The 72,089-nt window shown below is 38.2% G+C and overlaps 2 protein-coding genes across 5 annotated transcripts; one reads left to right on the top strand and one right to left on the bottom strand.

Annotated features, from left to right (window-relative positions):
* Positions 1-21,334: 21,334 nt before the first annotated feature.
* On the bottom strand, positions 21,335-38,547 carry TYW3 (tRNA-yW synthesizing protein 3 homolog). 2 transcript variants are annotated; one of them, XM_060005994.1, is made up of 6 exons: positions 38,307-38,547; positions 35,681-35,761; positions 34,491-34,589; positions 34,201-34,272; positions 31,856-31,989; positions 21,335-21,863 (listed from the first exon to the last, which is right to left on the bottom strand). In XM_060005994.1, exons 1-6 carry the CDS (start codon positions 38,478-38,480, stop codon positions 21,635-21,637), a joined length of 789 nt encoding a protein of 262 aa, XP_059861977.1. In that variant the 5' UTR covers positions 38,481-38,547; the 3' UTR covers positions 21,335-21,634. The 2 variants fall into 2 exon arrangements, with proteins under 2 accessions (XP_059861977.1, XP_059861986.1); XM_060006003.1 differs by lacking the exon at positions 34,201-34,272.
* Positions 38,548-38,597: 50 nt separating this feature from the next.
* On the top strand, positions 38,598-63,935 carry CRYZ (crystallin zeta). 3 transcript variants are annotated; one of them, XM_060023837.1, is made up of 10 exons: positions 38,613-38,708; positions 43,427-43,476; positions 43,592-43,715; positions 45,355-45,507; positions 49,527-49,690; positions 54,011-54,062; positions 58,487-58,636; positions 61,776-61,877; positions 61,978-62,073; positions 62,534-63,932. In XM_060023837.1, exons 3-10 carry the CDS (start codon positions 43,605-43,607, stop codon positions 62,696-62,698), a joined length of 993 nt encoding a protein of 330 aa, XP_059879820.1. In that variant the 5' UTR covers positions 38,613-38,708; positions 43,427-43,476; positions 43,592-43,604; the 3' UTR covers positions 62,699-63,932. The 3 variants fall into 3 exon arrangements, with proteins under 3 accessions (XP_059879821.1, XP_059879820.1, XP_059879822.1); XM_060023838.1 differs by lacking the exon at positions 43,427-43,476 and having other exon boundaries at positions 38,598-38,708; positions 62,534-63,933; XM_060023839.1 differs by lacking the exons at positions 38,613-38,708; positions 43,427-43,476 and having other exon boundaries at positions 43,599-43,715; positions 62,534-63,935.
* Positions 63,936-72,089: the final 8,154 nt, after the last annotated feature.

The following is a 72,089-nucleotide window of genomic DNA, read 5'->3' as shown; positions in this document are numbered from 1 at the left end:
CTCAGTTATTCTGCTCTTAATCCCTTCTAGAGAATTTTTAACTTCATTTATTGTGTTGTTCATCATTGTTCGTTTTCTCTTTAGTTCTTCTAGGTCATTGTTAAACGTTTCTTGTATTTCCTCCAGTCTGTTTCCAAGATTTTGGATCATCTTTACTATCATTATTCTGAATTCTTTTTCAGATAGACTGCCTATTTCTTCTTCATTTGTTTAGTCTGTTGGGTTTTTACCTTGCTGCTTCATCTGCTGTATGTTTCTCTGTCTTCTCATTTTGCTTAACTTTATGTGTTTAGGGTCTCCTTTTCACAGGCTGCACGTTTGTAGTTCCCATTGTTTTTGGTGTCTGCCCCCAGTGGCTAAGGTTGGTTCAGTGTGTTGTGTAGGCTTCCTGGTGGAGGGGACTAGTGCCTGTGTTCTGGTGGATGAGGCTGGATCTTGTCTTTCTGGTGGGCAGGTCCACGTCCGGTGGTGTGTTTTTGGGTGTCTGTGACCTTATTATGATGTTAGGCAGCCTCTCTGCTAATGGGTGGGCTTGTGTTCCTGTCTTGCTAGTCGTTTGGCATAGTGTGTCCAGCACTGTAGCTTGCTGGTCGTTGAGTGGAGCTGGGTCTTGGTGTTGAGTTGGAGATCTCTTGGAGATTTTCGCTGTTTGTTATTACATGGAGATGGGAGGTCTCTGTTGGACCAATGTCCTGAAGTTGGCTCTCCCACCTCAGAGGCACAGGCCTGGCACCCGGCTGGAGCACCAAAACCCTGTCATCAACACAGCTGAGAATAAAAGGGAGAGAAAAAGAAAGAAAGAAAGAAAAAATAAAATAAAGTTATTAAAATTTTTTTAAAAAACTAGTAAAAAAAAAGGAAAGAAAGAAGAGAGAAACCAAACCAAAAAACAAATCCACCAATGATAACAAGCGGTAAAAACTATACTAAAAAAAGCAAACAAAGAAAAAAACGGACAGACAGAACCCTAGGACAAGTGGTAAAAACAAAGCTATACAGACAAAATCACACACAGAAGCATACACATACACACAAAAAGAGAACAAGGAAAAAGATACATATATCTTTGCTCCCAAAGTCCATATCCTCAATTTGGGATGATTCATTGTCTATTCAGGTATTCCAGAGATGCAGGGTACATCAAGCTGATTGTGGAGCTTTAATCCGCTGCTCCTGAGGCTGCTCGGAGAGATTTCCCTTTCTCTTCTTTGCTCGCACAGTTCCTAGGGTTCAGCTTTGTATTTGGACCCTCCTCTGCGAGTAGGTTGCCTGAGGGCGTCTGCTCTTTGCTCAGACAGGACGGGGTTAAAGGAGCAGCTGATTCGGGGGCTCTGGCTCACTCAGGCCTGGGGGAGGGAGGGGTACGGATGTGGGGGGAGTCTGTGGCGGCAGAGGCCGGCGTGACGTTGTACCAGCTTGAGGCGTGCCATGTGTTCTCCCAGGGAAGTTGTCCCTGGATCCTGGGACGCTGGCAGTGGCGGGCTGCACAGGCTCTCGGGAGGGGAGGTGTGGATAGTGACCTGTGCTCGCACACAGGCTTCTTGGTGGCAGCAGCAGCCTTAGCGTCTCATGCCCGTCTCTGGGGTCCGCGCTGATAGCCGCGGCTCGTGCCCGTCTCTGGAGCTCCTTTAAGCAGCGCTCTTAATCCCCTCTCCTCATGCACCAGGAAACAAAGAGGGAAGAAAAATTTCTTGCCTCTTCGGCAGGTCCAGACTTTTCCCTGGACTCCCTCCCAGCTAGTTGTGGCACACTAGCCCCCTTCAGGGTGTGTTCACGCCGACAGTCCTCTCCCTGGCATCCGACTGAAGCCCGAGCCTCAGCTCCCAGCCCCCGCCCGTCCCGGCGGGGGAGCAGACAAGCCTCTCGGGCTGGTGAGTGCTGGTCGGCACAGATCCTCTGTGTGGGAATCTCTCCTCTTTGCCCTCTGCACCCCTGTTGCTGCGCTCTCCTCCGTGGTTCCAAAGCTTCCCCCTCCGCCACCCACAGTCTTCGCCCATGAAGGGGCTTCCTAGTGTGTGGAAACCTTTCCTCCTTCACAGCTCCCTCCCAGAGGTACAGGTTCCGTCCCTATTCTTTTGTCTCTGTTTATTCTTTTTTCTTTTGCCCTACCCAGGTACGTGGGGAGTTTCTTGCCTTTTCGGAGGTCTGAGGTCTTCTGCCAGCGTTCAGTAGGTGTTCTATAGGAGGTGTTCCACATGTAGATGTATTTCTGATGTATCTATGGGGAGGAAGGTGATCCCCATGATGTACTCTTCCGCCATCTTGAAACTCCTGAAATTCACTTTTTAAAAAAGTAATCCATGTGACACATACTACTGTGTTGAGTATAAAAATAAAGATGATGATTTCTTACTTGTGTGCAACAGAATTTGATAGAAACATTTAGGACACACAACATTGCCATTTTTAACACTATTTTTGCAACAACATTTGCATCTATAAGATAAAATGTAACAGTGGTAGTTACTGAATTCTTAGTTATATACAGAATTTTGGTTTAAAAAGCACTGTGGAGTTTACTGTAAAGTCAAGAGTACTTCTCAATATTTTGTGCAACTGTATGTGCTTTTTGTGTGTGTACTGGTGGCTAAATTCATAATGATACAAAAATGGGAAAGAAGTGAGAGGCATCCAGGGCAACCAAACTGTGTTATGGGTATATCATATTAATGATACACAGCAAATGCCAGAGGAAAATCTGGACTTGCAAAATAAACCTATTAACAGTTGATTAGTTAATTTCTGAAAGGTTCATTGTTGAGTACTCTTAAATTGTAGGCCCTGGAAAGTATTGAGATGTTTACCACTTTTACTGCTAAAAGCAAGGTACATGCACCTCTGCTAGTCTGAGCTGAGCTGTGTAGTATTATGAACAAGTTCTAAGTCCACCTCACAAGTAGGTTTCTTTCTTTCCTTTTTTTTTTCTTTTTTCCTCCCACAAGGAGTTTCTAAACAGATGCATTGAATGCTAACAGTTTATCCACATCTCTACCAAATTTGCCTGAACAACTTGGCGTTCAACAGTGGTTGCAAAGCTGCCGCTGCTACTAATCACTTATGTTGATGTACCTGAGAAGAAGGCATTTTGAAAATAAGGTAATACAGTGGGCCTGGGAGGGCAAAGCTCAGTGTCTCCTGTCTAAGAATAATTTCTTGTATCTTGATTTTTCTTAAGCCATTTATTGTTACTCAGAGGTAGAAGCACAAAGAGTGGAGTTTGTGGCATGAGGTTCATCTGTATATGAACATTGTTCAAAACCACTTCTGACCTGGGCAAGGCTGAATTTTGAATTTTTGCTACCCTAGTTAAGAAAAGATTCAAATGACCCACATGAAGTTAACAATAGAGTTTAAAAAAAACAAAAAATACTTATTCTCCTAGTGAAAGCTTTTATATTATTTTAAAGGAAATGCATTAGCAAAACTATTTCTTCCTTTTCTTGCACTGACCCAAGTATAATTATTGATTTTATTGTTAACCTTTTACTTCTCTTTCTCTTTGATCTTTAAACAATTATATTGAGAGCTGATGGAATGTGCTCTATTAAGAGTTCAAAAGAAATTTGCTTAAAATTAAAAACTTTTATGCTTCAAAGACACTATCAGGGGCTTCCCTGGTGGTGCAGTGGTTAAGAATCGCCTGCTAATGCAGGGGACACGGGTTCAAGCCCTGGTCTGGGAAGATCCCACATGCCACGGAAGAGCTAGGCCTGTGCATCACAACTGCTGAGTCTGTGCTCTAGAGCCCGTGAGCCACAACTACTGAGGCCTAGTGCCACAAGTACTAAAGCCCACGTGCCTAGAGCCCGTGCTCTGCAACAAAAGAAGCCACCCAATGAGAAGCCCGTGCACCGCAACAAAGAGTAGCCCCCGCTCGCCTCAACTAGAGAAAAGCCCACGCAGCAATAAAGACCCAATGCAGCCAAAAATAAAAATAAATAAATATATATTTTTTTAAATTTAAAAAAGAAAAGACACTATCAGGGAAGTGAAAAGTCAACCCACAGACTGGGAGAAAATATTTGTGTATCATATATCCAATAAGGGACTTGTATCCAGAATATATTAAGAAGTTATACAAGTCAATAACTAGAGAACAATTCAATTTTTAAAAATGGGTAAAGGATTTGAGACATTTCTCCAAAGAAATATACAAATAGCTGATATGCACACAAAAAGATTGTCATCATTATCATTGTCATTGGGGAAATACAAGTCAAAACTACAATGAGATCCATTTTTCACCCACTAGAACTGCTATAGTAAAAAAAGATGGTCAGTGGAAATGGAAAATAATGGAATTATTATGGAAAATGGAATGGAAAATAATGCAGCCATTTTGCAAAACAGTTTCTTAAATTAATCATAGATTTACCATATGACTCAGCAATTCTACTTCTACATATCTACCCACAAAATTTGAAAACATATATCCATACACAGACTTGTATACAAATGTTTGTAAGCAGCATCAGTAAAAATATCTAAAAAGTCTGAACAAACAATCATCGGATGAGATGATAGACACAATATAGTGCATCTATGCAATAGAACACTATTCATCAAAAAAAAGGGACAACATGCTACAGCATGGGTGAACCTCCAAATCTCAGAAACATCTCAGTGAAAAAGCCTAACATAAAAGAACACATATTATTCCATTTAAATGAAATGTTCAAAAAAGGCAAACATATATAGAGAGAAAGTAGAAAACTGGTTGCATAGGGCTGGGAGTGGGAATGAGAGTGGTTGTAAATAGGTACATTTCTTTCAGCATTATGGAATTATTCTAAAATTAGATGGTAGTGACAGGTATACAACTATAAATACACTAAAATGCATTGAATTGAACATTGAAATGTGTGAATTTTATGGTTGATAAATTATATCTCAATAAAACTGGTGGAAAAAAAGTTTTCTTATGAGTTCTGACTCAGATCTTGAGGGAAACTACTACTTACCAGATGGTATTCTTAATTTTGTGAGCCTCACTTTATTATACAGGTTTATTATGTTCCAGACTTAGTGTATTCAGAAAAATGCAAGTTTGCTATTTATTTAATGGAAGTTTTCTGAGCATTTTGATTTTGAGGAACAGGAGCAGAATTGGGATGTTCACATGCTCTTATATGTGCATTATTATTTGATTGTGGTTAACAGGATCTGGGAGGTTGCCCAAGATAATCAGCTAATCCAACTTTGAAACTCCAGTTTCTTCCAGGGGTTCTCTAATGAGTTCCAAGGAGTAAGATGTGCTGAACTTAACTCCTAACAAAAATAATCCTTTATTGTTGACAACAAGAATAGATTGTCTTAAATCCGAAGAGGTATTAAATAATTTTTAAATCTGACAACAGGACTCCAATTTTAAGAGCTGTTAATACCTTCTTCCTATAGACCTTAAATCTAGTGAAAAACTTATAAAATGCTCCCTCCGCAAAAGTAAAGAAAAAGGTCCTCGTTTCTGTATCATTTCCCAGAGAACAAAGACTGTGGTAGTACAAAAGCTACATGTGCCTTCAGATGCCTTAGTATCAGCTTTGTACCCCATACCTGTCTCCCCTCCCCCGACCGGTGGGATAATTAAAGAAATGGAAAATATGTTCTAACAAATTTCAGGTCTCTGTCCAAACTTATTTATTAAGTGTAGAAATCCAAGTTCCAACATGATTGTTATTTTGAGTGAAAAGTTCTCTCTGAAAATGTAAAATAGGCACATTAAGAAGCCAAATGTACATTAGTTACCTGCTCCCATCCCCCACCCCCACCTCTTTTTTTTAAAGGATATATTCTGCATGATGGAGGCTAAAAGGTGGCAGCTGTGCCAAAGTAGTGGACCCTAAATCACTGATCAAAAATGAGAGAGAGGGGAGGCTCTGATTGCTCACAGTACAGGAGTGAATACGCGCTCTCAACCACAAATCAAGCAAGCTGAGAAAAAAAAAAAAAAAGGCCCAATCAAGGCAGTAATGGCCTCCACTTCACAATCAGACAAGTGCTTCTTACTTGAAAAATCCTACCATTTATAGCTGATTGCTAACCCTGGCCTCATTTCTAATCTAAAGGGCGAGTAATAATTTGGAAAAGGAATTATAACAACTTCCCAACAATTTAGCAAATTGTTATTATTTCAGGGGGAGGGGAGGAGGGTGGAAAGGAGTTGCTTTTGTAACATGTTTTTCTTGTGGGCTACCATTTATGTGACATCAAATCCCATTGTTGCCATGCTAGAATAGCAACTAATATATATTGGAAATATTTTTTTAATGGTGATATCTTATGCCATGTCACGTATTTCAATACAGTCCAAGTTATGGGTCTCCAAAGAAAAAGGCAGGAAGAGGAGCTGTCAATTCTTTTGTACACATTTACCTACATTATTCTCAGATAAGTCTGAGTGAATGTCCTTGAATATCTCTGTTTTGGAAAGGATTTTGACCTTTTGAAGAATTTGACTTCATAAAAAAATAATACCGTTAAATGCTCCATGGGGTTTTTCATTCAGTGTTGCAGTGTTGATGGATTTGGCTCAGGTAAGGTTTCTGCTAATAGAAATATAGTGATATATAGTCATCTTCTACACTTTTACTTTTGAATTTGTACATTAGAATGGATATATATGTGGCAATCATTTCATTAACGTTTTACATTCATAAACATGAGATACCTTTTACATTGGTACTATTTTGGAGATTAATGTAATTATATTCTACTGAGCGACACACACACACGTGTATGTAACATTTTCTTCACAAAGCAGCTGAGCATACGTATTTCACGTAATGTAAGAAACAGATTTGGACCATGCTGCTTTCTGAGAAAGAAAATTAGATGGTAAGAGTACGAGACAGAGGAATATATATAATCACAATGGCAGAAAAGATAGTGGAGTTCACCCTATTCAGCCTCTTAATTATTATGCAAATGAGGAAACAAAGGCTGGAAAGAGGCACTAACTTCCTGAAGGTCACAGGCTAGTAAGTGACAGAGATTAAATGAAGACTTGGATATCCATAGTCCCACCACCACATCTTTTGCATTGTATCTTATTCTTTCAATACCATTCTTCGAAGTGGCTTTAAGTTATGTGTTTTTAGTAATATGCCATGTTAGCCTCATATAGTGCAGACACTGGTGAGTTTTGTAATAGGATATGCTTAACATCAACATGCAGCTTCAAGCCTATCATGTGAGCAATAATATTATTTCTACATAATTCGCCACTTTCCATTATCCTTGTAGTAAAATTTCGCTGTAGTTTAGAACACTTTTATCCTTACGTATAAGATGATTAAAATATCATCAGTTGAATATATACTTCTTTCTCTTTAATTTCCCAAATTAAGACCAGTTACCCAAAACAGAATAGACAATTAGTAGCAGAACCAAAACACAGTATTGTTCTTTCATTCCCTTTTCAGGTAGACAACCAGCAGAAGAATTCTGTGGGCAGACTACAGGCCTCTGCAGCTGTACAAAAGGCAATTGACATGTCTGGGAAATTAGGCCATAATTCCGATTCTAAGTTAAAAAAAGTGCAACTCCCTATCGTTTGAATGAATGTAAACGTAATGAGCATTTGAAAATTATTTATTCATTTTTAGTAGAAAAAATAACTTCCTTTTGGTATTTTCCATATGTCTAGCAAATACTAGGTATAGAAAATATACCTAATTTTTTGAATTTTTGAATCAAAGGAAATACTTTGATTTTAAATTGAAAATGTTAAACATAATATACTATGCTTTTTGAAGAACAACAGATTTTAAGCAGATCTAAAAAATTGGATTTAGAAAAACAAATATAACTATCTTTATTTATGTGTGTAACTGGAGTAAGGAGGCTAAATTTTTCGGATACCCAAAAATGATTTATAGCTTGCAATTACCCACTCCATTCAATGTAAACAGGATAATAATTCATATTACATAATCTGTAGCACATTCTAAAATACATAATGCTACTCTGGAAAAAATTTTTTTCTTATATCATCTCTCACATCCCTCACCATGGCCTTAAAATGAATTTTTTAAAAGAAATAAGGGACTGATATTATTAAGTCCCAGAGTGGGACAACAAAGTACTTTAGAAAGGAGCTTGAAATTTTAAAACTTTTAAGAGTAGGAAATCTGAGATATTGTAATGGGAGGTATTCATTTTGTTTTGGAAGGGCAAGAGCTTTGTTCTAATGGCTACATTTGCTGTACTTCACAGCAGTTTGAAAATCAGCAAAAAATCAATAAGACTTTCACTGTGGCTCAGGAGCATCAGAATGTAACGCCTTGAAGAAAAAGACCAAGTAAACCTGAAAGCTGACAAAATATAAAGTAGTGACCACAGGCAAAAACATGAGATGAAGCATCATGCCCTCAGAAGTAGCCTAAGCATTTTGGTAGAATTAACAAAAATGAACTTTAGATAAGAAACTCAAAGCATACTTTTGTTTTACAGTTTTAAAATTAGACAAAGTAACAAAATTCATTCACAGTCCAACTAAGGGAAAAATTAGGGATCTGAGCCCAGGAAAACGTTTTTCAAGGACAGTACTTTTCTAGGAAATGTCATACTCCTAACCTTCTATTTTATTAAAACTAAATATCTTAGAATATTTCCACAAGCAAAAATGACCCCTAGTGTTAGGAAATAGATCCCTTAGGGTAAATCATAAGCACCAATATCATTTATAAATATAGTAATGTTAGCACACACATTTTGTCACTGTTTGTAATACAATAAGCAGCTTTAGCGTACACAAAGACATAAAGCATATGATAGGCAATCTCTTTTCTCTTGCCTATTAAATAAAAGAATATCTAATCCTCAGATCCACTCAAGCAATTTTACATTTTTGTCCTCAGAAAGGACTTTTTTCTTATTGCGAAACATATGCTTATAGCTATGAGTTATAGCAGATGTAACTACGAAGAGAAAAAAAGGCAGGATTTTTTAATAAAAATTCTGGTAGCATTGTCAAGGACAGTGTGTGGAACAATTTCAAGGCAGGCTTCTTGAGTAGTACGTTACCTCTGTATAAGAAATCCTAGCTTTTATGGACTAAATGGGGAATTATTCAAGCTGTTTTAGCTGTGTAAATCATTAGACACATTATAACGAAACTCTACAATTTGTAAGTATTTAAAAGCACTTGTATCATTAAACTTACACACAAGAATTTTGCAGTAGCCATTTAACAGTTAATTTTTATATCTTAAAGAGAAAATTTTGGAAGGAAAATATAACATTAAGGAATAGAGTTCCCACAAGGTAACAAAGAAGTGCAACACACGCATTGTAAAGGGATCTCTTTACCAAGAAAAACAGTACCGAAGGAAGGTTGCATTAAGATTCAATAATGAATAATTAAACACAATTATGACTTTTTTATGTGTGTGAAAAATAAATAAAACTAGTAAAGTCAAATGTGGTTTAAGAAGCAAAGAGGAAAGAAAACAAAAATTAACAAAAAAACCTTGCGCTTGTGATAAATGAGTAAACGCAAAATGAAACATTAAAATACAAAATATAGGCATATGTTTAAGCTTTTTAGAAGCTATTGATTGTAAATGATAGCTACTTATGTTAAAATAAGAGATTTTGTTTGCACTGCATAATTTATCAATGAATATTAGAAAAAATGTAAAACTAAGAGCTAATAAAATACAGATTTATGATATAGGTTAAAAAATCAAAATTACTTACCTAACATCAAGCACAATGTAATTAAATTCAGAATAAGTTAATATTACATACATTTTGCATGTTAAAAATACACAAAACCACTTTCAAATATATGTTTTGAATTTTGTTCTCAGTTTAATTTGAAAGATTTCCTGAAAGAGGAAAACACCATGTTTCTTCCTATGTGCTTATTGCTGCCAGAGTAATTATCTAAGAAGAATATGCCATGATGATAAACTTCATTACTCAATAACATCAGTAAACATTAAAATATTTGAAGAATATTGTACTGCATTATGGTTTAGTCTATTTAAATCTCACAATTATAGCAGCCTTTTCTTCTTGTATTTCTCTAAGGGATGAATTGCTAGGATTTGATAATCTGCTGTTAATGCAAGCTGATATTACAGTCATATGACCTAATTAAACATTGGGATTCATATTTAAAATATATAATTACCAGACTGTCATTTTAAAAAAATGTAATTACTAGTTTCTACTTTAATAGCAAAAATTGATGTTCGTGTCAACAGACTATGGAAAGTTTTCTGGAAAATATTTTTCTTCTCTGACTGTAAAGAAACAATGAAAAAAATCTCACTGTTGAAACCCATTATTAATATTTTTTTCATGGAATAAATTCTCTTGTCTTTCATCATTGTGGAAATTTCTGCTTCCAGAAGTACATTATGTGTCATTTCTTATTGTCACTTTGAATCCATTCATCTTTCTTTATTCATTTTTCTTTATAGGAATATATTTTCATTTTCGGCATTTGAGAAATCCACGTACAACACTAACGTGAAAGGTAAGTGAAACAACAAACTTCCATTTTTTTAAAACAAAATAGACTCGAAGATTTGGGGCTTTGGGGAGGAATTTTTCATTTCTGAATTGCACAAAATCATTCATAATTACCTCTTAGTGATTTCAATATCACAAATCCCTTCTGATTAGCCGTCTTAAAAAAAGAGAGGAATCTGCTTCAGAATTGTTTGGCCCTGTTGGAAGCCCTGTCTTAGCGAATAGCAGATTATGTAATTAAATTGAATCGTGTATTTTCCATAGAAACAAGGCATGATACTGGAACTGATGCAAGCTATATGCTCATTTCTATATTTAGACTGCTCAGCGTCAACACTGCGGCAGTCCACTGACTGATGAACCAAGAGTTAAGGCATCCTACGTAGCTTTCCAATTTAAAAAAGTATGGAAAAACAGAAATAAGTAGTGACTGTAGAAATGGCTGATGAAAAGTAACTCTTTTAAGGAACTGTTCTTCATTCCTTGAGTGAAAGAATGTCCCCACAAATAGTATTTTCCCATTTAGAGGGTTGATTTGCTTAGAGTGCAGTATAGAGAAGTCTGGGGAAACAGTTAAGTTTAGGATCCAAAAAGGAGATCCAGGCAAGAAAGCAAAAACCTAAGTTCACGGAGGAAACATGCCAAGTCCTTCCAGAAGTTTGTAAGTGAAAATAAGAATGTAATATTGAAGAAAAATGCTCCTTCATTTTTCAAATGCAAAGTGTAACTTAGAGATTACAAGGACAAACCAGGTGTTATTGTGACTACATCTAACACACAACAGCAGTAAGAAGGAAATAAATCGCTGAAGATTTGTCAGCATTTGATGAACTTTATCTTTAAGGACACTCTTTCATACCAGGCTTCACATCCACACCAAACTACAGTTGTAGTCCTAAGTACCCAGCTGTGCTGTATTTTGAAATCCTCAGCACTATACTCTAAATGAAAGTGTACCTTTTACATTTTACCTATACAATCAGGAAAATAATTCAGTGTCACAGAAGTCCCTCAAAATCCAGAGATCAGAAAACTCTGTCAGTGCCTGTACAAAATCTAGGATACGTTGTCATCAGGAATCAAGGAACATCAATCTTAGAATGATTGTTTTAAATCAACAGCAATGGATTATTTATAGACTTGGCGATTGAATGTAGATATTTAAATTTTGTAACTACTTGTCTAAGTATTGAACATTATATTTAACATAAAGAATAAACAGGACTGCATGAGGCATAGTAACATTAAAAACACTAAAGAAAAAGTTTGACATGGAAATCTATAATCCAGATAAATTTCACTATAATTACCCACCCTTTTTCTAGGACACCTGTAGGTGGAATACAGATATACTGTACAGAGAGAGACAGCAATTTCCTTCAGAGCCTATGCACATATAGATATATAGATTTATCTTTTGAATTTATAAAAATGCTTATTGTGAATTCTTTACACAGACACATGACTTATGTGTATGAAAAATATTTAAAGATATGAAGATGATCTTATAATTCTATGTAGAGTTTAGACTCAAGAAGACTAAAAATTTGAAGTATAGCTTGTTCCCAGTATTTCTTTCATTTTGTGCCTTAGACATAATGTAATTTTAATAGCATACTGGAACAACAAAGGTGAAAGCTTCTGGATATTTAGCTTCTGTTATTAAAATACCAAATGATGAAAATATCATTTGATGTTATGTGATCTTATTTTTTAGAAGAGTAAGTGGGAGAGTTAATTTTCTTAGTACTATTTTTTCTTAAAAATAAAAACACCAAAATATTCTGTATTGGTGTTGTAAAGAAAATAAAACAAAGCAAAACCCACACCATCTCAGTTTTAAATGATGCTCTAACTGCTCTTCTAGGTCCACTGTGTGTGGTGCTCTGCCACCTGGTGGCTACTTGTGAAAGATCTAGACAGTGTGGACATTCTGTTTCTCTTTTTTCCTTTACCCTCTCCTTTACAGAACTGATGAATTAAACTTCAGTTTGACAATATGCCTGTTGCTATGGGAAACACTGGCTAGTTCATGTGACTTACTAATTTTCTCTTGCCTCATTTCAAAGCATCAGTACAAATTAGCTGCAAGATTAACAGGAGGTTCGCATAAGTTATTGGCAGTTGTTAAGTGAAATGAAATTAGCTAGAATTTCTTCATCTCTGCATAGTGCTTTCCTCCAAAGAGTGAGGAACAGCTTATTTAAGTCTTACCATATTCTGCAAACTAGGTAGGGATAGATATTAAGTCATGAAAAGCTGAAGAACAAAGGAATTCATTAAATGAATATAATGAAACAGCATTTCCACATATTAATATGAACATTCCTGCTGCTACATCACAGAGGAATGAACTTAGTAGACAGTTTTATATGTCATTTCTGTCATCACATCTCATGGATGGTGTAAACTCCTGGATCCAACCTTTGAATGACGATCACTTAGTAACTGATTATTATGCACTGATGAATCATTCCATAATTATTTAAAAAAAAAGCCACTTGCTGTCATGTCACACCTAGAGTTCAGAATGTAGTTTCTAAATGCCAGGGAATCAGATCTCTTTGACTGAGAATGTGATACACACACACACACACACACACACGGGAATATTATTCAGCCATAAAGAAGAAAGAAATTTTGCCATTTGTGACAATGTGGATGGACCTTGAGGACATTATACTAAGTGAAATAAGTCAGAGAAAGACAAATATTGTATGATCTCACTTATATGTGGAATCTAAAAACAAAAACAAAACCCCCCAAATCAAGCTCATAGATACAGAGAACAGATGGGTGGTTCCAGAGGTGGGAGATGGGGGAGGTGTGGAGGAAATGGGTGAAGGGGACCAGAAGATACAAACTCCCAGTTATAAAATAAATAAGTCATGGGGATGTAGTATACAGCATGGCGACTATGGTTAATAATACTGTAGTGCATATTTGAAAATTGCTAAGACAGAAAAATCTTAAAAGTTCTCATCACAAGAAAAAAAATTTTTGTAACTATGTATGGTGATGTACCATTGACTAGACTTATTGTGGTGATAATTCACAATGTATACAAATATAGAATTGTTATGTTGTACACTTGAAATTAATGTAATGTTATATGTCAATTATACCTCAATTAAAGGAAACAAACTATAAATTAAAATAATTGGAAAAATATTTTTTAGAAACCAACAATGTGCAAGGCATTGGAGATACAAAAATGATGGAAATATAGCTTTCTCCTTCAAGTAGTCAAAGTTCAATATGGTGGTGGTGGTGGATATGTATATGTGCAATTAATACATGTTAAACTGCCCTTTTTCATTGTTTTTAAGAAGGTGTGGTACATATATACAATGAAATATTACTTGGCCATAAAAAAGAATGAAATAATGCCATTTGCAGCAACATGGATGGACCTAGAGATTGTCATACTGAGTGAAGTAAGTCAGACAGAGAAAGACAAAATTCATATGATATCACTTATATGTGGAATCTAAAAAAAGGGTACAAATGAACTTATCTACAAAACAGAAATAGAGTTACAGATGTAGAAAACAAACTTATGGTTACCAGGGGTTAAGGGACAGACGGGGAGGGACAAACTGGGAGATTGGGACTGACATATATACACTACTGTATATAAAATAGATAACTAATAAGGACCTACTGTGAAGTAAACAGTTGTTTACTGGCAAGTAAACAATTTGGTTATTGGGAAAGATTTCACTTTTCCTCTTTCATGGTATATATTTGGAGGAAGGACTTTCTTTTCAGTTATCCTTGGAATAGCTAAAGAAAGTAGGTCACTTCTGTGATATTCAGATGTGTGAAAAGTTTGTGTTAATAAAATTGACAGAAATCTGGAAAAAGGTATATAGAAAGGGAAAGAAATTCCTAGAGCATTTAAATAATCTGCCGCTGATTTGAAAGTGAACCAAAGAGAATGTCCAGAAATAATAAAATAATAAAGTATAGTCTGTGAAATGTAAAACTCAGTGGGCCAGCTAGACAATAGATTAGATACAGCTGAAGAGGGAATGCATTTACTGAAAGATAACCTGAATAAATGACACAGATTGAAGCACATAAAGTAAAGAGATGGGGGCAGGGGTTGGGGGTGGATGAAAAGGTTAAGAGAGATAGAGAACAGATAAACTAGGTCCAATATATGACTAATAGCAATTTCAGAAGGAGAGAATAAAGATGAGGAGAGTTGTGAACTATAGACTCTAGTTAATAATACTGTTTAAATATTGGCTCCTCAATTGTAACAAAAGCACCACACTAATTTAAGTGGGAAACTGTGCCAGGAAAGGGGGAAGTGGAGAGATGTATGAGAACTTTCTGTACTTTTTTCTCAATTTTTCTGTTAACCTAAAACTGCTCTAAAAAATAAAATCGATTTAAATAAATAAATAGTAACATATGCAATGGGTTAAAATTAAAGTTTAAATTGAACCATTTTAGAGGCAAAAAGAAAAAGGGCTGAGAAATAAATGACTAGCAAAAAACAAATGCATTAAAAATCCAGGACATTGAACATAAGCATTTATGGGTATTAAAATTCTTTTGCAGTAAAAGAAGTTTGCATGTTGAGAGCAGTATGGTAGAGTAGGAAAAGGAGAGGCTTGAGAGTCAAAGCTCATTTTTAAAGGCCAAAAGTCCTAACCAAAAAATATTCCTTATTATAAAACTTCTAAGGTAGGGCTAGATTTACTCCCCCATCACCAACAACCAAATTAAAGCCTGTTCAAGGACCACCCACAGAAGGGTGACAGCAGCCATTTTTCAAGATTCTTCAACACTTAGCCCAGGAACATACACAACTCCTGTCAAAAATGGGGGAAGCCCTTGTTTTCAAAACATGGTGCTCATCACTGTTTTTGCTCTCATTTGAAATCAGGTGGCTCTGAAGGAGGCTTTATTTCTTTGGGGTTAAGTTTAGCCCTCGAGACCTTTGCCTTAGCTTCCAGAACATCAGTGATGAGTGCTCAGGCCTTGCAGGCTCTCAAACAGCCCCCCGTGGTCCCGCCACCTCAAGGGTGCTCCAAGTTCAGGCACATCACAGAACCTGCAGCACTCTGCCCCTTTCCTAGTGAGGGAGGAGGGTTAAACACCCTGGCAGCTATTCCTGTCTTCAGCTCTTGAAGCACCAAGCCCGCAATCCAGGACTGGTTTATGGGTATAATAACATGTGTGGTTGCACAGGTCCCCCTGCTTAGAAGAGCCCTGAACTTACCTTAATGCTCTGTTGTTACCATTTTGTAATTCTTTTTTTTTAAAATTTAATTTAATTTTTGGCTGCGTTGGGTCTTCGTTGCTGTGTGTGGGCTTTCTCTAGTTGTGGTGAGCGGGGGCTACTCTTCATTGCGGTGCACGGGGTTCTCATTGTGGTGGCGGCTTCTCTTGTTGTGGGCTCTTGTGTGAGCTTCAGTAGTTGTGGCACGTGGGCTCAGTAGTTGTGGCATGCGGGCTCTAGAGCACAGGCTCAGTAGTTGTGGCACACGGGTTAGTTGCTCTGTGGCATGTGGGATCTTCCCGGACCAGGGCTCAAACCTGTGTCCCCAGCATTGGCAGGTGGATTCTTAACCACTGTGCCACCAGGGAAGCCCCATTTTGTAATTCTTTTTCTTTTTTTATTTTTAATTTATTTTTTTGGCTGTGTTGGGTCTTCGTTGCTGCACGCAGGCTTTCTCTAGTTGTGACAAGCGGGGCTACCCTTCGCTGCGGTGCGTGGGCTTCTCACTGCGGTGGCTTCGCTTGTTGCGGAGCACGGGCTCTAGGTGTGCAGGCTTCAATAGTTGTGGCACGCGGGCTCTAGAGCGCAGGCTCAGTAGTTGTGGCGCACAGGCTTAGTTGCTCCGCGGCATGTGGGATCTTCCCGGTCCAGGGATCAAACCCATGTTCCCCTGCATTGGCAGGCTGACTCTTAACCACTGCACCACCAGGGAAGTCCCTGTAATTCTTAAACATTATTTTTTTAGCTGAAAACAATGGAGGTTTATTCTTTTCTTTTCTTTTTTAAACTGTGAGATGAGGTTTATTTAAGAAAGCATTAGATGTTTTTGTAAGTCCATTAACTTTTCTTTGGGATTTACATGAAAATTCTGTTTCAATGTGTGTATATGAATAAGGATTTTTTTTTTCCAATGGAAGTATAGTTGATTGACAATATTGTGTTAGTTTCAGATATTCAGCAAAGTGATTCATTTATACATATATATATATATTTAAGATTCTTTTCCATTATAGGTTAATACAAGAAATTGAATATAGTTCCTTGTGCTATACAGTAAATCCTTGTTTATCTTAAACATTTTTAACGAGGGGCCCCACGTTTCCATTTTGCAGTGTCCTCTGAAAATTATATAGCCTGTCCTGCTCTAATCTCTTATTTATTATATAGTACACTAACATCATAGTTTAACTCCCCCGAATTTCTAACCAAGTGTTGCCAACCCTGGTGCCCACAGGAACCAAGCGTTGAAGTGTGAATGATTGCAGCAGGTGAGACAGGGAGCCAGTAGGGGGTGCTGCAGCTGTAGCGAGCAGGAAAACAAGCGTGTCCAAAAGGGGGAGCCAGTCCTCAGCTCTGCTAAGAGCTGGCTCAGTGTAGCCAGATCCTCCAATTTTTCAAGAAAAACTATGTACTTTAAAAAAAGTCATCATATTTTAAAATATTGTTTCAATTAGGAAAAATATCCTCTGTGTGGGCCAAACAAAACACATGTGCTTGGCTGTAACTCAGCCACTAGTTTATGATGTCTGGCCTAAGATTTCAAAAACAAAACCATGTTTTTTAATTTCCCTCTCTGTTTCTCAATAAACTTGACTCAATAAACTTTTCCCTCTCTTTTAGTACACAAAGGTAGTTAACAAAATTAAACAATGGAGAATCCGGGACTTAGCAATAGGTGCTTGCCTCCGTCCTGGGGGAAGGGAAGAAATTTCCTTTCATTATGGATGGATCGATGACAATAAAAACAAACGACAAGGCAACTCTCAATAGGTTATCTTGTATTTTATTACTAAATATCCCTGCCGCAGTTATTAATATTGTTGATCAGGCATGTGGATTGAATATATAAGTAAAATGACATGTTAAGGGACGCTAAGGAGTGAGTGGGATTCAGTGTCTTCTTGGGCTCTTGGCAGCGCCTGGCCGCTCTTCTCTAACCTAAAAGGTCCAGGGTGGTTCTGTTACATCAGGCAAAGGGATTAGGGGGCAGCCCCTCTCTTCCAGAGTCTCATGCAGATACTTTATAGAATTCTTTTTTATTGAAGTATAGTTGATTTACAATGTTGTGTTAATTTCTGCTGTTCGGCAGAGTGACTCAGTTATACACATATATACATCCTTTTTAATATTCTTTTCCAGTATGGTTTATCCCTGCGCTACACCGTAGGACCTTATTGTTTATTTACAGTAGGACCTTGTTGTTTATTGAATCTTTGAAACATAGTTCCCTTGGGGGTCAGTTTGGATGAGTGAAAGAAAGTCAGTGGATTACAAGGCCTTTAGAGAGATTTTTAAACAACAGAATGTGTAGTCATTCCACCACAGGATGCTGTCCTCTACACGCACACGCTTTTCCTACAATTCTTATGTATTTAGGGCTTATGTTCTAAAATTGTTTTCCTTCTTTTTCCATCTACCTGCCTGGCAAGTATTTCCATATTCTACTCATTAAATTAGAAGAAATGTTCCAGATATTCTGAGATTAAGATTTTTTCCTCCCCAAATTCCCTCCTAGCAGTACTGTATATAAGAATGTGCACTGCACGACTTCAAAGAGTGGCATGCACATTGTCATCTGTGGGGAACGTCTCCTTCTCCTGGAGCTGTACAGAGTCCAACACATAGCTATGCATGTGGCCGTTCCTCCTGGCAGCTGCCTGAGACCTAATGATAAGGACAGTGACTTAACTAATTAAAATATTGGAAGCTCCTCCTATATTATAGGAGGAGCTATGACATGAATATAACATGAATACACAAAATCTGTGATATAGATACACTGCAACTATAATCGTTGCTTTTTCCTTTTTCGTTAAAAAATCTTTAATTCCTCTCCAGTGCCTTCAGGATTACGTCTGTTACCAGTGGCTTCTAAAAAGGCTGGGTTGATTTTATCAGAACCATTTGGATGAGTTGTTTAAAAAATAAAGATTCCCAGAGAGAAAGGAAAAAATAAAAAGAGATTCCAAGACTCTAGATTGAAGATTCTGGCTTGAGAGGCCTAGAGTAGGGCCTGGGATTCAGTGTTTTAGAAAGCAGCCTGGCATGCCCAGTCCCATTCCCACCAGGGAATTCTGCTGAACAGCCCTGTTTAGGAAACACTGGTCTACCTCAATGCTGGACCACAAGGCCCTTCACAGTTGTGCTTCAACCAGCTTGACTCATTTCATACCACATGTTGTATTTCAGCTTTAATGGAAGATTCACCATCACTGAATACATCATGTTCTTTGGTGCCTCATATTACACATTCCTCTGTCTACAAGAGTTTTGCTTGGATTTTTCTGTCAAGTGAACTTGTTTCTTGGCCTTTAAAACCTAAATGACATGGTATCCCCTTGAATTGTGATGGTAGTACTCCGTTGCCTAGAATCAATTATTCCTGCCAAGTTCTTATAACAGTATGTATTGTAGAAGTGATCCTCAAATATTGTTGTTTCAATACTTCCCCCAAAAGAATTTTTAAAACCCTGTACTTAATATAAAAATTTATTTGCCTCATAAGTTTAAATCACTACCAATGATATAATTTGTAGCACATTAAAACATCAGCTCTTTATAATAAACATATGCCATCACTTTCTCAAATATAGACAAAATAATCTCAGTACTTTAGGTCAGGTTCTTGTAAAAGAAGACACCATTCTAGTGCAAGTGATTTATTAAGCAGGAGCTCCCAGAAGAAATGGGGAAGGGAGTGGGAAAAACATGATAGGATTAAGGTGACGTCCCAGCCTTAGCCTGATGCTGCTGGGAGCTTAAATGGCAATTGCACATCCAAGTTTATCCCATTTCTGGGCAACAGAACTGTTTTGAAACTCTGCACTTGTCATTATTGGCTGTGAGACAGTGAGTGTGTGTGTGGTGGGGGTGGGTAGAGGGCAGGAAACAGACTCCCAGGCTTCTTCTCCTCTATTTTAGAATGAAGATGCTCCAGCAGCCTAAAGCAAGAACAGCCAAGCATACAAACTGGGAGATGGGGCACAGCACTAAGTAGATTATATTATCTGGGCAATCTGGATGGGTTCCAGAGGTATCCTCAACAATACCCCATGATGTGATAATATTATTAATTTAAAAAGTATATTAGACTTCTGATTCTGGAAGATGGAGTAGATATACTTTTTCCTATTCCTTTCACTAAGTGCAACTAAAACCTCTGGACAGGGAATTCCCTGGCGGTCCAGTGGTTGGGACCTGGCACTTTCACTGCTGGGGCCTGGGTTCAGTCCCTGGTTGGGGAACTAAGATCCTGCAAGCCACGCAGCACAGCCAAAAATAAAAATAAAAACTCTGGACACTATGTATAGAATAAACATAAGAAGACTCTGAGAGGTGACAAGGGAAAGGTAGACCAGCTAGGGATTTGGGGACCTAAAGAACAACATAATTGTGAGTTCCCTGGGTTTTCTTTTTACCTCACATATCCCAGACTGGGCATTGGAAAAGCCAGCAACCCGGAAATGTCAATGGGCTCAAACAAACAAACAAAAAGCCCCAACAAAAGTCTGCTTCTCTAGCCAAAGAACCAGGAAACAGTCAAACAAGAGAACACTTGAAAAGTAACAGCTCTACTGGAGAGGCCCAGCAGTTAGTCAGAGCATAGGAGACAGACCAGGACAGGAGAGGCGGGAGTCATTGTCTCAGAGGTGAAGGCTACTGGGATGGATGAGTTAGCTGGGGTGCAGACAGGAATGCAAGATGAAGGCCAAAGACAGAAACTTGGGAATGCCTACAGCGTTATTACCCTTTAGTTTCCAATTAGAGAACGACTTGAGAGCTTTAAAAGAAAAAATACACGTGCTTATCCCTGGAGATTCTCAGGTCTTTTCTGCATTTTTTCAAGGTTCTAAAGATGATTCTAAGGTGCAATAAATGTTGAAAAATATTAAAGTGTTGGAGAGAAAAATAACTGATGATTCACTATAAACAGGGAAATGATTGGGAAGAAAGCATTCAGGATGCTGATGAAAGGGCAGATTCAGGGGTCTAAGAGTGTTAATGGGGCCAAATGTTGCAGGATGGCAAGAAGATGGAGGACTCAAAATGACTAAGGGAAATATTAGTATCTTACTTTAAAGGCCAAAGAGAGAGTTCAGAGCCATGATAGAAAAAAGGAGTAAACCTGGGCATATATCCAGACAAAACTATAATTCGAAAACATACATGCACCCCTATGTTCATAACAGCACTTATAGTAGCCAAGACATGGAAACAACCTAAATGTCCATTGACAGATGAATGGATAAAGAAGATGTGGTACATATTCACGATGAAATATTACTCAGCCATAAAAAGAATGAAATAATGCCATTTGCAGCAACATGGATGGACCTAGAGAGTATCATACTAAGTGAAGTCAGAAAGACAAATAACATATGATATCACTTATATGTGGAATCGAAAATATGACACAAATGAACTTTTCTATGGAACAGAAATAGACTCATAGACATAGAGAACAGACTTGTGGTTGTCAACAGGGAGAGAAGCAGAGGAGGGAAGGATTGGGAGTTTGGGATTAGCAGAGGCAAACTACTATATATAGAATGGATAAACAAGGTCCTACTGTAGGACCTATACTCTAATATTCCTAATGTTAAGGCTCTCTTGAAAGGGTATTATAGTTCTTCTGTTTTACAGAAGTAGAAACTGAAACTTAAGGATAAGCATTAAAAATCATAATTTTATTTTTGCAATGACTATGTGACTAAAAACAATGGTATTTAAGAGCAAATATTGATATTATACACAGCTATTTTTAAAAGCTAAGGGTTTCCCTAAAATATAGAGAAAAATTAAATCTTGTTTTTCTGAAAGGCTGATACACTCAACTAACTAAAATACTCCTATAAAGAGCAGCTTTATAATATCTATTAGAAACATTATTCTACCAAGACACTTCAGAACCAAATCTCAGTAATCTTCAGGGAAGATAGTAACACTGATTCCTGGATCATCATGATCATCAATTTCAAGTTCTTTATTATTTCCTTCAGTAATATATTTGCCACATGCTTTTTCTGGGTTTCTTTTTTTCTTGTGAGTACATGATGAGTTATTTTTCTCTTTGATTTTCTCTTTGGGATATGAGGTCATAGAAATAGTTTCTTTTTCCAAAGCATGTTGTAGGCAGTTGTAAAACCTGTAAAGAAATAAAGTATTATTGTTATATCTGTGTGTTCTGAAACAAAATGAAATACACCTAGAATTTATAAATTACATAAACCTGATGTCTCATATTAACCTCAAGATATAGAATAAATCACAGAAATAACGTGCTTCTTGCTTTTATGATTTTTTACTTAGGAAAAGAAATGTTTCAGTTCTTTAAGTACAGTCCTGAAAACTGGTTTGGAATCACCTCTTGATAACCTCTATCCTACCTTAATTTCTATTCCAGATATAGGAATCAAACAAAGATTAAAAAAAAAGAAAATATATATTCTTTCAAAAGAATCATAAATGTAATAGAGGCTCATTTTAGAGAATTTGCAAAATATGTGAAGTTACAAATACAGATCACCTTTACATAACTACCTAAAAATAATGACTCTCATATTTTTTCTTTCCAGTTTATTAGTGTATTCTGAATTAATACATCTGTACATGTATACATACACCTGTCTTTTATACAATTGTGATATTACATATAAAGTTTTACATTGTTTTTTCAGATTTAATATTTATTGAAAACACTTTCCATATCACTAAATGAACTACAAAATAATACTTTTTAATGGTAGTATAACATTATGCCACTTAGATTGGTCTTAATTTACTTTCAAATTTTCCCAATACAAACAACAATGTGATAAACATTTTGGAAATAATGTGATCTGAGTTTCTAGCTATTTAGGATAGATACCTAGAAATGTAACTGCGTGGTTAAAGGTTATAAATATTTAAGGCTCTTGATAAGTACTACCTGTTTTCCAGAATGCGTGTTCAAAAAATATGCTTCTAAGGGCAGAACTTGAGAGACCACTTCACTCATACAGTGAATATTACATCAAAAAACATGCTTTACTTATAGGTGATTACGGTCTCTCATTATTTATATTTTCATTGCTTTGTTTGAAAGTGAAATTGAACATTTTTTATTAGCTATTTTAATTTTTTAATGTAAATTATTCTTTTCCTTTACTCATTTTCCTGCTGGAGTTTTTGTTAGTTTTCAGCATACGTTGGAAAGCAGCAGGATGGCTTGGTATGCTGTGTGTGCTTCACACGAGTGGTCCCCTGGGAAAGCTGAGGTTGGCTAATTCCAACCTCACTGACTCTCAATTTCCTCATTTATAAAACTAGCTATTATCCTGTACCTAGCAGGGCTATCGGAGGGATATATATGTAAGTACCTAGCACAGTGCCTGGCACCGAGTAAGTTCTCAAAAACGACTATTTTTACGGAATATAAACTCCATAAGACCAAGGACTCCATCTATCTTGTCTTCTGTTATATTCTTAGCATGGAGTACAGTACAGCCACACTTGGGTAAAAATATGCCAAATAAGTGAATAAATAACTACTGAACAAAAAAGGTAAATATGGATGTATTATCTTAGGCCCCAAATAAAATGATCTAAAAGTTGAGAACTCCTTTGCCACTGTCGGGATCTCATCATGCTTTAATATCCTATTATAATGGGAGGCTATGACAGGAAATTTCTGACATCTGCAGAAGAGATTGCTATTTGGGCCAATTTTCTTCTTTCTTTAATTCAATGAACAGGCTAAGTTCTGCTTGCAAAAGCTCTAAAACTGCCCTTAAAAACCCAAGATAATCACCTCTTACCAAATACTCCACACAATGCTAATATATACCTAACATGATTACTAATATCCTATCCATATTTCAAGAACTTATATACTCATCACTGTACACCTTGATATCCAGCACCATGCCTGGCAGATAATAAGGGCTAATTGATATTTCTAAAATGAATAAATCAATCTCAAAGAGGGAGGTACAGTAAAAGGGAAAACAGTATTTTAAGAGTTATAGCAAAAGGCTTTGAAAAAATTAACTGATGTTTAATTTTTTAGACCCCATAACATGGTAACAACCTTTTCATTTAATGCATTCCTTATATCCTTACTTAACTGAAACCTGGTTTCCCACAAAGACACCACTGCCCTGCATTCCTCTTAAGTGAAGACTGCTTATTATTTCCATACCCTCCCTCAGAGTCGAGTGATAAGGTCAGAATTCACCTGCCTCACCAACAGTTTGCCAGACTAAACTCCTTCATGTGCCCCTCTGGTTATCTAACAATATTCTGTTCAGTCCTTTACATTCATGGAAACTTCTACACTTGGCTTTATCTTTGTCTCCAGGTCTTGCCATCATTCTGGGTGACTTCAATGACTGGTTTTCTTCTCATCTTCCACAATGCCTATTTAGAATGGTTTTAAAAAATGACCCAGTAGCATAACTCATTTTATCTAAATCAAATCCAAGCATGCTACAAAAGGGTATGAATCACCCTTATCTGATAACAAGAGGTTATTCATGATGTGCAACTTTATCTTCTATCACTCTCTACCCAACCCTGCTCTTTAAACTTAGGTAACCAAGTCTTTTCTCTGGATTCTACTGCATTCCTAGAAAATTAAAGATAAGACTAAATTCCTCTTTTATGATCACAGAGAATTAACAGCTGTGTAAAATACCTTGTCAATTACATTAAAAAGTAATTAAAGAGGAACAGGTGCCTTACTTTAATCTTCTATCAAACAACCTAAGAATTCAAAGCTATATCCTTGGGGTACCAAAAAAACAACTGGTAAAGTGGAACAAAGACCTTTCCATGTTGAAAGCCAAGAATAAAACTTCAACTACTTTTTTGTTTTCCTTGGTTAAGGGAACTTTTAAAATGTCCTTTGGGAAACTATCTTACTCAGTAAGTCAGAAATTTGTTTTCCAATTACATGTTCTCTTCTCATGATATGACCCTTTATACAGCATTCTAAAGCCCAATTCTCAAAGTGTAATTTTCTCAGCTCTCAAAGGCAACAAAAAGAGTTTGGAGTATAAAAAGAAATGTATGCTCAGGTAACTGTTTTTTTCCCCCCTCAAAAGAAAATCAAATTGTCTTCAGTTTTTCTGCTTCCACTGTCAAGACTATCATGACATAGGGCAACCTGTATATACTTCTCTTCATGAGAGAACTTTTCAGAACAGTCCTGGGAAAATGAATTCTTGTTTCTCGGATCTGTTAGAGGACCATGTGCAATGAAAAGCTGGTATTTCGTTGACTTCCGAAATAGGAACATAAAATAAATGAAATCTAGGCACAATTTCATACCCTTTTAAGGCTTCCATTATTAACAAATAACAAAAGAAGGCTATTCTCATATATCATGTATTTGGATTTTTAACTGATTTTAAGCTCTAGAATTTTTTATTAAAAAACATGTATGTGGGCTTCCCTGGTGGTGCAGTGGTTGAGAGTCCACCTGCCGATGCAGGGGACATGGGTTCGTGCCCTGGTCCGGGAAGATCCCACGTGCCGCGGAGCGGCTGGCCCCCTGAGCCATGGCTGCTGAGCCTGCGCGTCCGGAGCCTGTGCTCCGCAACGGGAGAGGCCACAACAGTGAGAGGCCTGCGTACTGCAAAAAAATAAAAAAAATAAATAAATAAATAAAAAACATGTATGTGACAGGGCCTGTGCCAGTGCTAGAAACAGATAAGAAATGTGGTCTGTGCCCTCAGGGAGCTCAGGGTTTAATGGGGGCTGCAGAGCCGTAAAGATACACTCAACGTGCCATGAAAGATCATGAAATATTCCTTGGAAAAAAAACCAATGCCTGGGCTGAATTGCAAGAATGAGTGGAAGCTGGCTAGTAAAGGGAGAGGAATTATGAGAGGAAAAATTGAAGGGAGGGGACATCCAAGGAGGAACTATCAGAAAATATGTGTTTTCACTATTTACTTCTCTGATCTTCATTATCTACTTCTCTGATCTTAAGTATATAGGGAGTTATTTATTTACTAGCTTTAGTTCCATTTTAAAAAATAAGACTTGACTCCTTCTCTTCTCCTCCCATTTCTATCTGCTGCCACATTCGGGTTATGTTCTGCAGTATCTCTCCTATTCATTTTGTTACTCAGGGTCCTGTTAATTCTTGCCTGGACTGTGTAGCAAGAGCCTACTCCTGCTTGCCCCATGAGTAAGCCATTTTATATCTTCCAGAATAATCACCCTAAGGCTTTGAAGCCATAAAAGTAGTACTACTGCTAGAGTCTGTCAGCTAAATTGAGCAAATATTTATTGACCGCTATGCTCCTGTCAGACACTCAGAAAATAATAAGTAACTGTCTTTGCCTTTGGTGAACTCAATATAATGTGTTAACTTTTAAGTTCCTTTATTGTTTAGGATGAACTCAATAAACATTTATTGGGTTTCTACTGTGAGCCAGACACTCTATAAGGTTTTAGGATGAGAGATATTTGAAGTGTGTGTATGTATGGGTATGTGTTTGGTTGGTGGGAGGGGAAAGTCAGTCCTATACAAATGTGACCAAGTTGTACTGGGGAAAAAAAGACATATGTGCAATTAAACAACTGTAATTTAATATGGTTCACATTTCTGTTTTCACTGAGGCATAAACTGTAATAATGCTGGTAAATGATAATGAGAATTTGAACCAAGGAAATGGGTAAATGAGGTTGAGATTAAGATAAGAAAGATATTAAGGAAAGGCTGATGGGATATTTTGGTTAGATATATTCGATAGGTTATTAGACATATGGGCCCAGGACTCAGGAGAGATTTGGAAGATCTACCAGTATCTGAGGAAGTGGCTAAAGCAATGGGCCAGGAAAGGAATCCTGGAGAATGACAGCATTTAACCAACATATAGAATAACAAGAGAAATCCAGAAGGAAGCTAAGAAAAAGCACCACAAACAGGAAGGAAAGCAGCAAAGTGATGTAACAGAAATTCTTACTGACAGGTATATGAAATAATGCTCAATGTCACTAATCATCAGGGAAATGCAAATCAAAACCACAATGAGATATCACTTCACACCTGTCAGAACGGCAATTATCAGAAAAACAAAAGACAACAAGTGTTGGCAAGGATGTTGAGAAAAGGAAACCCTTGTATACTGTTGGTGGGAATGTAAAATGGTGCAGTTCCTGTGGAAAAGAGTATGGAGGTTCTTCAAAAAATTAAATATAAAATTACCACATCATCTAGCAATTCCACTTCTGGGTAAATATCAAAAATAACTGAAAGCAGACACTCAAACAGATATTTGTATACCCATGTTCACAGCATCATTATTCACAATAGCTAAAAGGTAGAAAAAACTCAAACATCCATTGATGAATAAATGGATAAACAATATATGTTAAATACAATGGAATATTATTCAGCCTTAAAAAGAAGTAAACTTCTGCAAAGGAGGCAAGACTATACAATGGAGAAAAGACAGTCTCTTCAATAAATGATGCTGCGAAAACTAGACAGCTACGTGTAAAAGAATGAAATTAGATCACTCCCTAACACTATACACAAAAATAAACTCAAAATGGATGAAAGACCTAAATGTAAGACCAGACACTATAAAACCCTTAGAGGAAAACGCAATCAGAACACTGACATAAATCGCAGCATTATCTTTTTCGATCTGTCTCCTAGAGTAATGGAAATAAAAACAAAAGTAAACAAATGGGACCTAACTAAACTCCAAAGCTTTTGCACAGCAAAGGAAACCATAAACAAGACGAAAAGACAATCCTCCAAATGGGAGAAAATATTTGCAAACAATGCGACCAACAAGGGATTAATCTCCAAAATTAACAAACAGCTCATGTGGCTCAATATCAATAAAACAACCCAACCAAAAACTGGGCAGAAGACCTAAACAGACATTTCTCTAAAGAAGATATACAGATAGCCAAGAGGCACATGAAAAGATGCTCAACATCACTAATTACTAGAGAAATGCAAATCAAAACTACAATGAGGTATCACCTCACACCAGTGAGAATGGCCATGATCAAAAAGTCTACAGACAATAAATGCTGGAGAGGGTGTGGAGAAAGGGAACCCTCCTACACTATTCATGGTAATGTAAAGTGGTGCAGCCACTGTGGACAACAGTAAGGAGGTTCCTTAAAAAACTAAAAATAGAGCTACCATATGATCTAGCAATCCCATTCCTGGGCATCTATCTGGAGAAAACCATGGTTGGAAAGGATATATGCACCCCAATGTTCATTGCAGCACTGTTTACAATAGCCAACACATGGAAGCAACCTAAATGGTCCATCGCAAATGAATGGATAAAGAAGATGTGGTACATGTATACAATGGAATATTACTCAGCTATTAAAAAGAATGAAATAATACCATTTGTAGCAACATGGATGGACCTGGAGATTATTATACTAAGTGAAGTAAGTCAGACAGAGAAAGACAAATAACATATGATATCACTTCTGTGTGGAATCTAAAAAAATGATACAAGTGAACTTATTTACAAAACAGAAACAGATTCACAGACTTAGAAAACAAACTTATGGTTACCAAAGGGGAAAGGTGGGGGGAGGGATAAATTGGGAGTCTGGGATTGACATATACACACTACTATATTTAAAACAGATAACCAACAAGGACCTACTGTATAGCACAGGGAACTCTGCTCAATATTCTATAATAACCTAAATGGGAAAAGAATTTGAAAAAGAATAGATATATGTATATGCATAACTGAAACACTTTGCTATACACCTAAAACTAACACAACATTGTAAATCAACTATAGTCCAATATAAAATAAAAATTAAAAAAAAAGCAAACCCGCAAAAAAAAAAAAAATAAGGTAAACTTCTGATCACACTACAACATGGATAAACCTCGACAGCATTATGCTAAGTGCAATAAGCCAAACACAGAAGGATAAATATTGTATGATTCCACTTGTATGAGGTACCTGGAATAGTCAAAATCATAAGAGACAGAAAACAGAAGAGTGGTTACCAGGGGCTGGGAGTTTGGGGAGTGGAGAATTATTGTTTAATGGGCATGGAGTTTCAATTTGGGATAATGAAAAGGGTCTGGAGATAAACAGCAGTGATAGTGGTGGTTGCACAGCAATGTGAGTGTATCTAATGCCAATGAACTGTATAACGGTTAAAACTATAAATTTTAGTTATGTATATTTCACCACAAAAAAACCAACCATTGGAAATATTCATTTACTTTTTCAGTCTAATTTGCTTTATTTTTATCAATATTATATGCCAATATATTTGGCCCTTTTACTCTATATTTAAAAAAAATTTTTTTTTAAGATGCCATGTTTTTTTAAATTGGAGTATAGTTGACTTACAATGTAGTGTTAGTTTCAGGTGTACAGCGAAGTGAATGAGTTATACATACACATATATCCACTTTTTTTAGACTCTTCTCTCATATAGGTCATTACGTAGTATTAAGTAGGGTTCCCTGTGCTATACAGTAGGTCCTTATTAGTTACCTATTTTATATATAGTAGTGTGTATATGTCAATCCTTACCTCCCAATTTATCCCTCCCACCACCCCTTTCTGCCCTGGTAACCATAAGATTGTTTTCTACATCTATAACTCTATTTCTGTTTATTCTACATTTTATTTAACATTTATTGTCTTATTACAGTTGGTGAGAAGAACATGGCTAATTCCATCCAACCCAAGTCAGTCCCGATCTCTTATTAACGGCTACAAAGATAGCCCTCCACTTGTAATGGGTAAATAGATCTCCAAACTTCACATTTTTTTACCTGGAAATCATTATGTATGAAATTTTCTTACTCTTCCCACTAAGAAGTGGGCTTAGGAATTGTTTTTTTTACAAAAGAGGCTTTTTTTTCTATTAAAATTATTTTACCTTTTGATTTTCGTATCTCAAGAATATTTCTTATTGCTGGAATGTTACACATTAGGATTTTAAATTTTAAAAATTCTCTTATTACAGTTGTTTGAATTATGAAACTTTGGTCCTGTGAGAAACCAATTTTAGTACTCAACGTCTGATTGCAGAACTCATCACCTCCAGTGTTTATTTTTTCTCTTTTCCACAGCAGAAGAGTAACTCTTTCTCTGCATTTGGTTGAATATACAGCTGTTCCCAAAGCAGCTCCCTAATTTGTTCACCCTTTCTGAATTCACATGTAATCTTCTAATCAGTATCTTAAGAAACTTTTTACCCTTCTTTAATTTTTCACTGATTTTATATGATGAGCATGACTCTCTTGATAGCAGCATGCACACCATAATCTCGAAACATATTTTTGAGTCAATGGATTTAAAGCATAATTTGATTTTATAGTTGGTGAACGTGACTCAATTAACTTCACCAGGTGTATAGTTAGTTGATCTTGGGCTATATTTATAATCTTATTGAAATTCAAGTAAGGAAACAGAGAAACTGATTTGCTACCTTGTACATTTTCGCAAACAGTCTCACTAGAATACTATCTAACAACCGTAGTCAACTTTTGGAATGCTACCAGTAAGTACCTACATACAGTTCAAACTCTGTAGTCTGGTGGAGTGGCTGGGTACCTTCAGTTGCTTACTTGAAATCATCACTATATTTAGAATGTTTGCTCAAAGAACCTTGTGGCCAGGTAACCTCTCAGCTTTTTTCAGCCAGGCTTCCGCTAAAAAATTCAGTCCTAATGCCTGAGGACATCCATTGTATGTCATGAATTACTTCTCTCCAATGTATCTAGACTAGTACAAGTTATATACCACTGTTGGGAGAACTGAGAAATAGCCACTCGAATAATTTTGTTAATTCTGTGGTTCAAATAAGGAGCCCTGGTTAAGAAAGCCTGGATGGGGCTACTGATGTGATTATAGGTTTATTCTCTGTATGAGTCGGTGAACAAGGAGAAAGGCTATCCTATCCTAAGAATCCATGACATAACACGGACAGGGCCTGTCATTATACATATGCCATCTAGTGTATACTAAAATTGTTCTCTATGATAAGTAGGTACAAGAAAAATGAAGCCAAGAGAGTTGAGTAAGTTGTGGGGGAAGCAGGATTCAAACTCAGTTCTGCCTCTGGAGCCCATTTCTACCCCTTTCCACCATGCCACACTGCTGCCATTGGCACTTCTGGCCTTAGCTGCTTCATAAAAAGTTCTAGGTATTAAAGAATTTTAAGCAGGCAAATTAAGCAATAGTATTCCTTTTCATTTCAGACAGGATTCTGATGGTGATACGGAGAATGGCTTAGCAGAGAGACATACTGGAAGCATTCTACTATGAGACCAGCTAATAAGGTTACTGCAATGGTCCTGAATAGAGAACACGGCAAGAAGGGTGGGGAGAGAAGAATGACTCAGGAGTTATTTAGGTAGTGATTGGCTAGTTGTGAGGTGACCAAAGGGGTGGGGGAAAAAGCAAAAAGAAAATAATAAATGACAACAAGATGACCATCAGTCCTTAAATAACTCAGAAATTTACATCTTACTGATGGTAGGTCAGTGGCATTTATCTTCATATATAAAAGGCAGCATAATAGTCACTTCTTTACATCAAAGATTCTATTCTTAGGAAAAAGTTGAAAAAGAAAGTCATGTAAAATTAATCTACCAGGAGGTGAAGTTTAAGAACAAGAGAAATATAAAGATGTGACTTGATAGCCATAGTCCTTCTGACTGGTACAGTTATGCCAATTCAAATCTAATGCATGACAGGAGCGGGGTTCTGAGCTAGCCAGAGGTATAAAATATTTAGCAGACTAAAATTAACCAGGCTGTTCTCCTCAAAAGGAGATTCTAGGTAGTCTTCAGTAGGTCACACCTAGGAGGTAGAGTGTACCTCCCCCCTGGCTGCCTTCAACTGGATCAGTTATGGTCCCTGGGGCTGCTGGGCTCTCCTACCTGAGTGACTGTTTCTCCTTTATGCCTGTTGCTGGCAGTCACGTGTCCCACTATCCTCCATGGAGCTTCCTCCCCTTTATGCTCCATTTAGTACCCATTGCAGTCTGGCCTACTCTAATCAGTTACTTGCATCATCTTAATTATTCATGATAAGGCTACAAATATAAAAGCAGTTGGGAGTATAAACTGAAGATGGTGTATATTAATAGTTTCAAAGAAGACCTAGGCATGTAAGACTATACCTTTCAATTCTCTTCTTGTTTTCCTCCATTTTTTGATTTGCTATCTTTATCAGGAAGTTGATATATTCCTCCGTCACCATCAGTTTTCCTTTATGGGTTAATGGAACTTCTAAGCCATGTGTGCTCCGGACAGCCTGCAAGGAGCAATTTAGATATGATGACTTATGTACTAGAGACACTGAAGATAACTAAAGAAAAGTCCCAGTCAGGGCTGTGTTTATATATAGTTTAGCTCCATTACAACATTTAAGTTTGTGCTTTGATATAATTTAGTCAAATACAGTTGAATCAAAGGAGAGTCAAATAGATTTTCCCATCGTATAAAATCATTTGTAAAGCAAGTCATTCTATACATTGTCTTTCAGAGAAGCACATATTATCAAAGAATCCAATGAACTTAACAGTATCACTGTCACTAAAGCTAAGGGAGCTTTAATACACTATTTAAAGAAAATAAATAAATGAAACCTCAACAGAAGCTTCAAGGGAAAATCAAAATGGACTGGATGCTAAAGGGCCTCTTAGCACTGCTTGAGCAGGGTTGTTACAAGATAAACCATGCCTTTTCTATCTCACAAAGTGGCTGCTTTCTCAATGCTTTAGGGCTGCCGATGAAACAGTCAACATATTCCAAGTAAATCCAAACACTGGATATAGGTTAAGAAACAACAAAAACTATTATGAGGCATAAAAATTCATTCAACAAGCCTTTACTAAGCATCTGCAGTGTTCTAAGCCCCATGTAAGGTATGAAGGTACAGGATGAATATAACATGGTTCCTGCCCTTAAAAGAGCTAACACTTCTGAACAGGAAACAAACAAGTGAACAGAGAATCACAATACATCATGGTGCTATGACAGAAGAAACACATACGTGTACATGTGCATGCATGCACGTACATGTGCACACAAAATGCTAAGGAAATGTAGAAGAGGAGCAACTAACTGAGACAGGTCGTGGTTTTATGGGAAATGTGGCATCTGAATTGGAATTTTAAAGGGTAAGTGTAATTTCACCAGATGTAAAAATGGGAGAAGGGGAGCATTCCAGCCAGACGATTAACTTTTCTATAGTCATGGGAACATGAAAAGCATAATACATTTGGGAAATAACCAATAGTATTCTGTCTGGCTGGGGTGGAAGTATGCTGGCAGAACATGAGCATAAATAAGGCCTGAGAAAACACCAGGAGACCTTGACTTCTTTAAAAGGGGGATTCTGACAGTATTGGCTAGAGGGACTGCAGGAGAAGATGGGTAGGAGGAAGACCAGTCAGGAGACCACTATAAAGATAGAGGTGAGGGACGATGACGGCTCAAGCAGGCACAGTGGCAGAGGGCTTGGAGAGGTGGAGTCAGGAGTGAGAAATCAGAGGTAGATGGGACAGGACTTGTCGCTAATTGAATATGGAAGATAAAGGAGAGAAGGTGAAAGAGTGGCTCTGTTCTTGCCTGGGCCACCACATGCAGTGGGGACTGAGATGGGGATGCAAATCAGTACTACGAGCTTTCATTTTCTGTTTAGTCATGCTTTACAGATGTCTTCTTCTTAAGCCACCTCATTTTGGAAAACAGGCTATCCGTTAAAAATAGAAAAAAGTAAAGTCTAGGGAGCTAGAATGGAAGCCGATCTGAAGTAGTTCAAAAGCAAACAATGTACACCATGCCAAACAGTAAACACAAACAGTAGCTACCACGTGTGATCAGAGAGAATAGGGCAAAATCAGTAGGGGTTGGCTTGGCCAGGAAAGGACTCAGAGAGGCTGTGGGACTTAGAAGGAGCCTTAAAGATCTTCTAGTCCAGGGGTCGGCAAACCTTTTCTGTGAAAGGATAGATAATAAATATTTTCAACTTTGCAGGCCATATAATATCTGTCACAACTACTCAATTTTGCCATCGTAGCACAAAAGCAACCTTAGACAGTAATTAGTCAAATGGGTGTACTAGAACTGCCCGCCCGAGGGCTGAATGTGGCCCTAGGGCAGTAGTTCGATAGATCCCTGATATAGCTGAGACAATTCAGTCCCTGATGGATCCAGGCAGAAGGCTTTAGACCCCCTGTCTGTGATTCTTTCCACTACATCATGATGCTGATTAAACTGGGCCTTGACTATTTAGGATGAGGAGGACGGAGAGAATCAAGTTAAAAGTAAGTGGAGGGGAATACTGTAAAATAAGACCTCAAATGTAAATCTAACAACTCTGGACTTCGCCCTGTACAGAAAAGTCAGTCACTGAAGGTTTCTGGGCAAGGGAATGACAAGAAGATTTGAGCAGAAGGTTATTCAATAATCTGGATTACTTCATGATCAAAAAATTGCTTTTTGCCAAAAGGTGTCGTACCAACATAGTCTTTCCTCTCTTTCCCACTGTTATGCCGGAGTTCCTGAAACCAGAATCTATTGCCACTGAATGCTGTAAGAAAATAAATTTGTTAAATTTGGAACATCTGGCTAATCAAATAAACACTTTAGCCCTACAAACTGCAGAAACATTTATAACCCCAAATCTATAATTAAATAAAACACTAGTTGATTAAACTAGCATTGCATTAATTTTGGTAGAAAATTTAAAAGTTTAAAATTAAATCTACTCACATACCTATAAATTCAAGTATAATCACAAAATTTTACCAGAATCTGTGCATCCTGCAACTGTCGACACTGCACATGAAGAACAAGTGGTTCAAATTTCAAAATGGCATCGCCATTGGCTTTCTTTAGGGCTACAATCTAAATAAACGGAAAATGTTAGGATCAGACACAAGTACATGATCCTGTTCTTTGGTGACCCTTTATCCTATATAACTTCAATTCTCCCAAGGAACTTTCAGACTCATTCTGCATCCTTCCACAGTAACTTTTCACTCTGTTTTCTTGGTCCTCTTTCTCCAAAACTTATTGATCTGCTTATTCTTTTAAGAGACCTGATTTCTAATTCTCTCATAAACCTTCTGTGTCATTCTTTCCAACCATACCTCAAAAAAGTCAACTACTACTCTATTTAATTCCATAGCAGATTTTTCATTAAGGAATATGGTACATAAAGACTAGAAGATCTAGAAGGTAGTAGAAGGTCTGTTTAAATGTTTTGCTGTTAGATTGAGGTTTGAGACACATATACTATTATGTCTCAGCTAGAAGCTATATAAGGCAGTTGTTACTTCTGTCTGCCTAGTCTCCCTGCACCATCCTCCCTCCTTCACATCATTTGATTCTGGTGGCACTGTCAAGCGTGACCCTGTCACTCATCATTCCCACTATCATAATATCAGAGACGCCAAGTGCCTAGGTGTGATCAAGGATAGCATTCCATTCTACTGGCAAAAATAGCGGATCCCAGTGGGGAGAACACCTAACCAGGAAGGATGACTCAGTGTCCTTTGGAAATGACACATGGATCTTAAAAAGTAAATCTTTTTCTGCTGGGGTTGCTGGCAGCTATCTTTCCTGCCACAGTGATTATCTGCCACAGAAGAGAAGGGCAAACATACAGAGAGAACCAGTACCCAAAGGAGATGGAGACTGAGTGAGCTTTGAAGACAACATTTAAGCACCTGAGCCAGTAATGTAAAATGCCTGACTAATGCAAACTTATATGAACTCATCTAAACATTTTAATTTAGGAAACTAAATAATCCAGGGCAGATAATAACCTCCCATAACTAAAAAAAAAGCCATTGTAATGAATTCTCTTTAGGCTTTATAATCTACAGTCATTATGATTCTATACATAAACCACTTTGAATTTTCTATTCTTTTCATATGTATTTAAAGTGACTGTGAATTAAAGTTTATTTCTAAATTTATATATAAAAACTTACCACATCATCTTTCATACAGGGTTTGTGTGTGACCAGTAGCCAGCAACAGTTTTGTTTCTGAACCTCAGAACCATTTATACCCTAAAGTGAAAAAATAACATAATTTAATTTATCATATAATATCTACAAAATAATAAGTACAATGTATAGCATATTTTAGGCTTTCTTAAATTAATAATCCCACGTGATTTTAAGTATTACTGAGAACAATTCAACAGGCTTTTGGGTAAAGTTAACGTAAATGTTAACAAAAATGAAACCAAATTATTTGAGATAGAAAGTAATTTGTTTATTAAGGTAAAAGAACTTAATAAATATTTTCTGAAATACGGTCATGATTTTGTCAGGAGCAAAGGGATTATCACAAGGGGCTGTACACGAATAGCCCCTAAATTGTACTCTAGCTGTTTTATATGATTAGCACAATATTAAAAAAAAATTTTTTTGAATTCCTTTTGTAAGAAAGCACTGTTCCAGTCCCACACAGGACCTACCACTTTTTACTGACACCTGATCTGTTCATACCTTCCTATGTCCCTAGTCGCTATAGGCATAAATTTGTGACCTCTGGATTAGACCTTATGTGTAGTCCCAAAGGGCAGAGCTAGGATTGAAAGGTCAAAATTAAGAGAGGGCAAATATTTTAACGTAACTTTTTGCTTATTAACTGGAAAAATGTTTATTTGCTAAGTTCTATGAGGTACTTTAGATATAAACAGATCCTACCCTCAAGGACACTGGAAAGAGGATGCAGGAAACACATGCACTTTTAAATCACTATACTTCTACAAGATAACTTCTTTTTTTTTTCCTTAAAGTTATGCATTTTCTCTTTCTTTTTTTTACAACGTAACTTTTATACAGTGGGTACACAGGGGACTTTGCTGTCTGGCTTTGGAAAGGAGAAGAGCTGTGCTTGTCCTAAATAACTGATTTGTTTTCACTGAATGACCTCAGTGACTTATGTTTCTGATCTTACGCTGGCTGCTCTAAATCTTACAGCCAAATGTGTGGCCCACTTCTAGCAAATTTACAGAGTCTAGTGGTATATTTTGAGAACTAATGCCATCTCTGCTTTATCTTATCTATACTCCCTTTATGCAGATTTTCTCACTTTTTATTTTTCTTTTTGTATTGCCTGTTTGTAAGTTGATCCAAATTCTTCCAGAAATAAGGCAAAGTGAAAATAAACACAAGGTATAAGATAATACATAAAATGAAAAGAGGTTCAGAAAAAGTCCTAAGGCAGTTCAGAAGAAATAGTCATGGCTTCCAAATGGATATGTGTGTTTGTATTCAGGTAGAAAAGGGGAGTCTGGGGAGGTACGTCTCAGATATGCAGAAATGGGGGAAGACATTTTAGGAAAAATAAACATGAGCAAAGGCAAAGGCAGATAAATATAAGAGGGAAAAGAGAATAGTTGTTTCAGTAAACAGATTAAGATGAAGAGAAACAGTGGAAAGTAGAGCTGAAAGGTCTACTAGAGTATTTCAGCATAGATGAGTGACATGCACAGAGTTGTGCTTCAGAAAGGGGAATCTGTTAACAGTGTGTAACATGGTTTGGGGTAGAAAGACTGGTAGAGTTCAGTGAACAGGTAGAGTTCAGTGACCTGTTAGGAAACCACTGCAGAAATCCAGGTAAGACAGGGCAGGAGAAATGGAGGAAGAGAGAGAGATCAAGACAAGCAAGAGTGCCAGTGCTCAGGGGGCAATGGAAGCAATATAAGAATGAGCAGGCCCTGCTAACCTGGGAGACCGGCAAATGGTCTGTCAGTGAGGAGCTAAAGAATGAATTTATGAGTGTGCTGTCTTCCATGCTCTGAATTCAGTCCTAATGTTAAAATGAACACACAGCTAACTTTTACAGTGCACTTAATATGCCAGGCACGGTGCTAAAGGTTTCAAATAAATTATCCCATTTCCTCTACATAGAATCCCTATGAAGTGGATACTCTTTATTATCCTTAGTTCATGGGACAAGAAGGGGCTAAGTTTAGATAACTTCCCTAAAGTCACATAGCCAATAATACCCAAAACTGATTTAGAATCTAAGCAGTATCACTCCAAAGCCTGAGGGACTGACCACTATTACAGACTACATACTAATGTACTTTCTCAGGTAATGTAAAAATTACCAGAGTTGTAATAACGGAGTGAGCCACTAGGAGGCAGTGAACTTCTTAACCATAGCGATCTTCAATCAAGTGGTTAACAACGATTTGGTAGAGCGATTAACGAGAAGACAGCCGCCTCGCCAGGCTGGGAAGTCCTTAAAATTCCTTAGTATTAAAAAAATAAAATTCTCTAACCCTTGCAACTCAAGATCATTCCCAGGCCAGTAGTTTCAGCATCACTTGGGGCCTTGTTAGAAATACAGATCAGACCCTACTCTAGACCTACAGAATCAGAATCTGTATTTTAAAATATCTCCAAGTGATTGACATACACATTAAAATTTTAGAAGCATTGGTTTAAGTCACCCTCTCAGTTTCCTTGATAAAGAAACCGAGACCACCGGTCAGAAGAACAAACACAGACAGGGTGTTACATTGGGTGAGCACAAGGCTCCTGGTGTTGCACACTACAGGGCAGGCGCTGGAAGGACACAAAGGGTCCTGCTCACCCGGTCTAGGAGGATGATGCGGCCAGCGCAGGAACTGGTGGTGAAAAACTGTTCTCGCCCATTTAGGAGCTGCACAAGCTCTACCACATCCTCGTCCACACTGCCTTTCCGGCTGAGGTCCGCTTTGCTCAGACACTGCGCCTTCCATCTTCTGAACTCTGCGCTACGATCCATGTGACGAGCGAGTCAGGGTCTGTACTTTCACATTAACCCCGCCTTTCCCTGGGGGCAGCCATATTGAAGCCAGTGGTGGCCGGAAAGGCCCAAACTCCTTCCTCGGGCCCGCCCCTGGGGGCGGGGCTAGGCGGAGCCTGAAAGCGCCGCGGATGACGCGGCCCGTGCCTTTTTTCCGTGGAACCTGAGGGATCCCTCATAGATTTTGATTTCCCACTCTAGAACCGGGTAAGTGGTTTAAAAAGCCCCCTTAGTTCAGGCTGCGGACCTCCCCCGCGCTCGTCCCAAAGGAACCGAGCTGGATTTTGGCTGCGCTCCTGTCCTGCGTTCCGTCCTCCCCTAGAACCAGTGAATAAGGTGTTCGTGGCCGAAGTTATTCCCCTCCAGGTGCTGCAAGTTGGTCATCCGTAAATCACCAGGGCAGTTTTACTTGCTGGTCCTGAGACCCCGGCTTTGCTTTCTGGCAGAGTGAGTGTTTCGGGTCCCACGGTGGGGCGCCCGTTGGTACTCCCCCCATCCCGCTCCCTCTGCCTATCCTTCCTCTAGATTTCCCCTCGGCCCGGCCTGGGATCTGGATTTCTGCGGCCGCGCGCGTTTGCTGTGACCCCCGCCACAGGCAGCCGGAGGAGCCAGTTTCTCCTTTCAGGCTCCTGTTTCCCAGGGCTCTTTCTGTCCGGCCTTTCCTCCTGCTTTGCCATCAGAGTTACTCTTACTTTTGGAGAGAAATGTGTAGATTTTTTTCATCTCCCGCCCCCCCGCCCCATGGCTCCCACCTAGAAGAATTTTCAAAAGAAAGAAAATTAACAAAACACCTTGTGAACACATCGTGGGATATTTACGCAGTTCCTAGAGGAAACTTATCTCAGTGACCAAGAAAAGTGTGTTAATGATTGAACCACTGAAAGGCAAAGGTTTGGACTATTGGTCCGCAACTAGTAGAAATGGCGGTGTGATTCCCACTGAAACCACTGGGATGCTCCATGAGTGTCTGGTCAGCAGTAGTAAATCGCACCGAGCTCCGCTCCATCCAGTCTTTTCCTCAGAATACCTGGAGGGGTTTAGAATAATTATCTATTCAACTCCTTCTCCACCCCTTCTTAACAGAAGTGGGTACTGAGATCCAGGCCAGTGAAGTAACCCGACAAGGTCACATGGCCAGTAAGAGACTTTTCTGTGGCTACTTTTAATTGTTAAAATTTTTTCTGGGTTAAGAATAATAAATAATATGCTGACATGAGTCATTCTTGATCAAAAGCAGCACATTTTGTAATGTTTGATTCTCTTTCCAAGTTTTTTTTCTTGCTAGAAATTCTTACTTAAGAATTATTTAAGGATTTTCTGTTTGCTTTTATGATATGCCTTTGCTTTGGCTTTGTGAATTGATCTGTTCATTTTGTGTGAAAATATATTTCCCACATTTTCCCTATCTCTTTAATTTTCATTTAAACCAAATAGATTCAAGTGTAGCTTGGAAAAGATCACTGTTTGAGGAAGAATTTTAAATTCTGTATTTCCTCCATTTGCAAAGTATGGTTGGCAGCCTTTCAGAGGTAAAAAGTAAAACCAACATTAAACCAAGGTGCTCTAGTTCTTTAAAGTTTATATTTGATAAATAGAAAAACCTATTTGAAGTATAGGCTTAATTAAAATACACAAGCAGTGTGACAGCCTGCTGCTGACTGCAAATGATTTACTCTGAATAATAGAGCTTACAGCATGTCAGGCGTGCTCTGAAGCACTCACCATGTGCTGTTGCAGTTCATCTTCACAAGGATCCTATGGTAGGGAGTATTGGCCCCATTTTACAGATAGGGAAATTACTAGTTTTCCTAATAGAATCACATCCAGTGTATCTCTAGTAGAGCCCTTAACTTATGGGCATTTGAAAATTTTCAGACTCAGAGCAGATACCTTAATCATAAAATATGTAATGCTACCTGCAATCTCTAAGAAATTAAAGGTCCTATATGCCAGCATTTCAAAGGGTGAGATGAAAAGGATTTTACAGTAAGGGGAAAAAAACACCTAACAATATTTAAGGTGTTGGTTTCCAGCTGTGCTTCCGTGTGACCCTGGTGAGTCTCTTAACCCCCTGAATGTTTTCTCATCCATAACATGGATGGTGATTTTATTTCCACTTCTGCACACAATTAAATGGTGGTTTTAATAGCTTGCTTTTCTACCTATTGTGAAAATTATATCAATGGGTGTGAAAGATGTGCTTTTTAGAAGAAATCAGGTATCGCAAGGGTTTAAGAATTGTAATTAATATAAGTGTGTTGTGTTATTTTATTATTTTTTTAGCATAGTACCTATATTATGAAGCAGATGAGGATCCTGTGGGTAGTTGAGGGGGTTCAAAGGCCATGAGTGTAGATTGGAGCCTGATCAATCATGGTGGCAAAGGCTCAGTGGGAAGTAAGATCGCCAGAAACACAGTAGAAGTCAGAGCTGTCAAGGTCATGCCCTGTTTCCTTACGAGCTCCATAGGATAAGGTGTAGTACTTGGCAAAGAAGGGGAGTCTTCTAAATCCAGGATTAAGGATGAATCTCCTCCTTCCTTTGTTCTTTTCTTCCAACTTAGCAAATGTCCAAAAGTGAGGGGAAAAAATGTATGTGCTAGATATTTTTGACAGATCCTATTTCAGGGTAATTTTGCTTTTATTATTGCTACAGCTTTTTGAGGGTACCAGTGATGTCTGTTGGTGTAAAGATAGATGTGAGAGCTTGAAAGAAATAAATAGGTAGGAAGTAGGTAGATATTGAAAGTGGAAAAAGAGCTACTCCTCTTAACGTGGTGTGTGTGTGCATTGGGGGAGATGAGGGCGGAGTGGGGAGGAGCTGGGGAGGGGTGGGGCTTGTTCTCTTTGCCCTCTGTGCTCTCTGAGTTTGGTACAGTGCCTTGCTTACAATTAACGTTCAAAAAATACATGTTGAATGAAAAACAACCAGTGTTTGGTATTAGTGTTTTGTTTAAATGATTCTCTGGACTGTGAACTCTTTGAGGCTAAGGACTTGATTTTACAAAAAAGTGCTGTAAATATTGTCACATTAAATCAAAGATGACTATAGAATTATAGAACCAAAGATATTTTAACGAATAAGAAATTGGAAAGGAGAAAATAGATGGGAAAGGAACTGTGATATCACTATGTATAGGAGTAAACATTTGTCAGGTTCTGTGGTTGATACTTGCCGTCTCTTGCATGGTAACCCTGAGTGGAACTCAAGTTTTCAGATGAAGAAGCTCAAAAAAAGTGACTTCCTTGCCCAAGACCACACAGCTAGTACATGATAGATCTGGGATTCGTACTGAGAACTGTCAGATTCCACAGCCCACACTCTTTCCACAACACCATGCTGAAGACAAAAAGGAAAAAACAAAAGAACTATCTTCTTATTTTCAGAGTGGAAAAGTCTGATCTGTGCAACCTTTTCTTTTTCTGTTTTATTTTCTTTATGTATATATTTCACTTTCTTCTCTAAGAAATACTCAGCTTGAGCGAAGACCCAAATAGAAATGCGGTAGTGAGACTGCTGGGTAGTAGGTATGGCGTGAGCTGCCTTTTCCTGGTCCTAGCTCCCTGCACAGGACTTCTCACCCTAGGACTGCTTGGTGCTCTACAGTGCAGTGAGGTTTATGCCTGCTTCTGCCCCCCCTTTTTTTTATAAGAGGGCTGCCCTTCAGGATATGTCATTGGTAAACAGCCTTTTAGCAATGGAGAGTTTACTTTCTCCTCTGTGCTAGGTACTATATTAAATCATTTTAAATAAAAGGTTTTTAAACGACACAACTTTTGATCAATTATATCAAGAACTTCCCATTAATACCATCAAAGTGCTTTGATTCCCTTCACACATGGAACGCTACTTTATAGTTAGCATGGGCTCCGTTCTGAGGAGTCCTGTGTTGGACTGCAGTACAGCAAAGATCTTTCATCTCAAGCCCTAGTTTCTGCAACTCTTTTTGATGTTTCAGTGGCTCGTGGTTGGTGAATATGATTATTCCAGAAGTTAGCAAAGATGTTCCCGGTGGTGGCAGAGTCTAACGATATTTGATATGGTTAATTTCAAGAAATTGTCATAGCACACAAATAAAATTATGGAGATCAGTCAAAGCCCTTTCATTGCATCTCTATAGGTATAAGATTTTCAAAGTTATCCAATTCTCTCTATAAATATTCTTTACCTTTTCTAAACTTATTTTAACTCTTGAGTTTTCATTTCAATATTAACAGTGGTAGCAGAGAAAGGTTAACTATAAATTACCCTCATTATTAAAAAAGATTACATACAAAGTAGTGTTTTTAGTTTTTAATGTTTGTTCTTTGTTAAGATGAATGAGCTTCATAAAACTAAGTGTTTCAACATTGATAAATCTCAAAAACTTAATGCTGAGAAGAAAAAGCAAGTTTCAGAATTCAGTACAATATGATCCAAACTAAATAAAGTTTGAAAACATGCAAAACAATAACAATAGCAGATATTGTTTACCAATGCAAATACATGTGGCAGTGGTATTACATCATGCCTGAGAAGGATGAGCACTGAATTTATGGGAATAGTCATCTCTTAAAACTGTGGGACAGAAATGGGATTGGGGATGGGTACTGGAGGCTTTGGTTACATGTACATGTTTTAGGTTTTTACAATGTTAAGATTTGTTAAAGCTGGGTGGCAGGTAAATGTTTATTATATTCTTTATATTTCTTTCTATATTTGAAATATTACATAATCTAACAAAAGAAGATCTATTTATCTAATGTTAAGAAAACTTAAATTAGCTCCTAGAATTCCAAGATGTTGCAGCCCAAGCTTACACCAAAGGAAACCTAAGATACTGTATCATGTCTCACCTATCCAGATGTTTTTGTTTGTATGTTTGATTCCCTTGTTGAAGGCACTGAATCCCTACAGGAAGTAATATGAAGTACTTTGCTTTGCAGCTGAAGGATTTGTAAGATGAAAGGTCCTCAAACATGAAATGAGATCAGTGGTAAGCTCATGATTTAAACTGTTGTTTGAAAAATTGTTTGATCTTCTCCCTCCAGGGGAAAAAACACAGTGATAGCCTAGATGCAATATGACAATATGTTAATTTTTTTCCTTAGTATCTAGGTCACCATGACGACTGGACAGAAGTTGATGAGAGCTATTAGAGTTTTTGAATTTGGTGGACCAGAAGTGCTGAAACTCCAGTCGAATGTTGCCATACCAATTCCGAAAGACCATCAGGTGGAAATCATTACTTAAAAACAGGCAATAATTACACTGAGTGTGCATCTCTAGCACATCAAGCTAATGTTCGAAAGAAGCAAACTCACAATGCTTTATAAAGACATTGAATTAGGACAGAGTTTACACTGTTTGCCTCTATAAGCTCTGACAAGGCTAACATAATTCTAACTAGTGAAGTAAATGTATGAAAAGGAATAACATCTTGTAAGAAAAGTTTTAAAGTTGAGAATCATCTGTGTAATTGGATTTTTCTGAATGGAGTCATAAGTAGGTTTGAACAAGTTATTCTGTTACAGACTTTCAGTCATGATCTTTGTTTTATGCATGGGGAAAATAATTTTCTTCTGCATACATGCTTTTTCACATATAAGAAAATTTAAATGCAGAGTTTAATCATTTCCGGTGACTTCAACAATATACTTTTTCAATAAAAATTGTGTATTTTTATTATTGCACCTTCCATGGCTCTCAAGTCTAATTTCCTTAGCAAGCTTTATGAGAGTTTTTACAGTGTGGCCATAATTTGGCAAAGATTTATTTCTTATCATTCCTTCTCAACAGACTGCTGTAAAACACAAGCTTTATCTGGTTTCCCCAAGAGGTCCTGTCATTCCTTCTGTCTTTGCACATACTATTGCTTTAACCTGAAATAGCCTTTTTCTCCCATTCTGAAAGAATTTCTACTCATTCTTTAAGACCTAGCTCAAATACACTTCCTTTGTAAGACCTTTCCTTACTTTTATAGCAGAAGTAATCGTTCTGTATCAGTTAAGGTAAAATTAGCTTCTATTGTTGATGTAGCCTCAAAATGTCAAGGGTTCAACAATAGAAAATGATGTCTCATTCACTAAATTCCACAATTCTAAAATGTTGGTGGATAGAGTTCTCCTCCAAAGTGATTTAGGGACCTGGATTTCTTCCATCATGTGGCTCTGCCACCTTCAACACCTTTCTTCTGAGTTTGCTATGGAAGGGTGGAGACACTATGTGAATTGCCTAGGAAGGTCTTTGTGGGCCAGGCCTGAAAGGAGCTCTCATCACTTTTGTTCACATTCCATTTGGCTACTCGTAACTGTGAAGGAGCCAGGAAGGAATATTCTTCCTACCTGCCTAGGAGGAGGAGGAAATAGATTTGATGAGCACATAGTGGTCTCTGCCACACATCCACTCATATTTCCACCACTCTTTTTCCCAAATGTTTATAATATAGCACATAAACCATTCTGTCTTATCTTTTTTTTCTTTTTATTAGTGCACTCAGATTTTATTTTATTTTTTTAATTTTTATTGGAGTATAGTTGATTTACAATGTAGTGTTAGTTCCAGGTATACAGCAAAGAGAATCAGTTATACATATATATATATATATCCACTCTCTTTTTTCTTTATATTCTTTTCCCATATAGGCCGTTGCAGAGTACTGAGTAGAGCTCCTTGTGCTAGACAGCAGGTTCTTATTAGTTATTTTATATATTATAGTGTGTGTATATGTTGGTTTGTAAAACTGTAACATGAGCTCATTGAAGGCAGGGTTTTCCTCACCATTTTTGTAGCTTCCATAATCACTACAGTCCTAGCATAATGCTGAATGAATGCCTAAATGCTCTGTTTGAACTAAAGTACATTGTTATTGCAGGTTCTAATTAAAGTCCAAGCATGTGGTGTAAACCCGGTGGACACATATATTCGCTCTGGTACTTACAGTAGAAAACCACTTCTACCCTATACTCCTGGCTTAGATGTGGCTGGAATAATAGAAGCTGTCGGAGAGAGTGTATCTGCTTTCAAGGTATTACATTTTTAATTATTTCTATTTTAGCTTAATATGTATGTATTTTTTTAACATTTTAACATAGCTGTAAAATATATCTGTGTTTAAGTCTTTAAAAGGCCTCATTACACAATTTCTGCCACTTGGGGGACTCCTCTAGTCAAAAAAGAAATTACCTTTTATCCAGAGACCTTGCTTGTCTGATTGTTGGGAATAAGTGCTGGGTCATTTCTGTGTTTCCATATCCCCGCAGAATTGAACTATGATCCTTTGATTTGACAGAAATACGTAAGGAAAGAAAAGAAGCAAGGAAATTATACTATTTCCTAACTCTTGGTAATACACAGCCAGCATAGTTTTTTATTTCTTCTATAAAATTAGTTTCACAGAATACAGGGAAGGCTAATTCTTTTGAATAATCAGTAAAAGATGAAAAAATGCAAGGTCAGCTCTACATTTTTAGAGCTGTGACTCAGACCAAGGTGACCGAGTCAATGAAAATGTTATGATCAGGGCTTTCATTATTTATGTGCCAAAAGACATAAAAAACATAGTAAATTCATGTTCTTTCGTCTTTCCTCATGATTCCTTGACCTGCTCAACTATGGCAGCACATTTACCAAAATTGAACTGAGACAGCGAAGATTAACGTGGCCCAGGCCCAGGAAGCCAGGCAAATTCCTACAGCTTTCCACTCCTCCGCCTGTGGCAGTCTGGCTTCTGCCCCCACCGCTCCGCTGAAACGATGCTTGCTCATGTCACTAATGGCCTCTATATTGCTGGAGCTAATGGGCCCTTTTATGTCATTATCTCTCTTGACTTCTGTGTGACACTTGACACTCTCAGCCACTTACTTTTCTTAAAAATCTTTTTCTTCAGCTCCTGTGATATCCTCTCTCTCCCTTCCTCTCTGGGCATCCTTTTTCAAGCTCCCTTTTCTCTGCATGCCCCTCACATCTTGGTGTGTTGCCCAGCGCTCGCCATCCCTACTTAGACTCTGCTTTTTATATTTTCTCCCTCATGATGGTCTCATACACACCCTTGGTTTCCATTATCACATGTGATATCCTTAGCTTAGAATCTTCTAATAAGCTCTGGACCCGTGCTGTCCAAATACAGTAGCCACTGGCCACACAAGGCTATTTAAAATTCACATTCAATTAAAATTAAAAGTTCATCTACTCAAATGCTTAATAGACCCAGGTGTCTAGTGGCTACCCTATTGGGCAGTGCAGATGCAGAGCATTTACATCATCACAGAAGGTTGTGTTGCAGGGCACAGGACCCACATCGGCAACCTCCAGGAACCTCTTACTCATTGTGTCTAAAAGGGAGCTCATCTTTTCTCACAGCAGATCTGCTGCTGTCTCATGTGACTGTCTTGGTGACATCTGGGGTTTGAGGCTTACCTCTCCATTCACTCTCCCTCACTCAGCTCTCCCTTACTGGAACTGTTTCCTCTCTCCTCTTTTCCTCCCCACTGCCTGTAGTGTAGTTCTGGTTATCTTACATGGTCCTTTACCTGGATTTCTATAATAGGTACAACTTACCACCCTCCCTTCTTCCCCTGAGCATCTATCCTTGCTCTATAAGGAGTAATTTTCTAAAATGTACTTATGATTATTATACATCTCTGTTTTAACTCTTGCATTAATTCTCTGTAGATTTCAAGGTACTGCTGGAACTGCTTATGTTATGAAAGAAGACTGTTTCGTGCTCTCTCCCCCACCTATCTTTTTCCATTATCTCCCATTCCTTCTCACCCTGTAGTTTATTCTTTAGTAATAACTGTTTATTCTTCCCTGCATATCCCATGCTCTTTCATCTCTGTGTCTTTGTTCATATTGGCTCTTCTGCGTGGCAGAACTAAACTGAAACTTATATACATGGGTTCAAGGGCTTTTACCCTCCAGCTTTCATTTCTTTTCATTTTATCTCCCGAAACTATTACATTCCACACATTAAACTACTTATTCGTTGGGAATGAATGCTGATGATTTCTCAGCACCTATTCCTGCCACTGTTCCTTGATGTACTTTGTTTCCTTCATCCATAATGACTTTTCCCAGGTCTGGTTTTCAATTCCAGATCTTGTTCTGTCCTTCAAAGCCTACGTCAAATACTAGTTTCTCAGTGAAGCTGTTCTTGAGTCCTTCAACTTAGAAATAATTCCTTTCTTTTTCTTGTACCTATCTTTGATGGCCCATCGTATTTGCCTTGCTTTGTAATTATTTCTATCCTTTTTTTTCCTCTTCCTAGCATTTAAGAAGCTTGAGATTAGGGAGAGTGTCTTGCTATTAATATCCATCACAGAACTTGAAGTACTACTTTCCATAGTGGATTCTCAGAACAGGTTTGAATTATATTGAAATCAATGCAATGTGTTTTTAAGCTGTAAAAACAGAATTAATCTTAAATTAGTCATACTTGACCATTTGCAGGCAACACTGTTAAGCAGTGATGCTTGTCTTTGACTCCTAGGTGCCTTTTGAACCTTTTTTATTTCTACCTCACCACATAGTGCTTTATGATAGGGCAAATTTAAGTATACTGAGAATTATTGCCTTACTGTTTTGCTTATTCCAAGGAGTATTTCCTTTTTTATTCTCTTTAAGAAATAGGAGTTAGCTTTTATTGTAATTCATAGCTGACATAGAATTCAGCTAATAAATGACTGAGCCAGGATTTGAATGTAGGTATGGCAGACTCTAATGTTCATATTCTTTCTACTACATTGAGATTGTTGAGGCTAGTTCCTTAATAGACCTGTGAAATAGATTATGAAAAACTGTATTCTCTTACTTTATCTTGGGTGTGTGTGTTGCAGGGGGGCAATAATGAGAAAAGGCAAAAAATGATAATGATTTTCATCATTGTACAGTGTACTCTTATATTACTGAAAGGAATGGAAGACCGTTCTTTCTCAAACTTGGCCACTAAGTTTGGTTTTAGGCTGACCTGCATAACAAGTAACATGAAAAATATTTTCTACAGGTGTTTTTTATTTTCCTGTATCTTTGTAAACTATTGTGTGTGTGTGTGTACACTCTCATATATATTTATTCTTGAATCTGTAATCCTACATAGGTGGCAACAACTCTGTTGCCTATGTCATGCTCAATTAAAAAGAAATCTTATAAGATTTCCACGTATTATGGAGAAAAAAAAGAAATAGGAGTTAGGAGAGGTGCTTGTACTGGGCAGTCTAATTTCCCTAGTGTGCAGGTTACTTTGGGCAGGCCTGTAGTGCTTGTGTGGTGCCTTACCTTACCCTCAGTCATGCTTCTGCTTTCCAGTAGCAAGGACCCAGCAGATGTTTGTTTATTGAGAGTTTTTATGTTTCTAGTGCTGTGACAGGTGAAGACATCTGTCCTGGCTCATCTTTGCTGGTCAGATCCAGGCAGAGTTGCCTGCTTTTTGGTGTATGCATGAAAAATGAGGGAAATACAGAAACTAATCTATGGAAAAGATTTAGAACAGGTGTTTGGTGTGTGGAAGAAACCTTACATTTTATTTGTTTCTTCTCCCTTGGTATTTTGGACCAAAAAAAGAAAAAAAAAGTTTTATATTAACTGCCATTTACTAACTGCTTGATCTGAGCTAATTACTGAACTTGTATGTGCGTCAATTTCCTCATCTGTGTAGTGGGATTATCTAAAGGGAGATAATGAAAGTACTTTCCTCATAGGCTGTCATGAAGATCAAATTAGATAATACTCATTAGACACTTAATGCAGTGCCTAGCACAGCAAGCGCTCAATAAAGGTTAGTTATCATCATTATTATTAGACCATGCTGGACATTCTTTCTTTTATTTTTCCTATTTCCCTTGATTTTACTTCTTACTAGTTCCCATTAATAGAACATTTTAAAATGTTCGGTATTTTGAAGTTATTTTTATGAGACCTTAGGATGTAGAAAACAGTATATAAATACTCATTTATTTCCTGTTATAAAGGTTGCATTATAAAGGATCGTACCCATTTTGACATCATTTTTAATCCCTAAAGCATTTATTAATTTATTGCTTTCCCCAGAAAGGTGACAGGGTTTTCACTACAAGCACAATCTCTGGGGGCTACGCAGAATATGCTCTGGCAGCCGATCACACTGTTTACACACTACCAGAAAAACTGGACTTTAAACAAGGAGCTGCCATCGGGATCCCGTATTTTACTGCCTATCGAGCTCTGCTTCACAGGTAATAACACACTCTGTCAGCTTTATAATCAGCACTAGAGGAGGGCAACATTAACTGGAGGAGGATAATATATAATTTATGCTTCCTACCACCCGTCCACCGTCGGTCATTTTTGGTTCCCATTAAGATTTATGGAGTAGAAACTGCTAATTTGGGAGACTATTCTAATCACTGAAGAAAAAAAAGAAGAGCAAAACACTGTCTTTGTCTTCGTCATGCTCACAGTCTAGTAAGTGAAGGGAGTAAGGGAGTAAGAGTAATAATATTGATGTATAATGTGGAAAGGACAGTGGTAGAGATGTGCATAGGTATCTATGGGATCACAAGGGATGTGCCTGTGGTGATGAGCTAGGGCTTCGTGGCAAGATGTAAGACTTGGATTATTTTAAAGCCATGGTTCAAAAATCTTGTTATCCAGCTCCAGAAACTAATTGCTGCAACTTAAAAGGGCTCTACCCTAGACCCACTGGTCAGTTTCCATGGATGATACCTGAGAATCTATATTGTAATTAAATTCTCTAGATATTTGAAAAGGATCAGAGGGACTTATCCTGGGGAAGGGTAGCTGGGAGTGGGGAGGGCATCCTAGACAATGGGAATAGTTGGTGTGGGGGGCAAACATCATGGTATCTGGGGAGAAAGAGCTATAGCAGTTTGCTTTTGTTAGATAGAAGATTTCAAGGCAAAGAGTGCTGAAGAATAAGGTTGGAACATAGTAATCTCTCAATAAATGTTAGCTGCCATTATCAAATAGGCGGGATTCAGATAATAAAAAGCTAGATTATAGCGCTCACACATTGTTCCTTAAGGGATTGGGGGGGTCATACAGTGTTTTTTTCAGGAGAGTGATATTGTCATATTTGTGTTTCAGTAAGATCACCTATTTGCTATGCGAAGGATGGATTTGATGACGGGAATGGAGAAAGAGATGGGAGGTTCTTATAGAAGTACCCTCTAGGAACAATACTTAAGGGCTAGAGCAAGGGTCGTGGTAGAGATGGAGAGGAAAGGACAACTGTTTAGGGGGTAAAATCAGAAATATTTGGTGACTGCATGTGGAGAATGAGGGAGAGAAAGAGCTTAAGAATACTTACAGCTTTAAACTTGGGTAATGTTTACTTTGACAAAGAGAAGGAGGAAAAAGTTTCAAAGGGAAACTGAGTTCAGTTTTGAATGTGAAACTAAGACAGACATCGTCATGGAGAAGTCCAGCAGTCTGTCGGATGAAAGAGTCTGAAGCTTGAAGCTTGGAGGTATAAATTTGGGGCTGTCAGCATGTGGAGAGCTGACAAAATGAAAGTCATTGAAATCCCTCAGGGAGTGAGAAGAACAGTGGAGTGAGACTAGAACCTTAGTGAGCATTGAAGAGTGTGGTCAAACGTAGGGAACAGAGTCCTAAGGGAACCAAAGGGAGTGTATCCCAAGGGCAAGAGAGTCCAGAGTCACCACGTCTGTTAAACATCTGTTAAGCTCGTAGGTGTTGAAGACAGGAATACCTAGGTTATAGTATTGTCTCCACCTACTACTGGTCAAGTTGCTTTCCTGTCTCAACTGTAGTTTACTGACTTGAAAAACATGGATGATAATAATAGCACGTACCTCATGGGGTGTGCTGAGAATTAAATGAGGTAATTAGTGCATGTAAAGCTCTTAGTATGTGAGTAGTACAGTCAGTGTGGGTAGTGTTAGGGGTAGTAGTTGATGTTGCTAACAAGGAGGTAAGCTAGTTGTCAAATGCAGCAGTGAGGGCTATTTGGGAAAAAATACCAGCCGGGCTTAGCAATTAGGAGGTCATTGATTGCTTTCGTCAGTTCATTTTCAGTAGCGTGGTGGACAGAAGCTTGATTGAATGGGTTGAGGAAGGAAAAAAAAATCGATTCTTGAATGGAGACTACTCTTAAAAAGTGGGCGAGACAGGCAGGAAGGGGTAGAAGAGTACTTGAGGAGAGTGTGGGAACAAAAGGTTTTTTTTAAGGATGGACAGGACTTGGACATGTTTGTAGCTGAGAAAGGATCTGTCAGAGAGGGAGAGATGGAAGGCTTGGAAGAGAGGGCGGAGTGGCAGATGGAACAAGATCCTGAGCAGGGCAAGGAGACGACTTAGGACAGAGATAGAGAGATTGGCTTCAGTCGAAAGGAGAACTCATCTGTAAAGCCTGGAGGAGGTAGTGTAATTATGAAAAGTTGGTGGGCAGGGAGGTGAGACGTTGAAGGAGGAAGACAGAGAGAAGTTGGGGCAATGTACCATGGGGTCCACGCTGACTAGGGAGGGAAGTGAGGCCAGGAGCAGCAAGAGGGCATAAAAGAAGCAATTGAGAGACAGCGATATGTGAAGCTGAAGAAGAAGTTTTGAGAGAGTATGGGATAGGAGGAGTATAGGACAGAATCAGGATAGGAGGTTAATATTGCTTGTTAGTGTCTCATATTCCTCAGGTAGAATGGTTAGGGGTGGCTACCAGGTGTAGGGAGAGAGTGATAAAAGCAGAGGAGAATTCAGGAATTGTGATTTGCGGGTTTCCTCCCGCGAATGTTGAAATCTCCCAGATTGGGGCTGGATTGGGGGTGGAGGAGGAAGCCTATGTGCCAGGTCCTAGTCTTCAGTAACTGCGATGGGGTGCTACAGCAGCACAGAAGGCCAGGCCACATGCTCCAGGCCTGCCGTGGGCCCCAGGGACAGAGGACTCTTAGTTCGGGTTCTCCAGAGAAGCAGAACCAACAGAATGTATATATTGATAGATTGACTTGTGGAGGCTTGGTGAGTCTAAAATCTGATGGGGAGGCTGGCAAGCTCTAGAGCCCGATAAGAGTAGCAGTTCAAATCCAAAGGCAGTCTGCTGACAGAATCCCTTCTTGCTCTGGGAGAAGTCTGTCTTTGTTCTATTAAGGCCCTCAACTGAATGGGCGAAGCCCATCCACATTATGGAAGATAATCTGCTTTATTCAAAGACTACTGACTTAAATGTTAATCTCATCCAAAAAAACACCTTCACAGAAACATCCAGAATGTTTGACTCATATCTGGCACCATGGCCCAGCCAAACTGACACATAAAATTAACCATCACAGTGACCCTACACAAGGATAGAAGGATCGTAGCCATGGGGATCCAGGAGAGGGTTAGCCAGCTTTTTCTCCACCCACTGCAGGCCCAGAGGTTTAAGAGAATGTGCTTAGTGTGTGAGGAGTTGTTTATAAGATTTAAAAAACAATCATTGGGAAGTATTTCATGACCCATGGCATAACGTTAGTAATCCTATTCCCTTACATTTGTATTTTACTTTTTTAAATGTTTTGGTAATACCTATCTCAGTTTATCGTTGCAAACCCTCAGTTTAACTCACTGCCCTCAACCCCTCATCTCCAAGCAAGCATGTTGGAGAAACTTCATTTACTGACTCACAATTGTCATTTGTCAGCTGTTGGCACGGGGGCTTGAGCAGGACTCCAGGTTACTGTGTTCTCACTCCCAGATTGAACATAATGTCTGTACAGGGTGGCCACGCCCTATTGTCCTGGTGAGTAAAGGATCCTTGCTGGGCGTCAGATCTGGATCACACATTGGTTGCTGGCTTGCGACATCAGCACTTGTCCATCTGAAATGATAAGGCATCCCTCTTTGTCTTGCTGCACGTTCCATGGTCCATGTTTTCAGTGTAATAGAAAAACAGTGGTATGAACCAGAAGTAAAAAGAATATGTCATTTCACCAGAGGGTCTGGACATTTTAGGGGCTGACAGGGGAACCTGTGTGACAGTATTTATTGTGTTTTATACTCTCTTACCATCGCTGACTCAGCATTGCTTCCTGAAGCGAGGGCTTAGAGGCTGTGCAGCCAGATGTTCAGAGGCATGGAGAAGGAAGGCAGTAGCTGCTATGTTTACTTGGGTATTACTCTGTGTTTACCGTGGAATAAAGACTGAGCTGTAACGACCCTGTTTTGCGACACTTTCTGTGGGAATGAATGGCGGACTCCAGTTCCTCTAGGTGAAGCAATTTCACTTAACACACCAACAAGGCCTCTGAGAAGGTAGCCCAATAATGTGATCCCAGCATCCCAACGGTGCCTGGCACGTGATAGACTTCCAATAAACATTTGTTGAATGAATAAGTGAATTGAAGGTTTACTTTTATCCGTGGCTCTGAAGAACCATTGTTTGATCCTGTGGAGCTTGGAGAATATCTTGGGTTATATATCACGATGAGTTTCCTCTTTGGGTAAGTGTTAGTTGAACTGAGGGTAGAGTTCTCTTAAGAATTATGACAAGCATTGAGCTTAATTAGCTCCAGAGTAAGGTGATGAAACTATGCTTTCTTTTTCAGTGCCCGTGTGAAAGCTGGAGAAAGTGTTCTGGTTCATGGGGCTAGTGGAGGGGTAAGTATCTGTTCTTTAAGTTTATTTTTAAAAGAGCTTACATTTGTGCGTTTCACGTTGTATTTCTTTAAGCTGTTTTTAAAAGCCAAATTTGTAAATATAGTCAGGGGTGCTTTTTTTCTTTTTGTAGCGAGGCTTCTTTAAATTCCGTCTTCTGAAGGTGATTCCCTGTCATTAGTTTAGCATTTCTTGGTTAATTCAATGGATTACCAGGTCAAAAACGTATGCATTAGGTTTTCCACCTGTGTTGGGTATGGACCAAGATAAACTGGCTTTGTTTTTCTCTTCAAGTAGTGAATGTTACAAGAATATTTATTTAGAATTTTAAACAGTTCTTTAAGGTTAATGTAAATTCCACATTCCCTTAGATAAGGAAACTAAGGCTCATTAAAGCTTTACCACTGTTGCCCCAGACAGCACTGCAAAGCCACACTGCGAGTCTTTGTCCTTTCTAGCTCCCTTCCTCCTGGCCTGCTGCGCTTTGATGACATTCGTGGGGTACATAGTATACAGCTGTGTCCCTCACACCACAACCCATGGCTTAAAATGCTAATGGGGCTGCGGGGGAGGGGGACTCAGAACTTATAAAATCAGCCCTGCAGTGAAATCACGCAACGCAAGGCTGTCAGAAACCTCTTCAAGGAACTGGCTGTCAATCTGCCTCCGAGGAGCTTAGAGGAAAAGTTAGAGCTCTGAGGTTGGAATTTAACAAGAAATCCACATGACTTCTATCCTGCACGTAAAGGCTTTAGAAATTTTGGAGACAGGATTTCGCATTTTTAAAATATAGGGCCTGGGGCTGGATGGTTCACCTTGAGGAAGCTGCTTAACCCTTTCAGGGCACTGTGTATTCCAGAGAGTAGAGGGAAAGAAGTAACCTATTAATGCCACATTGTTCCCAGAATAATGAGAGGCATCCTGAGAATGTGAATTTACCTCTAAACGTGGCCAGATAATACAGACAGAGAATTCAGACCTCTGCATTATCTGTTACTTAATGTGAACGTATCACCAGGTTTCACACCCAGCTTCCTGTGTACCTTCAATAGATTAATTCTGAAGGATTTCACAGATCAGACTATTTACTAAAAAACACCAAGATTGTCTTTCTGGGGCTTGAGAAAATATGACAGATATACCTTGTCAAAAAACGCCCATTGTTTAGCTTCAGCGAAGAGGCTATTTGGGGGTTAAATTAAATTTAACCCTAAATAACTAAAGGATCTGTCAAACATTCATGTATTTAAATTGCTTTGGCTTTCAGAGAGCTAACCTTGTGCTCTGTATCAAAGGGAGAGATTTCAGTAGGAAGGGGAGAGAAGAGTTTAAAGAAAATCTCTTTTTATTCCCTTTACTCTCTTGTAAAAAGCCAGGTTGCTTCACCATGATTTTTTTTTAAAAGACAGAATCCGCACTGTTCCCTGTGCTGGCTGAGTTTGTTAAATCCTTGGCTGGCGGGGATAGGCTGGCGACCTGGTGTGTGAAGCACTTCTGATCCTCCCTGCCCTATCAGAGGGAAACAGTGCTGGGTTTTGTCTTGCTTCTGTTTGTACTTTCTGTCCTCATTTAAATCAAATTCCTTTGGGATTATGTTGTGTATTTAAAATGGTATCGAATGTATGAACACAGCTATTATTCCGATATGTTGGTGGGGAGTGCCCTATTTTAGTGTCAGCAAAATAAATAAAAGAAAAAATAGTTGACACATCATGACATATAATCTATTGAAGGAATATTGTTAGTATAATTGTTGACAAGAATAGAATAAACAGCACCTTTAAAATAGCTACTGAGTGCCCCTTTGAAGTAGTTAGAGCATAAGGAGGTATATTTACATTAACTCTTAGGTTGAAATGTGGTTTTATTAGAAGCCCCCTGTTTTTTTAATTGAAAATTAAAGTAGCAAAAATCAGTCATGCTAACCACATAGTGTATTGTTATTTCATGGAATTGAATGTCTGTTGCACTCAGTAGACAGTGAGTTCCCAGTGTTTGTTTTGGTGAAATCAAACAGATCCTCACTGTAACCCAAGTGGGTTCAGGCTCATCACTCCCATATGCCATATACTCTTTAAGGTCTGTTTCAGGCCTGGGAGTCTGTGATTCTGTTACAATTTTAATTAGTTTCTATCGTCATTTTTCACCTTAATTCTTTTCTATCATGCCCAATCTATAATCATTTTACCTTCCTTTAAACCAGTGGTTATCAATAAGGGGTGATTTTATATCATCTCTTCTCCCCCTTGGGGACATCTGGCAGTGTCTGGGGACATTTCTGGTTGTTACAACTGGGTAAAGGGGTCTGGCATCCAGTGGATAGAAGCTAGGCATGCTGCTAAACATCCTTCACTGCACAGCATAGTCCCCGCTGCAAAGAGGTACCCGGCCCAATAGTGCCAAGTTTGAGAAAACTTGCTCTAAATGTATGGGACCCTTATCTGTGCCATTCATTTGGCATGTGATCAAACGTATTTCCTAGTATTACAATTTAAATAATTGCTTTTATCTATATTCCTAAAATAATTTTATTTCTCCTTTATACTAAGCACATATATCTAGTGCTCTAGTGATTTCATCAAGTCCCGTGGCTTTAAACTGATGAATCTCAAATTTACGTTTCCAATTCTGAATTCTTGTTAGCCCATACCCATATTCAGCTGATGACTTTACATCTTCAGTTAGGTGAGCAATATGCAGCTCAGCATGTTCAAAGTGAATTCTTGATGCTCTCACTAACTTGATCCTCTCTAATCTTCCTTATCCCAGTCAATCTACGCAGTTAATCTGGCCAAAGACCTGGGAGACATCCTTAATTTTTCTCTTTTCCTCACCTTCCACCTTCAATCTATAAGGAAGGCCTGGTCTTCCTACTCCCATTTCCCCCTACCTTCCTTTTGCCTCTCATATAATTGGAATTTCTTTTAAAAGCCTAATTTGGATCATATCCCTCTCCTGCTTAAACTCTGCAGTAGTTCTGACTACTGTCATTACATTTAATGTAATGTAAGAGTCTGACTACTGAGTCTGACTACTGTCATTACATTTAATTTAATGTAAGAGTCATTACATTTAATGACTCTTAAATGTAATCCAAAGCCTTTACCTCCAAGGCCCTGTGTGCCTTGGCCTCTCTGTGCCCCTCTGGCCTCATCTTCTGCTGTCCCACATGTCCCGCCCTCAAGCCACATTGACCCTCTTTCATTTTTTTTTTTAAATAAATTTATTTATTTATTTATTATTTTTGGCTGCCTTAGGTCTTTGCCACTGCACGTGGGCTTTCCCTAGTTGCAGCGATCGGGGGCCACTCCTCATTGCGGCACGCGGGCCTCTCACCACGTCGGCCTCTCCCATTGCAGATCACGGGCTCCAGGCATGCGGGCCTAGTAGTTGTGGCCAGCGGACTCCAGAGCGCAGGCTCAGCAGTTGTGGCACACAAGTCTAGCTGCTCCGGGGCATGTGGGATCTTCCCCGGTGAGGGATCAAACCCGTGTCCCCTGCATTGGCAGGCGGATTCCCAACCACTGAGCCACCAGGGAAGTCCCACATTGACCCTCTTTCTGACCTTTGAAGGCCCCAAGCTCATTCCTGGTTCAACCATGACCATTCAGCCTACAACATCTCCAGCAGGCTTCCCCGACCGTCACGTGCTTATCCCTCACTTCATTCAGGTCTCACCTCTTCAGAGCAGCCTTTCCTGATGACCTAACTGGCCCCTTTCCCTATCTCTTTATAACCCAATAGGCTGTTTTATTTTTTTCAAGTACTTTTCATTTTCTGAATTTACTTTATTCATTTATTTTTTCATGTGTTTATTATCTTCCCCCTACCTTAGAACATAAATTTCTTGCATGAAGAATCATGTCTTGCACATAATAAATAATAAACATTCATCATATTAGTGAATAAGTTAATTTGGTCATGTATGTACCTGTCTCCTCCACTTAAGTGGTAGAGGCCTTACCTTTGTTATGTAATATTTTATATGTACAATTAAAGTATGAAGTCAGTGAGCACATTTTCATCATCTTTAAACCCTGTATCTTTTGCACAAAGCAGATGCTAAATGAACATTTTGTGCAGTGGTTACAGACTCAAGCTCTGCAATCTGATTTGGTCCAGCTCCTGTTTCCATATATATAAGCTTCAATTTTCTCATCTGTGGACCAGGGACAATAACAATATCTACTTCATAGGCTTCTTGTGAGGATGAAATGAAGCAATATATAGAAAGTATTGAGTGTAATACCTGGCATATTATAAATGCTCAGTAATAGTTAGCTGTTGTTCTTATTTCTTTGTTTAGGCTGTTAAACTTCTTAACAATAGCTAGAACCTAGAAGAACCTAAAGGTCATTATATGTATTTAATAAATGTTTGCAGGGATGCAAAGAATCTAAAATGTTGGGCCATATTTTGTTTTTCAGGTTGGAATAGCAGCATGCCAAATTGCTAGAGCTTATGGCTTAAAGGTTTTGGGCACAGCTGGTACTGAGGAAGGACAAAAGATTGTTTTGCAAAATGGAGCCCACGAAGTGTTTAATCACAAAGAAGCTAATTACATTGATAAAATTAAGGTAAAATTGTTCTATAATTTTATAAAAGTAAAATTTTGTTTCATGGGAGACATTTTTTTTGTAAGTTCTTTTATCAACTACTCCTTCAAGTTGTTTGTTTTGCTTATGTGTGTTTTAAAGATTTAATTAGTTTAACAGAGATGTCTAGTTTTCAAACCTTCACTATCATTTCTGTCTTGTTTATTTTTACTAAGTAAAATATAGCCTCTCTAGAGGCTTATAGCTATAAAAACTGGTACTCTTTAATGCAAATCACATTTTAAGTAAAGCCACAGCTTTGTATTTGCAGCTGTGAGGCAGGTTTTTTTTTTTTTAATATATATTGTGAATATTGTGAAATGATCACCATAACAAGTCTAGTTAACATCTGTCCCCATACACAGCTATAAAATTTTTTTTTCTTGTGATGAGAACTTTTAAGATCTACTCTCTTAGCAACTTTCAAATATATAATACAGTGTTATTAACTGTAGGTACCGTGCTATGCATTACACCCCCATGACTTACTTATTTTACAACTGGAAGTTTGTACCTTCTGATCCCACCTTTACCCCTGTCACCCATCCCCCACCTCCACCCCACCTCTGGCCACAAAAAGGTAGTCTTAATATAATTTCTATTCGTGTATATTTTCCATAGAAGAGCAGTTATCCACTGATTAAAAACTGGATCTGTGTAGCCTAGGGAGTAAAGTTTATTTGTTTACTGGATACTTTGGAGGAGTGAGCACTACCTCATCCAAAGCACGAGATAGAATTTAGTTATTATTGCATCCATTCCATTGCTGCAACAGAATTCAAACAGATTCTGAAGTTCTCCATTTGTGCTGTAGTAGCAGTTTACTAAACACCTATTACTTTGCTAATCCCCAAACTACTTGCTCATGTTGAGAAAGAATTGGTATATTCCAGGTACTGATTACTGTGTAAACAAGGTCATTACAAACTGAGGAAAAATATGACCGAGAGTTTATTACCACTAAATCATCTTGCCAAAAAACTGAGTAAAGGCACTCCTTTGTTATATGTTGAGGGAACCTAAAATTGATTGAGTGTGCACTCATGATACCAGTATCAGAGATGAAAAATTGTCAGTTATTTTAAGAATATGTTTTTGTTTTACAGTCTAATTCCGTCTCTTCTACTGGTTCCTTATGCTTAAGTCTCTCTTATTCTCCAAAAACATTCTCTTAACTTTTTATCTCCCCCTCCTTTACCACCACACTTCTTGAAAAAGTCAGGGGTACTTACTGCTCTTACTTCCTTACCTCCACTGCAGTTTTGCTTCCACCCCAGCTACTTACAGGGCTTGTCAGGGGTGCTGGTAAGCGCCTAGTTACCAGGCAGCTGCTCTTGGCTCAGTCCTCATCCTGTCTGACCCTGACCACACCTCCTAGAAGCTGGCTCTCTTCTTACTTCTCCGACTTCATTTTCAGTCTCCCTTCTCTTCATTTTACTTAAATGTTGGTATTCCTTAGGTCTTCCCCCTTGCTCTCTAATCTTCTCTGGTGCTGCACCTCCATCCTGATTCATCTCATACGTACCCTTATACTGCTGGTTTCCAACACTACCTCTGGCCTGTTTCATTCCTTCACGCCATCAGCCTACTAGATATTGACACTCATCTGGTCCCTCAGGACAGAAACCCACATTTCATTTCCTGTCCCTGTTGTTTAATCACCATTCTCCCTCCTACCCATCAAACTGGTCACCTCATCTATCAGTGTCTTCTCTGACATGCCTTTCATATACGTCTCTGTTTCTCTTTTCCAGTCATCGTTGTGACTTAGTTTAGTCCTCATCTTCTTCAGCCTTGACTGTTATTCCCAGCTGAGCTAATCTCCCCTCTGTCTTCTCTACTGTCTCCAGCATTATTTGGTTCTCTGTTTAAAAAAAGGAAGAAAGAAAGAAAAAAGTCTTCAGAAATAACTGAAATGAGAGCTCCCTGAGAATAGGAATTTTTGTCTTTCTTGTTCCCTGCTGTACCTCCAGTGCCTAAAACAGTGTCTGGCACAAGAATTAATTAATGAACACCTGCCCCCCAAAAGTCCAAATCTTTTAACGTGCATTTGGTGTGTTTTCACAGTCTGAACCAATTTGCAATTTCTTGTCTCCCACCTCTTCCCCCACTCCCATCTCTTTCCCAGATACGTACTTCAGCTCTGCTGGGCCAGTTTCCAGTTCCAACCTGTACTCTTAGTCCCTACATCTTTGCTTTTCTGTTTCTTTTGTCCAGACCGACTGCCTCATGTCTAACTTCCTCTTGCGCCCTCTTCCTTCTGTTTTACTTAAGGAACTCCTACTCATCCCTCAGGGCCCAGGTATCATCTCTGTGGAATTTTCTCTGACCTTTACAGGTGATCAGAGTTCTAACTTTTATTCCCTCCGTAACCTGTGGTTTATTTCTGCTAATATAGTACTTAGCCCATCACATCACAGCGAAGATTGTAGTGTTTTCCATCTTCCTCACTTTGTTTTGAGCTCTTTATGACCATCTTGGCATTTCTAGTACCTCTCACAGTGCCTGACACAGGTATTCATTTTTTTATTAAAATAAATGAATATAAGGTAGATATGTATAGCTTATTTAAGATCCAGTTTTAGATGCTGGGAACCGACCTCTGAGAGCCCAAAGGAAAAGAAATAGTCTGCCAAGCTGATTGTAGACCACTTAGAACAAAACTGAATGCACACACACACACACAATCCTGTAACAGCAAACAGCCAGTGATTTTTTTCTTTTGTTTTCTGTTTTTTAATAAAAATGGGAAACCCAATATCCAGTTTTGGATTTTTGATTTGTTCCTTCTTTCTCTATTGAAGTACATTTTGAAGATAGAAAATTTTCAGCTAAGGAAAAAGTACTTTATAGTCAAGTTGAGTCTAAGCACCTGAAAATTTTGGACAAATTTTATTTCATTATAGCAATTTATTTAATACAGACCTTTATCATTTTAGATGTTGTAGCTAGTACCTTGGAATTACAGCATCACTATATAATTACATTATCTTAAAATTTGCATTATTAGTCTTTAAAATATAGCATCTTATGTCATTTGAAACACAGTTCTGTAATATATGGGACTATGATATATAGATTATTTTTCCTAATCTACTCTGCATTCTTTTATATTATATAGAAATCTGTTGGTGAAAAAGGAGTTGATGTCATTATTGAAATGCTAGCTAATGTAAATCTTAGCAACGATTTGAATCTTTTGTCACATGGAGGACGAGTAATAGTAAGTATTTCATTTTTTTTTTACCACTTTGTAGTTTTATCGTAATTTAACTCTATTTTGCAGTCATCTTTAACTATAGACATGCTGTTTTTCATACTAGGTTGTTGGCAGCAGGGGTCCTATTGAAATAAACCCACGGGACACCATGGCAAAGGAATCTAGCATAATAGGAGTTGCTCTCTATTCATCCACCAAGGTAGGAAAAGAAGTGACTCTGATTTTGGTACCTTAAACATTGATATAATTTGTCTAGTCAGGCAGACTGAAAATTTAAGTAGATGTTAAAGTTAGTTATCTAAGTGGGTTAAGGATTAATCCCTAGAAGATAACATCCCTAGAAGATAATCCCTAGAAGATAGGGTGACAGTATAATTTTATTTTCCAAGCCAAGGCACTTATGAAAGAGAAAGGAGATACTATTCGCAATTACTAATTACTTCAGGATGATAGGTATTTTGTAAACTGAGACCGTCACAGACAAATTGCACTAATGGTTAACCTATAGAGAACTACTTTTTTTGTAGTTCTGGACAAGTTGACAAAAGCTACGTATTTGTGAGAAATTCTTAATGTTCTCTTAGATTCTGAAAAACTTTAATGCTTCTGAAAATTAAGTCATGTGTTCCTCTACTGAAAAAACTTTTTCTTTTCCTCAGGAGGAATTTCAGCAGTTTGCAGCAGCCCTTCAAGCTGGAATGGAAATTGGTTGGTTGAGACCAGTAATAGGTCCCCAGTATCCATTGGAGAAGGTGGCCCAGGCTCATGAAGATATCATTCATAGCAGTGGGGCTACTGGAAAAATGATTCTTCTCTTAAAATGATTAATCCTTCCACAGATTTCCTGCGTAATTAAAGGTTTCTTACCTCAGTTTTACGTACACTACATTTGCTTTAATTAGCATTCATTTGATTCAGTGAGTTTCTTATATTAAAAAAAAAATTTATCTTTAGCAATCATAGACATTGGAGTGCAATTTATTTTATAGCTGGGAATATTCTTTATGCCTTCTGCCTCTCATCAAGGATTCATCATAGTAGGAAATAGAATATTAGTGGTCACTTGGCATTGGAGGGCATTACAGAAATTCCTAACTGATACTTGATCATTGATTCCATACCTTTGACTAAAACATGCTAATTCAAAGTAAGACTGCTTGATTTCCAAGCCTACTTCTTTATAAGAACCTTATAGGGACTTCCCTGGTGGTCCAGTGGTTGAGACTTCGCCTACCAGTGCCGGTGGTGTGGGTTTGTTCCCTGGTTGGGAAGCTAGGATCCCACATGCCTTGGGGCCAAAAAAACCAAAACATAAAACAGAAACAATATTGTAAAAAATTCAATAAAAACTTTAAAAATGGTCCACATCCAAAAATCTTAAAAAAAAAAAAAGAACCTTATAAAGGTTCTTTAGTCTCTGATTAGCCCAGAACTATATTGGACTCTGAAGATTTTCTGGACTAAACAAGACACCTTTTCCAAACTAATCTCATCTAGATCTACAAGTCTCTCAGAAGGGCAAGATAAATGATGTCCAGAGAAATTTGTTAGTTTTCCAATATATTCCTCAATATATTATGACATTCACTAGGTTAATGATTGATTACCAATGATCCATATTCTGTGAGGACAGGAGCCTTATCTTTGATATAATATGATACTAGGTGCATAGTTTCCAAATAGATGCTTATTGATTGATTCAACTTCAAAGTAGATTTAGAGTTACCTGTTTATGTGGTGGGGATCATATATTTTTATTTAAATTAATAAATGAATTTACACATTAAGAATGATCTGCTTTTGTTATTATGACATGGTAACTACAGTAAATTCTAGAGGAAATTAAAAACTGTTTTTCTAGTTTGTCTTACATATAGTACTTGCCTTACATCACTTTTACATCACTGTTACTTCCTAACAGTGTTCTGCATTGGAAGTTTTATCTAAACTAAATTAAGGAATGATTACCTAGAAATCTTGCCATCAATATTATGTCCCAGGAAATGAGGTTTGATTGTTATTTTTGTTCTTGTTTTTCTTCATGTGATCACAGCCTCCTATCTGTTAGTATATCATATGGTTGATTCTCTTGACCTGATTTGTTTTGTTGAATGACAATTTCTTGTTTGAATGTGGAATCCTGCTTTCACAGTGAACAGAAAGCACTGCTAACTTCTATAAGTGAGGGCTGTCGTTGGCTTCTGGCTCTACGTGCCATGGCTGAAGTGTTTTTACTGTTAGTATTTTCCAAGTTTATTTATTATTTCTTTTACAGGTTAGAGTCTTGTAGAGTGAAAAATAGCATGTTTGAAAAAAGTGTTAAAAAAACAATGTCATGAACCTAGAGATTAGCATTTTATATACATTTCAAAATGGAAGATTCCTTCCCATTCAAAAAGATAAAGGAATAATTATTCCGCAAAAGTCAGTTTAATCTGTTTTCACATTTGCCTCATCTATAGAATAAGCTAAGGCATACTGCTCACTTAACACTGCACAATCCATTGATACAGTTCAGTTAATTTCAAAGGCAAAACTAGCCAAAGTTTGTGCATTAACTACCATATTTATGGTTATGTAGCATTGGGCATGTTCCCTGTACAAATCTCCTTGTCGTTCTAGTTCTGCCCTTGTCCCAATTTTCAGCAAACTATGTTCACTGCACTGTTGGTGCTTATAGACCAAGGGCTACTACCCCATTCATCAGTGCTGTCCCTGATACGAAGTAGAGAATAATTTGTAGAATCAACAAGCATTATTTTGCGTTTCAACCATCTGAATTTCTGTTCCTATTTGCTTTGACCTTAGAATTGTATTTGCTTAGGATCATATAATGTGTTAAAAGATCAAATGGATCAGCCACCCTGAGCCTAAGAAGGCAAACTGTCATGCCAAAGGTTTATCCATTTATCCATTATTTCAAAGTATTTATTGAATACTTAGAGTTTCAGAAGGCACCATGCTGGAATTTGAGGATACAAAGATGTATAAGACATAGTCAACATCTTTGAGCTTAGAGCTGAGTAGGGATGAGAGCTGAGTAAAACATGTGTATGTATAAAGAGATTTAATTTAAGGAATTTTCTCTTACAATTATGGAGCCCGACAAGTCTAAATCTATGAGGTAGGCTAGCAGAGTTTTTATATTGCAGTATTAGGTAGAATTCTTTCTCTGGGAAACCTCAGTTTTTGTCCAATGCTTTCAACTGATTGAACGAGGCCCACCTGCGTTATTGAGGGTACTCTACTTAAAATCATCAGGTGACTCTTTGTAAACACATAAAACATGATGACATTATGTTGACACAAAACTGACCATCACAAAGGGGTGACATGGGGATACAGATGAGGGGCACCTAGTGTAGCTTGGGATTTCCAGTTACACATTTAATATTTCAATGCATTTGTTACCTCCTGCTATCCAAAGTAGCTTTGGCCATAGAAATACCAAAATAACTTGGATGCTTCTGAAAGGGAAAAAAAATCAGGGAGCATTGTATAATGTCCTTAGCTCAGCTTTACTGAGACAAGAAATCCTATGTGTTCCAAGGGACCTCCACAATTCACAGTGTAAAAGCTTTTTCTCTGCACAAGACAGCTCAAGAACAGCAAGACCGATCAGGTCACTTTGACCTTGGCTCTCTCAGCCTCCTCAGCCATGTCTCACAGACAGGAAAACACCTTAGCTCAATCCTTAATTCTCTTTCCAACACTACCTTTTCTTTTGGTAGAGCGACTTTTTTTTAATGTCATTTAAAATTGTCATAAGACAATTTAATCCATAGGGCTTAGGAATAGCTCATATTGTGGGAGCTTCCTCCATCCAAGGAAAGAGCCTAGGAAATGTATCATAGAAAGAAATCTAGATCCACTTTGGCCTGTGTCAATGACCACTAGGTGTTGATGGGGACAGTCCACATATGTTCTTCAAGAGGGAGTCTAGGGCTTCCCTGGTGGCGCAGTGGTTGAGAGTCCGCCTGCCGCTGCAGGGAACACGGGTTCGTGCCCCGGTCCGGGAAGATCCCGCATGCCGCGGAGCGGCTGGGCCCGTGCGCCATGGCAACTGAGCCTGCGCGTCCGGAGCCTGTGCTCCGCAACGGGAGAGGCCACAGCAGTGAGAGGCCCGCGTACCGCAAAAAAAAAAAAAAAAAGAGGGAGTCTAACACTGATCCCAAACTGATTGCATGATACAGATGCTCATTAATTGTGTTTCAAATGTGGCCACAGATGAGCAGTCTTGGATTTTATCCTTTGCTAGTTTCATGTAAAAATACCCACAAAGACTGCGACACTACTAATAACTAAAGATAAGAGGAAACCCTGTACCAAAGTCCGTTGGGAATTTATATTAACTTCAGTGTCAATCATTTGATTTATTGACCCACATTAGCTGCAGAGTAGGTAAGAAAAAGCCTCCGCTCAGTCACTGCCTCTAACGCAGGCCACAAGAGATACACTGCCTAGAGAATCAAACCCCTTATTACACAGAAATTATCTGAGCCAGCTAGGGATGTATGCCCAGCCCTCAGGATCCCTCATCTCCTTTAGAGACTACAGGATTCAATTTTTAGTACAACTGCAGATTCAGGAGGAAGGGGAACTTTGCACTCTCGGATGTACAGTCACCCCAGAGATGGCCTTGTAGATGGATGGAGAGTAGCAGACTCTCAGGTTGCAGCAAATGCTGGAGAGTATACAGCACTCATGCAAGGAACATTTGACTGTAGCAAAGCCAGACTAAGAATTGTGGAGCTGCTGACTGAAAAAAGAAGAAAAAGCACAATGTAAGAGTTGCAAGTTAAGTTTTTTATTTGGGACAGAATGAAGACTATAGCCTGGGAGACCAGATAGCTCTGAGAAACTGCTCCAAAGAGGTAGGGTGGGGGAGGTCAGTATATGTGTGATTTTGGTGAAGGGGGAGTACATACAATCAAGCACATATTTTTTGCAGAAGATTCCTGCTAGTCACGAGGAGCAGATGTCACCATGAAGGATTTTAGTGCTTTTCTAAATACGAGGAGATGCAAGAATTGGGCTCATAAAATTTTCTCCTGAAAATAGTTATCTGAAGACCTGTTCTGCCAGTTTTTCCCAGAGCACAGAGTGCTCATTCCTGATCTCCGCCCTGAACTCCTTTCAGTGGGTGTTGAATGTCAGTAGCTGCAGTGGCTCATAATTTGATCATTGTAGAGGTAGATGGCAAGTGCCAATTTGTAGGTGACAGCAGAAGATGCTCATGCCCTAGTTGAGCAGGCACTGGAACTGGCACAAGCACTTAGGAGACCACCTCACTCCAGATGTATATCTGAAAAGAACTGAGCTCCCTCATGAGCAGGGAGGAGAGCCAGGGCACATGAAACTCTCTGGTAGGGTTAAGAGCATGGGTTATGGAGGCAAAAGACCTGGCTTTAAATCCTGGCTCTACTACTGACTAGCTGTGGAGTCCTGGGCAAGTTGCCTAGTGATTTGGAGTCTCAGTTTCCTTACATGTAACATGGTAGTAACATCTACCTCAGAGTTTGTACAAATTAAACAAGCTAATGTCTATGAAGTACTTATTAGCACTCTGTCTTACACAAAGATGTGTCTAAATAATTATTCTTTCATTTTTATTAGCCATAAAGAATAAGTTGAGAAAAAGGGGAAGAATGAAGAGGGAGCATCCTGAAATATGCAAAAAATAAAAGGAAACCCCCAACACAGATTCTCTATTTACAAATAGGAGGTACAGGTCAGCATTACTGACTACAGAAAACTTCATTGGTCATATGGATAAATTTTATCCCTCTCTAAAAATGTAAAGAAACGGGATGAGAAAAAAAAATAAGATAGAGCAAATAAAAAACAAATACAAATGCAACTTTTAAATTATGTGTGCCCCCTCCAAAAAACCCAGGGAAAAAATAGTAGTTAGGGAAATCTTTACTGAGCTAACCAAAAGAGCTAAGTCTATTCACTGATAGCATATATTATGTCTATGCAAAATTAATGAAAAGTACTAGTAATAAGCATATCCTTTAAATTTCTTAAATTTTACATAATCAGATATTGGAAGGGAGTGTGCAGAAGAATCATTATTTACAGTTCTGTTATTTAAAACCTGGAGAATGCAAGAGAACAAATAGAAAAACTATGAATGAGTTCAGAGAGGTGGCTAATTGCATAATAAATATACAAAAATTTAATGCAAAACAGTTGATCAGTTAGAAAATGTAATGGGAAAAGATCCCATTCACAATGGCAATACAACTATTACTAATTCAAAAATGGTAAATTATAAGTGACCAAATTTACAAGAAATGTACAGGATCTTAAAAAAAAAAAAAACAACTATAAAACTCTCCTGGGTGACATAGAAGAACACTCAAAGAAAGAATTCTTGGTCAGATTCATGTGAAGATTTTCCTTCCCCTCATATTCTGGAAAGTCAAAGTAATTCATACTAAAATCTCAATAGGACTTTTTAGAAACCTGAAAAAATGTTTCTAAAGTTTGTGTGTGTGTGTGTGTGTGTGTGTGTGTGTGTGTGTGTGTGTGTGTGTAAAAAAGGGCAAATAGCCAGAACTCTTCAGAAAAAAAAAGAGTTGGAACAAGTACCAGAAGATATGAAATATTTTTCCCCAAAGTTAGGGTTACTAAAGTAGAGACATAGTAGTCCAAGAATAACCATAGAGCAGTGGAACAAAATAGAATCTAGAAAGGCTTCTCACTTTTGTGGGTGATAAAAAAGGCTTTTCAGTGGGGGAAAAGTTACTCAATGAGAGAACTGGCTACCCATTTGGAAAAAACTAACTACAATCTGACTTCACATGCAACATCAAAAGACTTTTAGATGGTTCAAACATTTAAAATGTAATAAATGAAATTATAGAAAACAAAGACATGATAGAATATTTTCACAATCTTGAGAGGTGAAAAGTCCCTCCTACTATTACTCAAAAGCCCAAATTATGAAAGGAAGACCAAATTAGGAAAAGTAGAAAAAGATCTCCAGTAACAGATAAAGATTAGTAGACTTTAAAAAAGAATTTTTCAAATTAATTAGTAAATGATGAACACCCCACAAGAGAAGTGGCCATGAGTAGATAATCTGTACAAGAATAGATACATGTGGCTCCAAACTTATGGAAAGAGTTGTTCAACCTCTTAAGTAGTACAAGAAGTGGGCACCAAAGGACTATTGATGGGAGTAGAGAATTGTTTCTGTTCTGGAGAACAGATAATGTCTTTAAAATGTGGATTCCCTTTAATCCACTAACTCCACTGCAGGAATTTATCCTAAACAGATAGACATGTGTGTAGAGATACATGTCAAGATTGTTTTTATTGCAGCATTGCTCATCATAGTAAAATGATGGAAACAACCTAAATTTTCATCAACTGAGTGATTAAAAAGCTAATACATTCATACAGTGTAACATAATGTAGCAATTACAATGATCTTGTAGATCTTTAGTTACTAACATGGGAAGATGTTCAAGACATAGTATTAAGAATATTAAGTTTAAAAAGCAGATACAGAATATACATAATATAATTCTACTTCCATATAGTTGTCTGTGTTTACTTAATGCATTGCAAGACATACCTGGTAGGTATTTATCAAAATGTTTTATCTTAATGGGGGGGATATATATAATTTCCCCCAACATTTTTATTTTTCCAACAGTTTCAAATATATATATATATTTTTTTGCCGTATGCGGGTCTCTCACTGCCGTGGCCTCTCCCGCCGCGGAGCACAGGCTCCGGACGCGCAGGCCCCGCGGCCACGGCCCACGGGCCCAGCCGCTGCGCGGCACGCGGGATCCTCCCGGACCGGGGCACGAACCCGCGTCCCCCACGTCAGCAAGCGGACCCCCAACCACTGCGCCACCAAGGAAGCCCTCAAATATTTTTTAACAAAAAGTTATTTCTGACAAATCAGTAGCTAAATTCTATTTAAGAGAAATGCTTTCTAAAATAAAAGATCTAGAGTTTAATATCAAAAATCAAAATAAGTGACATTACATCTCAGAGTCATACATTTATCTTACCTTGAATCTTCTGTAATTGTACATCTGCACATTCAGAATTAGTTCTTACCTGTGTTGATAATTCATGATTTATTCTTATGACATGCTCCATAGAAAATTATAGTGTATTTGTACTCAATTTGCACTAAGTGGATCATAATGATTTATTTATTTTATTCTTGTTTTTTGAAATAATACATTGTCCTCTGAAAATACTCTCTTTTCTTTTAAAAAGATAAAGTATTCTTCAGATGATAAGAACTATCTGATCTTGGGAAAATTTTGTGTTTACATTCCTAGTAATGAACTCTCAGACTTCACTCACGGTTAAAATAAAACCCAAGATGAACCTGGGTTCATCAATTTGTTTTGGACGTTTATTTTGATTGCAGCATCACATTTGAGATCCAACTGAAAGCATCACTTCTAATCAAAGCAGTTTTAGTAGGTGTGACAAATGCTTTTTTACAAAATCGTACCCTTGTATTATTTGGTGAACTATTATTTTCTTAGGAATTAACACTGCAATTCTATTTCACAGTTTATACATGTAGTTTGAGTTTTTACATGTCTTGCAGTTTCTTTCATCTTAGAGTAGGTTTTGAGTTTATTAACTGGTTTCACATATTCTTGTTTACAGACCTATCACTAGCTTCTAAGTGCATCTCAGATTATGTTCCTTTTATGTCTATCCAATTACATTTCCACATAAATGAAAACTCTAAAGTGGCTGTAATTTTTTTGCCTCTTTATCATCAGCCTGCTGGTTAACCAAATGAGGAATACTGTTTTCCAGAGTTTTATTCCACCCAGTGGTAGGCAATTTATCTGGAATTTTTTTCTCTCAATGAAGAAAATACTAACCCTATTCACACAAATTTATGTGCATCCTTTTGTCTTTATCTCCTGTTTCACTGGAAGTGATAACTTCCCTTATTAAGCATAATTTTTCTGTCTTTTCTCTGAATCCCATTGCTCTGGCCTCTTCATGAACTTTGCTCTATCATTTATCCCCTTAATCCTGTATCTTCATTATCTCCTTTAAAATATAAACACCTCAATTTCTTTCCCATCTGGACTTCCAGAACATCATTCTCCTGATACCCCTGGACACTTCTCAGTTTTCTTTGCAAACATCGCTTCTTCCACTCACCTCTTAAATGTGGATGTGCTTTACTTTCTGTGACTCCTTCCTGTGTACATTGTCCTTGACTGGCATCCCCCTTGTCTTTATGCATTCCCTTATACTGAACACAGGCATTAGTATCACCTTTGAGCTGATGACTCTCCAACATTTATCTCCAACCTGCTCTAAGGCCTATATATGGACTCCCCACTGGGAACCAGCTGGATGTTCCACAAACCTCTCCAAATCAGTATGTCCAGAATTGAATTCTTCCCAGTCACAAACCTTTTATTCTTCTTGTATTTCCTGTCTCAGTGCATGAAGACAACTTGAACCTGGTGACCAAGGTCCAGCAGTCATTCTCTCTTCTTCCCTCTCCTGTGTCCCCAGTCCTTCATCCAGGTGGCCACCAAGTTGAATGGATTCTATTCTCTTTGTACTATGGAACCTGACTCACTGCCAGTGCCTTGGTCTGAACTGTCCGTGCTTCCTGCTTGGAATTCTGTCATGGCGTTCTCACTGGCTGCTCGGCTTTTATTCTTGCCCTACTTTAAATCCATTGACCACATGCTGCCAGAGTGTTCTTTGTAAAAGTCCTGATTAAAATCTCTTAATGTGTTTTAGGAAGAATGATGAGCTCCATAGCTTTGCACAAAGGGCCCTGCCTCTTTAGCCTGAGCCTTCACTATGTGCGGGTCTTACCAACCTACTGGTCCTTCCTACAATATACCATAGCCTTTTATATCTCTGTTCTGACATGCTTTTCTCCATTTCTCCACCTCCCTAAATCTTATTCATTCATCAAAACTTAACTGACATGACTGTTCTGATCACCTTCTAGTCACCCAGGTGGTGAAGGAGGGATCTCTTGCCCTAAATAGTGTGAGATGGCTCAACACACAACTCAACACTGGTTAGAAGAGACTAGCAAGAGTTATTAGTCACATATCCTCGCAGCCCGGAGAAGAGGGCACTGAATGCGCTGTGGGGCCACATGGGAGGTGCACTTGGGGGCAGAAGAAGTCAGATGGGGTGTGGGAAGCAGGCCTTGTAGGAACAAGAGGATAGGGGACC

This window comes from Delphinus delphis, chromosome 1 (assembly GCF_949987515.2).
Source record: "Delphinus delphis chromosome 1, mDelDel1.2, whole genome shotgun sequence".
Taxonomy (NCBI): domain Eukaryota; kingdom Metazoa; phylum Chordata; class Mammalia; order Artiodactyla; family Delphinidae; genus Delphinus; species Delphinus delphis.
This window is presented reverse-complemented; position numbering and strand designations above follow the sequence as displayed.

What these genes read in the sequence shown, in the direction of transcription:
- TYW3 (XM_060005994.1), bottom strand. Translation starts at nt 38,480, where the DNA reads ATGGATCGTAGCGCAGAGTTCAGAAGATGGAAGGCGCAGTGTCTGAGC. An exon ending in CCTGTATGAAAGATGATGTG is followed by an intron (nt 34,590 to 35,680) that starts GTAAGTTTTTAT and finishes CCGTTTATTTAG; the next exon opens with ATTGTAGCCCTAAAGAAAGC. An exon ending in TGCAGGATGCACAGATTCTG is followed by an intron (nt 34,273 to 34,490) that starts GTAAAATTTTGT and finishes ATTTTCTTACAG; the next exon opens with CATTCAGTGGCAATAGATTC.
- CRYZ (XM_060023839.1), top strand. Translation starts at nt 43,605, where the DNA reads ATGACGACTGGACAGAAGTTGATGAGAGCTATTAGAGTTTTTGAATTT. An exon ending in CAATTCCGAAAGACCATCAG is followed by an intron (nt 43,716 to 45,354) that starts GTGGAAATCATT and finishes TTGTTATTGCAG; the next exon opens with GTTCTAATTAAAGTCCAAGC. An exon ending in CACATGGAGGACGAGTAATA is followed by an intron (nt 61,878 to 61,977) that starts GTAAGTATTTCA and finishes TTTTCATACTAG; the next exon opens with GTTGTTGGCAGCAGGGGTCC.